This window comes from Triplophysa rosa, linkage group LG12, assembly GCF_024868665.1.
Source record: "Triplophysa rosa linkage group LG12, Trosa_1v2, whole genome shotgun sequence".
NCBI lineage: Eukaryota > Metazoa > Chordata > Actinopteri > Cypriniformes > Nemacheilidae > Triplophysa > Triplophysa rosa.
The window spans coordinates 18737018-18793898 of record NC_079901.1 but is presented as its reverse complement, the minus strand read 5'-3'; the positions used below and the strand labels follow the sequence as shown (position 1 = coordinate 18793898).

The 56881-nt window shown below is 37.7% G+C and overlaps 4 protein-coding genes across 4 annotated transcripts; 3 read left to right on the top strand and 1 right to left on the bottom strand.

The window, feature by feature from the left end:
- The first annotated feature begins 385 nt into the window (after window positions 1-385).
- On the top strand, window positions 386-4600 carry bhlhe41 (basic helix-loop-helix family, member e41). The gene is made up of 5 exons (XM_057348598.1): window positions 386-612; window positions 702-765; window positions 915-1022; window positions 1133-1244; window positions 1430-4600. Exons 1-5 carry the CDS (start codon window positions 551-553, stop codon window positions 2332-2334), a joined length of 1251 nt encoding a protein of 416 aa, XP_057204581.1. The 5' UTR covers window positions 386-550; the 3' UTR covers window positions 2335-4600.
- Window positions 4601-6018: 1418 nt separating this feature from the next.
- ctsd (cathepsin D) lies at window positions 6019-11336 on the top strand. The gene is made up of 9 exons (XM_057348070.1): window positions 6019-6236; window positions 7558-7714; window positions 9194-9317; window positions 9517-9635; window positions 9727-9926; window positions 10035-10157; window positions 10261-10405; window positions 10509-10607; window positions 10800-11336. The coding sequence occupies exons 1-9, from the start codon at window positions 6175-6177 to the stop codon at window positions 10959-10961; spliced, it is 1191 nt and encodes a 396-aa protein (XP_057204053.1). The 5' UTR covers window positions 6019-6174; the 3' UTR covers window positions 10962-11336.
- Window positions 11337-11445: 109 nt separating this feature from the next.
- slc6a15 (solute carrier family 6 member 15) lies at window positions 11446-24610 on the bottom strand. Its single transcript, XM_057348069.1, has 12 exons — window positions 24457-24610; window positions 22601-23073; window positions 19486-19643; window positions 19216-19342; window positions 18888-19069; window positions 16997-17107; window positions 16051-16292; window positions 15746-15935; window positions 14691-14883; window positions 13798-13957; window positions 13385-13547; window positions 11446-12675 (listed from the first exon to the last, which is right to left on the bottom strand). The coding sequence occupies exons 2-12, from the start codon at window positions 22905-22907 to the stop codon at window positions 12283-12285; spliced, it is 2226 nt and encodes a 741-aa protein (XP_057204052.1). The 5' UTR covers window positions 22908-23073; window positions 24457-24610; the 3' UTR covers window positions 11446-12282.
- A 4290-nt stretch (window positions 24611-28900) lies between these two features.
- lrriq1 (leucine-rich repeats and IQ motif containing 1) lies at window positions 28901-55808 on the top strand. Its single transcript, XM_057347285.1, has 27 exons — window positions 28901-28998; window positions 29762-29920; window positions 30138-30243; window positions 30336-30433; window positions 30699-30744; window positions 30934-31154; window positions 31265-31333; window positions 31440-32927; window positions 33029-33181; window positions 33299-33449; window positions 33906-34099; window positions 34591-34718; window positions 35794-35867; window positions 35969-36062; window positions 38078-38248; window positions 40744-41079; window positions 41382-41553; window positions 42102-42221; window positions 42896-42985; window positions 44941-45047; window positions 45173-45247; window positions 45363-45451; window positions 49997-50126; window positions 50278-50338; window positions 50810-50930; window positions 53951-54080; window positions 54185-55808. Exons 2-27 carry the CDS (start codon window positions 29801-29803, stop codon window positions 54189-54191), a joined length of 4551 nt encoding a protein of 1516 aa, XP_057203268.1. The 5' UTR covers window positions 28901-28998; window positions 29762-29800; the 3' UTR covers window positions 54192-55808.
- Window positions 55809-56881: the final 1073 nt, after the last annotated feature.

Below are 56881 nucleotides of genomic sequence, written 5' to 3'. Positions count from 1 at the left end.
GCGAGGCCCACCCATATTGGGTCCTATATGATTGTAAGCAATGACCCTGCTTTGGGGACAAAACAGTGAAATGAGCAAAATCTGTCAAATTCTTCCTTTGGGGGGCATAATCTAAATTGAAAAAAGACACTACATATATACAATTTTAATCACAATGTTATATGTATCCATGTGTAGATATAACGATTTTGAGACTGAAAGCAAACATCTTTATGGCTGTGAAGTGATATGCTGGGGTTTATTGTTCTCTCCAACGGAGTCTATTCAGCAATGATCTGACAACTTTCAAGTACAGTTTAATTCCCAGACTGTCGAGCTGGTGCAGTTGACACGTGAGTCAACTCGCTGTTCCTGTCGGAAGCGCGCGTGCGCTGTAGCTGCCAAGCGCAGAGTGAGTGCGCGAGGGAAAGTGGCAGCTCAGGCGAGCGCGAACGCAGATCATCATTCAGAGGCGCTGCGCGATACTGGACACAACGCACCGCTGCTCCTCTGATACTGGATTAACAAACCTTGAGTGTAGAAGAAGTGCACTAAAAAGTGGCCAAAAGTTATGGAAGAAAGAATACCCAGAATGCAGGGCAGACAGTTCCTGGATCACGCGGATTTCTTGGGGTAATTTTTGTTGTTTTGGTTTTTAATATATGTGAGGTAAATGTCTAAATGGATACATTTGCTTAAGAATTAGGCCTTTGTGTTTCTAGGGTTGAATATTCGTCTCTGTACATGTGCAAATCGAAAAGAGGAATGAAGAGAGAAGAGGGAAAGGTAAGCAAACTGTGGACTCCTGATAAAAACGTGATGCCAGTCAAGCTCAGATAACGCGTTGCTTGCCACGCGTTTTCAATGATTCGAGTGTTTATTATTACGTTAATAACTAATGCAATGCAATGACAATTGTTACTCCGAATGTGCAGGACGCTTACAAGTTACCGCACAGACTGATCGAGAAAAAGAGGAGGGACAGAATAAATGAATGTATTGGGCAGCTGAAAGATTTATTACCAGAACATCTTAAACTTACGGTAAAGTCTGGTTTGGTTTTGTGAATCTTACTTTTGTGATTTAATATCAACCACGGGTAAAGAAAGAACGTTGGATTTAAGATTGAATAAGTGTTTGTTCTGGTTTACAGACCCTTGGTCACTTGGAAAAAGCGGTTGTTCTTGAATTGACGCTAAAGCATTTAAACGCTTTGACAGCTGTCACAGAGCAACAACACCAGAAGATCATCGCTTTACAGAATGGTAAATTACATAATATGCAGCATATACACACCTATACAGTCAGGAAAACATCAATGCCACATAAAATAAAACTAAGTCTAAACAAAGCCTATGTAGTTTGAAGTACTGTTTCATTATTCAAATATACAGCCTCTAATCTACGTCTGTCAGTTTCATAATGTATATATTTGACTATTCTATGACAGGGGAGCGATCGTTGAAGACGTCTCTCCAGGCGGATTTAGACGCTTTCCATTCAGGCTTTCAAGCTTGTGCCAAAGAAGTCCTGCAGTATCTGAACAAGGTGGAGAACTGGACCGCTCGCGAGCAGAGGTGCACGCGTCTCATCAGTCACTTGCACAAAGTTTCCGCGCAGTTTCAGCCCGGCGCTTGCCTGCTGCCCGGCGATGACGCGCAAGAGCGGGACGCGCAAAGAGATGCGCAAGCCAACTGCGTCCCCGTCATCCAGAGGACTCAGAACCTCGAGCTTAACGAGAACGACACGGACACCGACAGTGGATACGGAGGAGAGGCGGAGAAAGGCGACGGCAAATGCGAGAAAGGATGCGACGTGGCGAAAGGAGTAAAGATCAAGCAGGAGTTTGGAGACGAGCGCGTCACCAAAAAGCCCAAAATGAACTGGTCTTCGAACGGCGCGCCTTGCGCAGATTCTGCCGGTACCCGGCCGGACGTGGCGTTTGTGAACTCGTTAATGGGAATGGCAGGTGTCGGTGGACAACAAACTCCGTTTTGCATGCCGTTTTACTTCATTAACCCGTCCGCAGCAGCATCGTACATGCCTTTGTTTGATAAAAGTCATTTGGAGAAGTTGGTGTATCCGGCAGCGGCGCTGACCACCCCGTTCCCCTGGCTTTACCCCGGGATCCCCGCGCATGCGTCAGCCGCGGCCGCCGCTGCCATCGCTTTCCCCAGGGTGGCAACCGATAAAAGCTCTGAATTTGATGCAGGACCCTCAAAAGACAGCGAGTCGCCTTCTCCTGATGGTGATCTGTCAAACGAGGCCGAGCTTGCCTCTCCTGTGACTGGGGAGCATGGATCAGATAATGATGCTGGTCATCAGCCCCAAAGTAATGAAAATGATGGTACATAAGCTGATCTTTTGGTCTTTCACTAATTTGCTTGTAAAATCGCGCGTATATTTATCCGTTTCTTAATTTAATTGTCATTGTCATTACTGAGTATTAACTATAGTGTGTCTATGGATTTCCAAACAAATGCTGTTCATTTATTTGGTATTTTTTGTATATTTTTTCATTATTATTATTATGACTCAAAGCAGTTGAAACAAAGTTTCACAACAACATTGATTTGTGGTTTCTAAGGGGAGAGTGGGGGACGTTGTAACAGCCAGTGCCTTTAGCACTGAGGTATTTCAATGAAAATCCAAACTGATCGACAGCAACCATTATGACCTTGTCTTGCCATCCAATGGCATATTGGTATTGACTAAAAATGTGTAAAATCGAAGACTTTTACACATACCGTATATTTTTGTTGTTGTGATTTTAATGAAGAAACTTATAGTTTAGTGCAATACATATGATATTAATCTTCTTTAAGCTACAGAACACCCCTTTTCAGCGAGAGTTCTTCTCAAAGATTTGGAATTCACATACTGGACTCTTGGATGTAACGTTTAATACTGACCTTAAGCAGGCTGGTGTGACTGCTATTCAGTATTTGTCAAATAACTTTCTATTTGCTAGAAAGACTGCATTCTGTCCTTGACAGGATCAGTCGTATTTTCTCTTTTAATGTTCAGTGCTTGAAGCAGTTAGAAGACTTAAATACCTCAATGTACCATAGTGTTTGGGCCAGCACTCGTGCTCCTCTGTTAGGGGTGGTGACAAAACGTTTTGAACATTACTAATTGGACAAATCATGTGAGCAACAATCCTCTGATGTCATGTTACAGCAGCCCCTGCCTCTCTCTCCTGAACAATGCATACAAAACAATTATTACCAGAAGGAAATAAACTCTCTAAATTGGACAAGCAGAGCGAATTATTTTTAATCGTCAATACTTGTGATATCAGGATAATGTTTTAGCAACACAGAGAATTTACAATTCGTCCCTCCCTATCCTGTGACACAGAGCATCACATTGCTTGCACCTCTAGCTAAAATGTAAAGGTATACTAGCACCTTATGGAACTTTGATATTGAATGTAATCTGTGTTCTTTTGGTAGATAAAAAAGTTTGTACTGTATATATTCTGATACAAGTAGTAACTTAATCCTTAGGAAAAGTGCACTTTTTCTTGCCTTCGCAATTTCCTATAACACAATCCTCACTCTTCATATTTAAGCCAATGCCCTTTGAACTCAAACTATGATGTGTTTTCTTAAAGAAACGTCTCAACTTTATGGCAAGTGTTGGACTATGTCTATCTATGTATGTATAACATCATGATTTTCAAAGCTCACATATGGGCTGCCTCAGTGACAGTTCTTACTGTCATGACTTTGGTTGAAAAGTGTGAGGTGATCGGTCATGTATTGCCTTTCGAAACATTGTCACTGTTCATGACCTGTGGAAAGCAACATGGGTCATGCTGTGTATTGTGCAAATGTTGTGGAGCATTGTAAGATGACAAATGAATAAAAAGATAAACTGATGTTTGGACTAGATAGATCTAAGATGAGGAGGTGCTTACGTGTATACATCGGAGATTGACTTTCAACCCAGGTTTTACTGAATGTGTTCATTTTTGAATGTAACAGATGACTGATTTTTGTTTATATTGTTACACATTTCATAGGCCCTTTAGTGTCTTCGCCTCAGCTGTCATTTGGCTAAACAGTGGCATGTGGATGTATATAGTTTGTGAATATGCTGTATGTTTAATGTTCATGTTGTAGAAGAAATCTATGGATTTTTTTAAGGATAAACTGAGCGACTGCAGCACATTTCCTTAACGCTTTACACATTTTCTGTTTGAAATTACGCAGCTCAGTTCCAAAATAAACATAAGCTCATGTGAACGAAATGTCACTACCCCCTTTTTCATTTACTCATGGTGGAAATGTATGTGATATTTTTACAGTGCATTTTACGTCATTGTGTTCACAGCACACAAGAGAACTTGTGTACAGATAGTTGATATAACAATCCCTCTGATCTCACTTTAGTACAGGTCAAAGTATGCATGTGGCACACATCTTTCAGAACATCCATAACTGTGTTACTTTGGTTGTTAACCACCCAGAAACACTTGCTTACAATATGGTTTGCATAATCTGGTATGTAATAAATACCAGTGATTTTCATGTAATACAATGCAACTATAACAAATGAAAATCAACTTAATGAGAATAAAACTGTCTCTGGAACACCTGGACACTGCTGAGGATTCAACATGTACATACCATAAACGTTCATAAAAGGTACCCTACACTATAATGTGGCCATGTATTATTTGCTTAGTTTATTCATTGAAATCAAGAAAAACTCATTAAATATATCATACATTGATAATATGAATAGGAGAGGTGTTGGTTTGTTGTTTTTAAAGAATTACAGTATGAGTCAGTTTAAAAATCAGCTGACACGAGATTCATAATGTTGGAATGTAAGCAAACAAAGTTACTCAATTCACGTGATATGTGTCTTTGGGCAGCTGGCAGGTGATATCATTTCACTGTTTTTGTCTAAAATAAGGAATATGAACTACTTGAACATTATCACAAGTTGAACTTGTATAACTTTATGAAAACGTAGAAATGTGCAAATCATAGCTCCAATAGACGCAATAATAACTCATAAACCAATAGCAAAGGCTAATCTACTAAAGGCTTATGTATGACATATTGTGTAGTAGACTATTCTAATAAACATGTAATATTGCATTAACTGAAAAGATTCAACCAAAAGTTACTTTAACCAGAAAAAGTGTGTTTAAAAGGAATATTTTACAAAGTCCATTACAAAAAGCAATTTGTACAGCTTTGGTCCAGTCTATGTTTAAAGTATGGAAAATTGAAACCAAATGCGCCTTGAATAAAACGAGAACAGTGTATTAACGACATTACACCCCCCTCTAGTGGTAAAGCTGCGAAGGCACACTTAACAGATGTCAAAAATGTACTGTACTTATGAGGCATTCCAAACACCTCGTATTTAGGATATTTTCCACCTGAACCCGGAAATAATTTTTATAACGCCGCTCTCTTATCGTGTTAATGAATACATGTTAACGTTTTAATACTACTGAATAATTAGAAACATATGTTTTGATGTTACTATATTATTATATATTATATATATACGTTATTTCCGGGTCTAGGGTGGAAAATATCCCAAATCCAGGGTGTCTGGAACGCAGCATTAGTTCCCATGAAGGCATGATATAGGCATCTATTTTTTTTACATTTTTAGTTTTAATGGATTCATATTAATATTTCACCTACCTATAAAGTGTGAATACACTTGATATCTTGAAAACATAATGGAATCTACTTTATCGTGTGCTCAAATATATTATTTACTTAATCCAGTCTACTGAAGCGTTTAGTATAGCATCCATTGGTAAATAAACTATATAAATTAGTAAATTCCTTAAAAATTAAGTATAGAAAACGTGATATGTTTTACTGCATCTTAAGATATGTTTTTTATCTCTTTGATATTTGTAGGTATTTTTTTCAGATCTAATTAACTTAACTATATGAACTTAACGTTAAATAATAATGAGACTAATCACGTTTTGTAACAGACGATCCGCTTGGTATTGCGCAGGATGCTGCGCAGTCTTGACGCTCATGAACGCATCGTGGTCCCTCATCACATGACTATGAGCAAAAGTTGCTCGGCAGCGCCATCGCATCAGCTGACTTCAGTCGTTTTGTTTTCCCTAAATATCAAACGACACATCACATAAGTAACGTTAGTGTCCCTCAGATGTGTTAGCAGTCCTGAGGTTTCGCCAACATGAGAATCGCCTGCCTGCTGCTAGCTGCTGCCTTTGTGTGGACGGCCGACGCGATTGTTCGGTAAGGTCAAGCAAATTTAACAATAACATCAACGCAATCCGATTACTAGAGAACGGTGTGCCTGTAAACCTCGTGATCAGACTCTGTATTGTGGTTGTTGTTGATTCCTGTGGGTTATAGTACTTTATTATTTTTTCCCTTTTTGTATCAGTTAACTGAAAACATCTCAAAATGTATTGATCTCCCTAAACGCTACAGTTTTAAGTATATTAGAATTCCACATGATGAACGAAAGGTTTCTTTAAGGGAGATCACTAGGTTTTGAGGCAAATGTATGTAAAAAAAAGATCGTAACTGTTACACAAATGATGTGGTTCTCCTGCTAGACCAAAAGACTCCTGAGACCTTTGTGACTCAGCAAAAGCTTCGAGTTGTTTATAGATCAGTATGAAGGGCCCTTTACAATTCAACTGCTGCAAATCCAGTCTTACTCGCTTAAAGGGATGGCTAACCCCAAAACGATTTTTTTATCACTTACTCACCCTTATGTCATACCAAACCTGTATGAATTAACGTTACTTTCTTCTGCAGGACACAAGCAATATATTTTGAAGAACTTTGGTGTCCCAAAAACACTGGAGACCAATTGACTTGCATTATATACAGGTTTTGAACCTCATGAGGGTGAATAAATGGTGAACTATCCCTTTAAGATAACAGACATACTCCAGACATACACCAGCCGAACCACAAACACATGGACAATGTGTATCACCCTCATATGGTTATCAATGACTTGAGAATGGTAGAATAATGATGTGGCTGTGTTTGATTTGTAGGCTTTATTTTGAATGTTTGAAATTGACCTAATTTGCCTTAGCAAAGTCTTGACACACATACTGAGGATTATTGTGTCTCACTGCCTTATCAAAGTCCAAAACGCAACATTACACTGTAAAAGAGAAAGATATATTTGATTTGATTGCAGCTGATTAGATTAGAGTTTTGAGTATATTTATGACTGAAACAGAGCAAGGTTTTTATTTATTCATTTACATATGTTTATAATGTTACTTAAATAGCATAAAGTTGCACACTTTTGGGCTTTTTCCACTCTGTTCCAGCACAGTAAGAATAGCCCATTGCGAGCATGTGATCTGAGGTCTGCCAGTTACTAAATGTGAAACTTTATTCCACTATAGTGGAAATGATATTTTCTACAAATACACAATAGCCTAAAATCAATGATGTTGAAGGCGTCCAGCCCTGGCTTTTTAAGCATGAGAACAGTTGCAGTTTGCTTCAGGTGATGTTTTGGTAATGCAAGATAACAGCTAAGATAACTAAACCTAAAAGCATCTCTTCATCTCTTTCATCACAGGATTCCTTTAAAGAAGTTTCGCTCCATAAGACGCACACTGAGTGATTCTGGCAGAGCTGTAGAGGAACTCGTGGCCGGTTCTGTGCCTCTGAAATACAACCTGGGCTTCCCAGCTAGTAATGGTCCGACCCCGGAAACTCTCAAAAACTTTCTAGATGTGAGTCTTGTTTCCTGCCCTTTAACCAGTTTCCTCTCTGAAGTGGTTGGGGTTTGCTCTTTGTCACGCCTGTCAGTCCTGTGACTTACTGCAAAATGCCAACTAGTCAATTTCCAAATCTCCTTCTCTTCTTGGGCTGATTTCTGTAAAAATCTCCAACTCCGCCATGCTAGTGTTGTAACCCAATCACTAAAGAACCCACGGTTTCAGAGTAACGTGAATTTAACCACTGAAGTTGCATATTGTAACCCCAGGCAGTGATGTATAAAGTACCTAAAAGCAATACTTGAGTAAAAGTACAAATATCTTGCCAGAAAATTACTTGGGTGGAAGTGAAAGTAACCTTTTAGAATATGAATTGAGTAAAAGTCTTAAGTACAATATTTATCTGATACTTTAAGTATCAAAAGTACTTTTTATATTAAATCTACTTAAATATTTAAAGTAAAGTTGAAGCAAACGTCTTTAATAAAAATGATTTTTTTTAGCATAAAGATAAAAATGGTGCTCACATAGAAATGTACAACTTTGAAAAAGCTCTGTCTGAAGCTCAGTAGTTTTATCAGGAACGACATGTTGCCAGATTGGTAAACTATAAAAATGCATGTTCAGAAACCACATCTTTATAACTTATAACTTTATAAAAGGATAGTTCCCTCCCACCCCCAATATTATCCCTCTTAGAGAACAACTCGGAACAAAATCCAAACAAATCTGTCTGGCCCTTACTTCTTTCTTTCCTTGCATTTCCCTTACAGTAACAACCCAGTCATTTGATAATCTTGAGAAACAAAAAGAAACAAAAGAAAATGTACCAGTAAGATACTGGTTTATTAACATTATTGTACATTATACAGGCATCGGTTATAGGTATCGGCGAGTACCAGAAAAAAAATATCGGTACTCGTACTCGGTCTTTAAAAAAATGATATCGGTGCATTCCTACTTGTTACATTACAACACTGACCCCAGGAAGTAACAGTATGTGAACAAGCGTTTTCTATAGTGCAAGTCATGTCATATGATTATTCAATTTCACTTTCACTGGGTGAAACGTGACTAATACTGACAAAAAGAGGAACATGAAACCTGTGCTGTCATCTTTATTCAGCAAAGATGTGCGTGTATGTTTCCTGTCATGAGCTGTTATGGAAAGCATTATGAAGCAGTAGACTGTTCTAGACTTCTGGTCATGAGGCTGTTTGTCAAGCTTCGTAACAAAGTCTACCTCATTTGAGCTGACCACAACAATCCGCTTTAGCTATAGGCAAGTAGTGATGTTGCTTTTCTTTGATGTGCTAATAGATTAGATTTGTAGGATCAGTCACTCAATTCATGGGTTTCTCAGAAAGTAATGTTATTGTGACAATTAATTGAGAGTTGAGAGTTTTAAGTGCTGTGACTTATTTCACAGTTGCACTGAAATCATTCCACAAAATCTGTTCCTATGAATAATAAATGAACTGCTTTTGTTTACAGGCTCAGTACTATGGAGAGATCGGTATTGGCACTCCAGTCCAGTCCTTTACTGTGGTATTTGACACTGGATCCTCCAACCTGTGGGTTCCCTCAGTCCACTGTTCTCTGACTGACATTGCCTGCTGTAAGTCAACAAAACTAGGAGATACAGTCCCTGACATGTATGTTTGGGTGCTGCACAGTCATGTACATTATATGGTTGTTTGTGTTGGGCATCTACTATTACATCATTTATATAACTTTATTTAATCAATTATATTCGAAATTTCCCAGGTGGGAAATTGTATGTTACTCTATTTAAGACTGAATTGTTCATCTTATAGTGCTTCATCATAAGTACAATAGTGGCAAGTCAAGCACCTATGTGAAGAACGGGACTGAGTTTGCCATACAGTATGGATCAGGAAGCTTGTCTGGATATCTCAGCCAGGACACATGCACGGTAGGGATCGGCAAGTCGAATATGTCTTAACATTCTTGTCACTTGACAGAGTTGACAAAAGAAAGAGACCGATCTGCTGCTTCTCTTTCAGATTGGGGACATTAAGGTTGAGAACCAGATATTTGGAGAAGCTATCAAGCAGCCAGGAGTAGCCTTCATCGCAGCCAAGTTCGATGGTATACTTGGTATGGCCTATCCTCGCATTGCTGTGGATGGGGTCCCTCCCGTCTTCGATATGATGATGAGCCAAAAGAAAGTGGAGAAGAATATTTTCTCTTTCTACCTGAACAGGTATGTTTAGGCTAAACTGACTAAATCTCTTTCTTTAGGGTCCCATTTTTGATCACTGATTTATTTTATCGTTCAGCTCTGATTGTTGTTGTTTTGTTTGTCCATCAGGAACCCTGACACTCAACCTGGTGGCGAGCTGCTTCTCGGAGGCACAGATCCTAAATATTATACTGGAGACTTTAACTATGTTGACATCAGCAGACAGGCCTACTGGCAGATTCACATGGATGGGTGAGAATTGCTTACAATGTTTCTTGCTATTTGTGAACCTGTTTTTTTATGTTAAGATGTCGGAGTAGTAAGTAAACTTGGGGTGTGTGTGTGTTGTGTGTAGCATGAACATTGGAAGTGGGCTGACTCTGTGTCAAGGTGGATGTGAAGCCATCGTGGACACTGGAACCTCTCTGATCACCGGCCCATCCGCTGAGGTCAAAGCCCTGCAGAAGGCTATTGGAGCGATCCCTCTTATCCAAGGAGAAGTATGTTGAAATTGTACAAATATTGTACAAAACGTACAGTAAAGTGAACAATTCGGCAGTTTAAACCCTTCAAGGTTCGCTAACTAGACATGTTTTTCTACAGTACATGATTGATTGTAACAAAGTGCCCACGCTCCCCACCATCTCATTTGTACTGGGTGGAAAGACCTACTCACTGACTGGAGAGCAATACATTCTCAAGGTCAGTAACTTATTTTGTCAACTCTGGATGCTGTTGTTTTGATGTCATATTTTGCATTCGCAGTTGTGAAATTGGGTGTGTTGGTAAAGGTCACGCTGCGAGTCACAAAAACAAAATCATGCGTCTTCTTGCAAATGTCATGTGGAATGAAGACAACAGCGAGTCCCTATAACAAAGATAATCTCTCTGTAGGAAAGCCAGGGTGGAAAGCAGATCTGTCTGAGCGGCTTCATGGGCCTGGATATCCCACCCCCCGCCGGACCCTTGTGGATTCTGGGTGATGTGTTCATTGGGCAGTACTACACTGTGTTTGATAGGGAGAATAACCGAGTGGGCTTCGCCAAGTCTGTATAAGCACGCCGATTGATTTAACACTGAAGTGAGGTGTCATGAGAGTAAAGACATTTGTCAATGTCATATCTGCTAAAATGACAAGAGTATAGGTATGATCGTATTGTTTGCACTGCTTTTAGCTTTCAAATGTTTTTTTTTTAAAGAGGCTTGTGGAGAAGAAATGATTCAGGGAAACGTCAGTAAAAAGACAGTTAACACTCATTTGCTTTGGAGCTTATCTGAATATTTGTGATCGTAACACAAGGTTTTAACATTTTCGTTTTTTAATTTTCGCATGACATGTTTAATTTTAGACACTACCTAGTTTTTACTGTTGAAAATGACCTTTCAATGATCCAACAAATCAAAATGGACAATAAAGTTGTTTTAAACCCACCTGTGTTTTTCTCTCAATCCCACATATTAAATCCCTGCAGTTTCACATGACTTTGTTTGATTCATGAGCACAGGTTTCAGCTGCAAGAACAAAGCAGTGTCTGAATACTTTCTTTCAATCTCAATTCTGAGAAAGGAAATACTGTAATTGAGCAAATTCATGAAAAACAATATTTACAGGAAGGGGGAGGAGAGTAAAAGCTCCTTCCCATGATATTACAATGATAGCACATCAGCAGACATACAAACATAAAAGTCAGCGATCTGGATTTTTAAGCACTTCGTACCAAAACTATATTCCAATTTGTTCATAGTTTACAGAAATTCTTAAATGTACAACATTTACTTTGTCCAAACATGTGAGAATTCAAAAGGCACGCCGTTTTAAAATAATGGGTCGTTTTTTCAATGCAATCCATACGCTGACACGCAATGATTTACATCCAAAATAAAAGTACTGCATGTTGTCCACATTTCATGCGTACGTTACATTCTTGACTTCTCCAAAGCTGCTAAACTGCTTCTAATCTCGTTTTTTTTGTTGGACAGCAACTGCCCTGCAAAATAATCTTTATGTACAAATAGCCATTCTACAGTAGAGAATAAACCAGGGGTCTACTGACCCCTACAGACATACAGAGACGGGTAAGTGCGTGCTGACAGTTGGGGAAATGGGACAGGGTGCGTTAGTGCTAGATAATACAACTTTCTGGACCAGTATCTGTCAATGAGCTATGAAGATGGTTGTGAGAAGAGAAGGTTAAAAAGTGGGTGGGGAATGAGACCACTGGACAGACAAGGAAGGGAGCTTGATTCGGATTGGTTAATGAGATGCTTGGTTTCAGCCGAAGTGATGAAATGGTGAGAAACGTGTACAAAGTTGTATGTTCAGCCTCGCATGACAAATTAAACGCGACTGGTCCTCACAGTACAAAGCCGGAAAGTCTCACAAATCAGATTCGGGCATGTCCGGAATGTCTGTGATATTGGGCATTACGTATCCAGTGCCACAGTTACCGTTGAGCGTGATGTCTGCGCTGGATGGAGGGCTGCTCTGCTTGCGGTAGTTGGATGGCATGGGTGAGGGAGCTTCACTTGGCGTCTTTGCTTGGAGAAGACTAGCGTCATCTCCTTCCTCGTCCTCTCTGGTCCGACATGTCGTCTCTTTAATAATGCGACCCTTCTTATATGAGACGGTGGACAGGCCTCCTGCGTTCTCGTCAATTATGTTCAGACAGCGCAGAATAAAAACCACGGGTACGGGGAGCATGGCCAAGACCACCAGCGAGATGCACACAGCCAGGCCCCAGGGAGGGTAGCTGAGAGATTGTTCTTGAGCCTAAGAACAGATGAAGCAATTGGATTATTCTAGCACAATTTCCACCATAATCCAGTGATAAAATTAAATCTGACCTGAGGATAAACAATCACAGTATTTATGCATGTATGTATGTAATTACGAACATAACTGATGAGTTAAAGGTCCAATGTGTAATTTTTTGGAGGATCTATTGACAGAAATGCAATATAATATACATAACTATGTCTTCAGAGGTGTATAAAGATCTTATGTTTTTATTTACTTAGAATGAGCTATTTCTGTCTACATACACCGCGGGTCCTCTTACATGGATTTCGCCATGTTGTTTCTACAGTAGCCCTAAACGGACAAACTGCTCTACAGAGCACGCTTCGTATATACGTTATCTCCTCTGGCAAAGAAGAGAAAATGTGATTACATCTTGGTGCCGTGTAGCTGCCATAGTGCTTGTTCAATTCGCAACCTCACCGCTAGATGCTGCTAAATTTCATACACTGGACCTTTAAACTACTTTAATGACTGAATTAGAGTAAAAGAATGATCTTTTCACGGGACACCACATTTTAACACTGTGAATTCATAAGGATTTAGTAGTTGACTTTTTAACAGGCTAAAAAATATCTAAACACCAGAATATCATTGGGATTTGCACAGGCAAGAAACGGTCATATTTTCTTCATCGTACAGCAATAGTCTTTAAGTTGAAATATAACTGGTGAGTACTCACCATTTGCTGGTTCCATGCACTGTAGCTGGGTGGTGACAGACCCAGCTGGATGATGCTTGTGACCAGAAGCCCTATTAGCAGAATCGGTGTCACAAACTTCCACATGTAGTAATAAAAGCGATACGGAGTGAACCCAAGCATGTCCTTTAAATCCTCAAAGAACCTAAATGAGTGTGTAGAGGAGATAAAATCAATGCAAATCTTATTTTTATGCATAAAAATAGGAATTTGTTTTAATAAGCTCTCGGTTCCTTATGCTTAAGATTTTTGTTTACTTGCAAACCTTCCTAATGAAATGTCCAACAGCCTTACATTTCATATCAAACTCAAGTCACTAGAGGGCGCTGTAAGGTTTCTAACAGCTCAGCTCCTGCACTTACAGTGCAGATATAAATTATATTTGGGTAACGTACTTCTCTGTACCGTAGATCCAAGCTACAGCGATGTTCTCCAGAAGAACCACGATGAGGAGAGGCAGAGTAGCAGAATAGTCATCAAACATGGCTACAAAGTAGTTTCCAGAGCGCTGGACAAAGATTAAACCGATGCCGAAGGCAAGTACACAGCAACCAACTGCAAAGGAAGCATGTGCATGATATTTAGCTTATTGGAAACAAAACTTTACCTTTGCTGCATGAGTTGTGCAAAAACAGGTCGTACTGACATTTTGCATATTGGCAGATCCTTTTCACTGTACAATATGCTTTTGATGTACATGTTCAGTACTAGGATTCCCTGATATTGTCATGGTATAGTTAAAGAGAAGCTTCTTCACACTGAAGCTAGTGAAACCGAGGGCGTTTCAGTCAGGTCTGGGTGAGCATTCGCTTTTAGATAGAATGCATCTTTTGTTCTGACACTTACATTTTTGCAATTTTACGTGTCTAAAACATGCATGGGCAACTTATAACACACCAAAGACACAGAAAAACACGTTTTCGCGCCATATGACCCCTTTAACTCTTCTGCAAAAGTAGAGTTACTGGTAGCACTTTTGCACTTCTGGTGTATGTTTGTTTGTGATTATGGCTATCATGTGTATAATACAATTTCATTTATGAAAGAAAAATAGGGTTGTCAGTGTGGTTTTAAATAAGTTTGTAATTTAATGGAGGTATGATGAAATTTTAGTTTTTGTGTCAACTATTCCTTCGAAGGTCTGGTTGTACTTTGATAATATTTAATATTTGAGCAAGAAAATTTTTCTGGGTTCCAACAGTAACTGTGTAGCAAATAAAGATAATTGTCAAATTAAACCAATAAAACTGGCTACAGAATTTTGATATCATGGCTGGCTTTGTCTTACCTGTAAGGTATTCCTTGCGCACTTTGAAGGTGTCCACAATGGGCGTCAGGATGCCCTGGATGGTCCCGAACATGCTGCCCAGTCCCAGATTAACCAACATAAGAAAGAACATGACAGACCAAAAAGGTGAAGCTGGGAAATGGGTCATAGCTTCAGTGAAGGCGATGAAGGCCAATCCCGTACCCTGAACTGCCTGTAAGTGAACACATTCAAAATCTTTTAGTATTCTAGCATGCATTTAGAATAACTCATGTAAAATACATACTGTAAACACACACACACATCAATAATGAATCAAATAAATGTAAAAAATGAAAAAAGATGCACAACTCGTCCTGTAGATAATTGAGAACTGGTTTGCCATTTATTTTTGTTTTGCAATTCTGTGTGTGGTTTCATGTGAATGAAAGAGAGAGATTATAGTATCAGCTCTGACAACAAGCGCCACATATATTTCCATTTGTTTCATCATGCAGTGCTGTGGATCTCCCACACATCTCCAACCATACCCAGACAGAGAAAAACATATAAGTCTTCATTACAGACCAATAAGATGGTTATGTACAGTAGCAGATTCTTCTGCAGTGTACATATCGGAGATGATCAAAGAGATAAATCTCATGCCTTAGTTGTAAATGATCTTAAAGGTTTGGATCACTCAAAAAAGTTCATTGCAACACAAAATATGATATTTCTGAGAACATTAGTAACCAAACTCCATTGACTTTGATTGTATGGACACAAAACCACTGAGATGTTTCTCAAAATATCTTTTGTATTCTGCAAAAAAATTAAGTTATACTGGTTATGAAGGACATGAAGGTCATTTTGGGGAGTAAACTATCCCTTTAATCTTTCTTTTCTTTTTAACGTTTAATCTTGATAATATAGTTTTATCAATGTATATTTTGTATAACTTTTCTCACTAGTATTGTAATAACATGTGTCAAGTGAGTGTGTGTCCTCCAGGGTTAAATTCCATGGAAAGTTTGTGCATATCAGATGTCTCTAATGTTTCCCTCCAGTGTATCAATTCACTTGACGCTCCTCCTCACCTTGTTCAGCTCCTCTTTGATGTCGCAGTTGGCTAAACCTAGGCGTGGGTAATCGTTTTCCATCACGCCCCGGATAATAGTGGTCATTTGCTGGTAGTCCTCAGGGCTAACATGACTGAAGTTAATATGGTGTGGGATCAAGCTGGGATTGATTTCTTTGCCAAGGAGATCATCAATCTTTTTTGTGTTCCTGAAATGCACCAAAAAACACAGTCAAACTACTGGGTAAGAATAAGAGGGTATGAATTGTTAAAATATAAGAAAACAAACTACCAATCGGACAGTCTTAACTTTTTTGAACTCACATTTCCACACATTTGGCGTTCATGATGTTGGCTTTGAAGCCCAGCACGGCGAACACGACCAGCGTGGCCAACACTGAGGTGAAGAAGTTAATGAAGGAGACCAGCACAGCATCAAAGTGGCAGTTGTTGTCTCGCTTGTTGTAGCTGGAGAAAGCAATCACGCCACCGAAACCGAGACCCAGGGCAAAAAAGACCTGCGTGGCAGCTTCACGCCACACTTTGGTTTCCAGCATGATTTCCAGCTGTGAGAAGATTAAAGTTGAAGTTTATCATGTGTCATACTTAAATGCACCAGGCAACTTCAGTCAGACATACTTAACCAAGAAAACCTTAAGTTTGAACAAAATTAAGGTCTCTCGCATCCAGCTGTTAAACAAGAGGCTTTTGTAATTGTGTGTTACACAAACCACCCACTTATAAGGCTCTGACACGACACATACCACACAAAACGGCACACGCTGACATCGACATCCTCGTGCACTAGCATATACACACACAGACACTTTATATAATGTGAGGGGTTTTGATATAATCCGCAGAACATGTGACAGCGTCTCGTACTGTTTGTTGAATGTGTCTTTATGTAAAGTAGCTGGCACAGCGTAACATTCTGCTGTGATTCTGCGTCTGCTGATGGAAGTTAATTCTCTTCTGTCGAGCACGAATGCATTCTGGGAAATCTGGCGGGGGGTGTTGTTTCCATAGATACATTTACTGTTCTCCAACGAACTGAGTCGAGGGATACACATGGGAATTAGTAATGAACGATTAATATAATTTGAGTCAATTGGATTCATTGCTGGTTTGTAAAGCAGAGCATGAGGAGTAAATTGGTCTAATGGTTGAAATGTGTCTTTGGGTTGATGGTGTCGGAATAAAACCCAAGAGGGCAGAGTTAGCATCTGCTCACCCATTCACACATCCATCTCGTGTTATAGGGTCTTACCTTGGGGGTGAACATGTGGGCGATCCCGTCCACAGAGCCTTTTAGAAGGAAAGCACGAACCAGGAAGCAAATAAGCACCACGTAAGGGAACAGAGAGCTGAAGTACATGACCTGTGACAAGTAAGACGCAAACAAATAGTCAAAGAGGTAAATACAACAGCACGTGATTTTTGTACAATTATGCACCTTTTACCTGTGCAAGTGTTTTTTAAAGATGCAGTACCCCTTACAATACAAAGGGGGCATCAAAATGCTTTCGTTTTTTGCGTTAACTTCAAATTTGCAAAACTTTATCCACACACTTATAAATTATGTTATTTACTGTACACAAATGATAAACTTTTTTCTTAGTAGCTTACATAACGTGCTTTTATTTATTTATTGTGTGTTGTTTATAATCAACTAAATGCATTTGATTTTATGATAAATGTTTGCTGCCTGTCTGAGCAAAGTGCCTATTTTGACAATGCAACAAACCACTTCAGGATATCTTCTTAAGAATTAAGATGATAATGCTGTATGTGGTTTTGTTGAGGAACATCATAACTAAAAGCTTATTTGTCCAAGCATGTACAGTAATAGAGCTTTACGCTGTTAAAATCTTGTATTGATGTTGCCGCACGGATCATGTGTTACTCACAACCCTGGGGTGCTGGGAAGGGTTGGTGTTCTTTGACTTCCGTACAACCATTCATAATAAAGTCACACCTTAAACATAATTTCATAATGTGTTCTACCTTACAAAGAGGATAATTTAGCACTTAACGATTAATGCTTAACTTAATCCCTATACTCAGTTAAACTTAATAAGTGTTTATGTACGGCAGTTAAAATAGACAGAATTTGATTTATTATTGTAATCTGTCATACAAATTAACAGCTTTACTTAGATACATAAACAAAAAGCTATGCCACATGCTTTTACTTTATGACCATTTTGTGCAAATTATGTACCTCGACTTGTTTGCAAAGGTTTGATTGTCAGGTAACACATGACATGTATACCACGAATGCACCGTTTTGGATAAAAGCATATACATAAATGTAAACGTATGTTTAAAAGGTTACTGGTTGTTCTCTTATTCATCAAGCTCAAACTTAAACTATCCCACAATTTACTAGATTAAAAGACACCATTTCTCTGTGGCTCCCTAAATATGAGGCATAGAGGAAGTTTCACAACAATCCATTTAATCCATCTACACCTCTTCCTGTGGAGCACTTATACCTCTAATTCTACACTACAGTGTCATCAAACGCCAGTAATTGTAGCTGAAATTTACTGGTTAAAGCACCAAAGAACTATGTGCAGGATGTGCACATAAAACCAAGGCAACAAATGCTACTCTGTTTTTGTTCTCAAACAAAATTACAGTAAGTAAATTCTTTTTAAAAAGTTTCTTTTTATAACTATTATCAATTATTGAATAATCACATGAAAAGGTATTAAAGGAACAGTTTACCCAAAAATTTAAATTCTGTATTCATCAGATTTGGAACAACTTGAGGGTGAGTCAATGAACACAGAGAAAGATATTTGGAAGAATGCTTGTAACCAAACATTTCTTGGCCACCATTGAGTACCATAGTAGGAAAATTGCTTTATACATTTGTTCGTTCTGATGAACACAGAAAAAGATATTTAAAGAATGTAGGAAAGCAAACAGTTCTGGGGCACTTTTGATTACCATTGTAATTTTTCCTACTATGGTAGTCAATAGTGGCCGAGATCTGTTTGGTTACAAGCATTCTTCCAAATATCTTTTTCTGTGTTCATCAGAACAAAGACATTTATACGGATTTGGAGCAACTCGGGCGTGAGTAAATGATGACAGAATTTTTCTTTTTGGGTGAACTGTCCCTTTAATGCATATAAATGAACGTTTCTTACCTTTCCGGAAGATTGGATGCCCTTGATCATAGCCAGACACACCAACGTCCACGCAAACAGTAGACATAAAGTCATCTTCCAGTTAAGTCCACCTCCCTCTGAGATGGAGTCCGAGATGTCCAGGGCCACGCGATACCAATAGAATGTAGTGGCCGAGCTTTTCTCACACTCTGGTTCAACATCTACGCGATAACAGGAAGGTTAAGTCTGACACATACATTGAGACTTGCCACTTTCATACAGAATCTTAACATTAGTCTGAAAAAATATTCTGTTTAACTGTATTGCACAATACACCATATTGCATACATAGATGTCATTGTCTTACATGTGTTGGTTTGGTTTTTGACCAGGGGACATTCATGCCATGGAAGAGGCTGTTGGAAAGACTGTGAGAAGTAGAACAGGCTCCAGCCGATGATGACGTTATAATAGAGAGCCACAAAGAAGCACACCTGCAATGAGAAGAGACAGTGAAATGCAGCATATGTAGGGGCATGTCTTTTAATGGCCTAATTTGTTGCCTCTCCCCAGGGAAAAGACGGGGCCTGTCTCTGGCTATTTTTACAATGCGCTGAAAGTACAGCCTGATATTCACCAAACAGCTGGCGAAGCCAATGCCGCCAAAGCGTGGGCTGATGTAGTTCCACACCCCGATGCTGCCCCGACGGATACGCTGACCCACTGCTAGTTCAAGAAAGAAGAGAGGGATCCCTATGACCACCAGCAGAATGAGGTAAGGAATCAGGTATGCTCCTGCAAAGAGGAGATCATTTGTGACAAATACAGTATATTGTAATTATATAGACCACTTCGCCAGATGTAAACACTAGTCAAGAAGCACTTTCGGTTTCATTTTTATTGATTTTATTTTTAATTCTTACATATACAATTAAATCTTAAAGATATTTGTTTGACATTTTGTATTTGTTTGACATTTTGATTTAGTTATAAATGTTCTGTTGGTTGTATTTTGTTCAAATGTTTGTGTAGTGTTAAAAAACTGAAACAGGAAGTTCTTCTGGAGCAGCGTTGCTTATGTTTTCCAAAGTGGTCTATACAGAGCTGATTATGATTCTAATTATTTGAAACAAACAATGTTCCACACTGCTTATATAGACAGTTTTAGCGGCAACAACATAAACAAACGTTATGTGGCTAAACGTCCAGTAGACCTCCGCAAAACATCAATAACTATTTAATACAATTTATATACTATTATTAAATACAATTTAAACAAATATTTATTACAATTTAATACAAATAATATACAATAAATTCATATTAATTAAATATAAAATAAATTGTTATATTACTAGGCACTAGCCAGACCGATAACCAAAGACAGACTGGAAATTAACTTCGGGCCAGACACATGCGTCTGATGAAACCGTCAGTGTCAGATCTGATACCACAAGTGATTTGGCTTAAGCAATGGACCAAAAATCTTTGGCCAAATTTATAAAGATGAAATATCTAACCAAGTAGCCCAAGCACACTTTTCAGGCAAAATAATTCACAAAAAAAGTTTTAAATGATTAAAATAACAGATATACCTACTGTTATACGGTTTTATTATTGAAACTATGGTTTTATTTAGGGATGCACTGACAGTATTGATTGGCCAAAGTGATTAAATAAACAGCTATTGGCTGATACTGATATATATATTGTATAAACAGTACCACATCGTGCCATACCTTTTAACCATTTTAAATGGGCTTTTTGGGGCTTATTGCATCAATTCGCAATATTTTTTTAGACATAATTTTAAGAAGGATCTCTGTCAAACTATATTTGTACAGATTTCTTTTTGTTTTCGCAAGTTCACCCAGAGAAAAATGTTGGATTATGCAAAGACGTTGTACCATCTTCACACATTTATATTGACCTTTTTTACACTATAGTCAATATTCGGATTATTATAAATCGACCAAACTTCAGTTGACACTTCAGTGCATCTCTAGTTTTATTGTTTGAACTTAAACATAAACCTGAACTTACAATGTACAATGTTTGCCATTATAAATGTGAATAAAGGAACATCGGAGATGATTCAAGCATTGATTCAGTAGCATTAGAACATTCCTTCATCGTGAGGAATAACAGCAATACAATGGCATTACTTTAAGAGTACTGCAGGTTTGATGCTCATGTGCAGAGTTTCTACCATGTGCTGTTACACACAGAAACCTATTGAGATTCAAAGACACTTATTTCTGAAATTGTATGTTATATTTAGTGACATGAAGCTGCAGTAAAAGTGAATCCACAGGGTGTGCATGAGATGACATCTGGCAGAACGGAGCAGAAAAACGTTGTGGGCTGTCATTTAGATGGCACACAGATGGTGCAGTGCTGTGTTTGTGTTGCCCTGGCTGAAAGACATCGACAGACATGACACACACACATTGGCCTATTTAATCTAATTACAGATCTGCACGGCAGGGTGGCCACACTTACTTATAACAACCTTGAAAACAAGACCCAGCAGGGTTGTGGTGTTTTGGTCAAACTCATACAGACAAAATGACAAACTGGCATGGTGTCTCACACATTTACTTTGAGCATCTAAATGGCGACACCATACACTTCTACTGTTTTTAAATACAGCTGTTTATAACTTTCTTTTTGTCTACAGTAAACATTAACTCATTATTAGAGTGTCTTTTTCAAATGAAATAAACAGAATAAGGCAGAGGCATGAGTAATGATACCTACTGCATGTCATTGTTGTCAGGGTAAGCAGATGTAATCTGATTTGACATTTAAGAGATTTGTATAAACACAGATGGGTAAAATAACCTGGTATTAATTCCATAAGCAAAACGTTTCATTAAAATGCCCTGCCCTGTTAATGTGACACTATACAGTATATCATGATCAACTGCACATCTGTGACTCAGCACAACTCATTCTTTACCGCTGATTGGTTTATTGTCATTTGGTTACTGCTGTTACTGCAGTGACCTTAGCCAGTGATGTTTCTAGAATCAGACACAGTGCTGACCTTTAATAATGAAAGACAGTTATCGAGTTAAAACAATTATTTCTTTATGAAGTACCCTTGCTTGTTCTGACTAAATATCTGTTATAATATGAAACATGCTGTTCTAATTCTGCTGTTATTCTAATACTGTGAAATGTTGGTAATTGCTTGATCAAGAAAGATCAACACGCACACTAGAGAAGTCCTTCCTGTTGACACATGCAGACATGCAAACTCTTTTTAGGGGAAATACACAGTGTACTTCGCAAATGAGGTGACAAGCATAACTCTCACTTTCAGAACTAAAAATAACAGGTCTTTAAACAAAGTTTTTTTTTACTTCCAGACACTTTACTTGTATAGATGTCAAAGGCAGACTTGCAGTTTCAGAGCCAATTCCTGATTCACAAACTCCTATAGATTTTTCACTCATATACTATTCATATATAAGTATTCATTGCAGTTGATGTACATTTCAGTAAAACATTCTATTCAATAAGTATGCAAGTCTTGCCAATTGTTTGTTTATTGAGTATATATTAAGCTTTGAGATAATGGTGATCATTTATTTTTAGTATATATTCGTTTTTTTATATTACTGCTACGTTGTTAGAAATTAAATTGTCTCCATACAACAGGCAATACATTGTGACTATAAAACATAATGATTTACCATTAACTTTTTACTCATTTGAGTTTATTATGCCTATATAGAGAAACCTACCTCCGCCATTTTTCTGGCACAAATAGGGAAACCTCCATACGTTGCCCAGACCCACTGAAAAGCCAACTTGGGCAAGGATGTACTGCAGCTTGCTGCTCCATGCAGGCCTCTCCTCCTCTTCCTCCTCTTCTTCCTCTGAACCCTCCTCAGCATCCCGCTCTTTTTTCTGAGAAACATCTCCCACTGTCAGAGAGCTTTTCTTGAAAGAGTCCTCACCGGTGTCTTCATTGGAGAGTAAGTCTTTGACAGATTCAGTAACTTCGTCATCGTCAATCTCTCTCTTGACTGTTTTGCTGTTTTTGGGCATTTGAAAAATGTCTTTTTTGCCGATGGGGTGAGAGAATCTTGTAAACCCTCAGCAGGGGTAGATTTGTGTCAAAAGGTTAAACTCAGGTCAAAATGGGATTTAGTGAATGCGCAGAGGAAAGTGTGGGTTGAAATGTTTATCTTCTCATTTTTGTAGTATAAGCTTCCTATGAGATACAAAAAAGAGGAACAGAAACAAGACAGATGTAAATTCCACTAATATGATGCAATGCATCACCTGGCATGCAAATTATTTTTAATAAACATTAGAAAGTTTTGTTGCAATCAAAGTATCACAATGTTTCCCATTTAAACCTGATCCCTTTTTCTATTGTTTTAAAGTTTAATTTAGTAATCTAATAAACCGTGTTGTATGCGACTGCAACCACATGCCCTCTCTCCAAAAACCCGCCCTCGACAGACATTAGCCAATCGCATGTCAGCAAAAACGAACGCTCAAGTTATTGACAGATAGCAAGACCTTCAGAATGGCTAAAAAGCGCGGGCCTCCTCCCCTTTAGTTTACAGAGCCCAGGGTTGTCCCGAGGCAGGTGTAATATCTCCTATTTCAGAAGATCATTTTTTATAAAAATCTTAAAATGTGACAGCATTTTGTTGCTCAGTCACACAGATGAAATCTAGTCCCGTAAAATAGGTCGTTATACGACACATTAACCCTGTTTAGAATAGGAGTAAAATGCGAGTTTGCCATTACGCACATCACAGCTTATTCTCTGTGACAGCAAATGACATTTAAACCGACCAAGAACGTTCCGAACACTATCATATTTCAAGTCTAAATAATTTAGCCCCTTTCCGGAGCACGAGGTACGATCATTTGCATATGAACCCAAACAGACAAGAGCTCACTAGCGCAGCAGCTTGAGTCACGTGGACGCAGCGCCCCGGATTCCAAACGCGGGTTCGCAAATGTAAAGACAATATAGATTAAAAGCGATTCCGTTACCAAAATAGTATGAAATAGTGTTTGTCACAAATATGTTGTTTGTTGTTTGCCTTGAGTGTGCGCTCCCGCTCATGTGATCAATTATCTTCAGGGCTGCATTTTTAACGCATTCTCCAGTAAAACGCTATTTTCCCATTCGTTATTAATTCATTTATGTGTTACTAGTACAATACTCTTATTCAATAACCATAATGGTAGTAAAAACTTGCAATGTTAAAATGAGGACATAAAGCTAGCCTATAAACGTTCGTGCCAGCCAGGTATAAAGAAAAAGGAATACCATATCATATTTGCAGGAATTATGTGTGCGTCTGTGCGACTAATTTACATTCATATGTATTACCAGGTAATTGATTAGACTGTTTTACTTAACTAACAATCAGAAAATCACACACAGTATAAAAATGATGTATAAGTAACGTTAGTCTATATCAAATACATCCTACATTTGTATGGGACTTAAATTCTCCCCCCGCCCAAATTTACTATGTCACCCATGTGCGAGGTTTCATCATTCACACTGAATCAGATTGCGCAGCCGTCCTTTCGTCATGATAAATCGGCACCAAAAAAATAATCTTACCTTATAAGGGACCAAGAGGAAATAATAATCAGAGGTTTTGTTAGTATCTCGTCTTGTATGCTTTGGTGGCTTAAACACACAGGTATGGCACATGAAGTCTGATCGAAATGTGATGTGGCCGGTGGTACCATGCATGAGGCGCAGATGCTCTATCAGTTCGTTGGACCAAGACGAGATTCATTGTGGGGGAAACGGCCTCGAGTTCCCTAAACACGTGAACTGGGCGTGTCTTATGTTTGTTGTTAATACGATAGATTTAAATATCTTTATTACTGTGACAACACTGAATTATATCTCGCTTTAAATGTGTTTTATGTGTCAAAATGTGTTTATGTGAGTGATCTAAAATCCCCCGTGTAAAAAGGTGGTACAGTCCACTATAGCACCCACAAGCTAGTTTTCAGGGTGTGCAGTTATTGTAACCTCGTGCGTGGAAATCTTACATAAGCCTTACCATAAAATGTCTGAAATCAGAAGGATCCAAAGTAGCTCATTCTAATTGCCCCTTCATCCACTAAGCGGTCATCACTGCCACGAAGATAATGTTATTTCATCTTTTATGTACACCGTGCGTGGATGACAAAAATATAATAAAAGCAAGCACGCTTGCGAGCTCTTATAAGCGGTAGTAGTACGCATATTTGCATTGGTAATACAGAACATCCATTAAATTCAACGCTATATGTCGCGTGCACCTGCTTCGTCCATTGTACTATTGCGCTAGAAAATAGCCTATATCGCCGCATGCACTTGCGTCCTTACATCCCAACATTTATTCCAATTGTTCAACCTAAATTTATTTCTTCCCAAGGTCTCTGCATAACCTAAACATACCATTTAGGACACGGTTTTTAAGTTTTACTTAAGTAATAATCACATAGTGAAATAAAGTAAAACAATGCACTTGCTGTTTTTCTAGTTGCCCGAATATTAATACAAATATTTTATGTTTCACATAAAAATCACAGTAATTGTACCAAAGGAAGAGTTAACCCCTCCTTGGTGATACAGCAGTCTGTCATTCCTGCATGATTGGAATTATTGGTTAATGGATTTAATGATATGAAAAAAGTCTACATATTGCTTTAAAGCAAAATCATTCAGATAATCTAAATCTTCCTTATAGATATGCAATGTACATGTATAGCTGCATTACCCATTATTCTATAATTTTGCTTTTCCTACCTTATATCATTTTTAATGATTTAAATTTAGTAAAATCTACCTCTATGTTTTATATAGGCCTAACGTTATTGAAAAATGCATTGAAAATGCAATAATAAACATGGATAATTTAGGGTTGATTTTTGTTGATTTTTTGGTTCTTTTGTTCAGCTTGATGGTTGTTTGTGTCATGTGACTGTTCTCTGCTGATATAGCTGGAGGTGATCATTGCATGGCTCACTTCCTGGAACTTTAGTGTGACGTTGCATTTCACGCATGGCATGTTGTGATGTCATCCAGAGGACAAGTTTCCATTGATGGTTCATTGACGGTCCTTAATATCACATGATGAAGAAAAGCTAATGATACTACAAGATTTCTTTAGCACTCATGATCAGTAAAACCCCAACAACATTAAAATACAAAAGACAGTCAGTCACAGATGGCAGGTTGTTTTGTCTACCTGTTGAATAGTTAATGTTTTAACTACGCCATGATTCAGTTAACACCATGACCAGATGGCCATTTTAAATTTGTTGTATTTATCTGCTGGTGAAAAAAACTAAAAGGCATTATGAATTTATCTTTTTTTTTCATGCATTCAGATTCTCTTAATAAGACTAGGTGTTATAATCCCACTATTTCAGCACACCTGAAATGCCCAATAGGACATTTCCCACGCCTTATGCATGGTAGGGGGAGCAGTCAAGAATATGTATAGAGGAAAGGAGGTCTGAGGTTTCACTGGGTTCGTCGGGTAGGCATCCTCTGTGTTTGGGGGATAAATGATTATAGAAATACATAGCATATTTATACTTACCTTTCCTTGTTATTATCAGAGATACATTTCATGAGTTGTGTGTCCTATCCTACTTTCATCACATCCATTATCCTGGGTGAAAGATGCCTTTTGGTGAGGTACTGCTGAAAATGCCCTTTGTATGGTTCCCATCAATACAACACATCGTCAGTTGTGCACCTCAGCCTCATTGGGTGTTTCGGCCCTTTATTACAAGACACCCTCAGCCAAGGGAGGCCCACTGCAGGTTGATCAGACCTAGGTGTGTGTCGCATTGTTATAAAGTCATCTGGCAGCCCATGCTGTGTCCATCCGCCTCAACCACAGCCATTAGCTTCTTCTTTCCACACCACTGGCCAGTTCTTGATTATCCTCCTCCACTGGACCTGTCCTCTGAACCCCACTTCCTGTGTCAATTAGCTCATCCAGATTAGTTGCTTTGATGGTAGCTCGGTGGCATCATACCTCAACGGAACCATATGCGCCAACCCATTGGCTAAGGCTGTTCTATCCCCACTGGCACCGTTAATGCATGCTCAGTGCACCCAGGTCCTGTATGGCATAACATTACAACACATTACCAAAATCAACGCAACCATACGCGCTAACCCGTTGGCTAAGACTGTTCTAGCTCCACTTAAATTATTTCACAAAATGACAATATTTAATACATAAACTGTGCGTTTCTTAGAGTAGGCCTAATGGTAAAAGTTCTGTAAAAAATTATTCTGGGTCGTAGTAGATTTCATTAAATGAATTGATTAAACTTTACTTAGTACATTTGTGTTCTTGTTTTTTAACCAAAATTTAAGTTAAAATGATTGTAAAAAATCTCAGAATTCTAAATGCACAAATTATTGAATGAATTCAACTTAATTTTATCATGTTCAACCCACTTAAACTTGAATAAAGGATCTTTACTTAATTATTTTGTGGTGGGACTACATTTACTGAATTTACTGATCTTTACTAAATTTACTGATCTACTGAACAGTTCCCAGCATGCCTTGCATGCGACAGCATTAGGATAGTCATTTTTGTGCTATTCAAGTGCTATTTTATGGGCTTTACAATAAAATCAAAGACTTAATACTGTTTATTGTTCAGTTGTCTTTAAGATTTAGAAGAGATTCTGTTTGTATTTTTGAGTTTGGTGGTTACCATCGTTCAGAAGGGTAGTGCTTGTGCTTGATTTCACTCAGTGAACAGTAATACTGTAACGTTAACTGTAATAATGTTAAACTGAAGTTTTTATCCTACAAACTGCAGATGTTCTCTCAGCTAATATTGTCTTATATGAACAGTGAAATTAAGTCTGCAATTTAATTCTAAATAAGTAAATGCCTAGAATCATACATCATAGCCCTGAACCGAATGAGTGTTCAGCAATGAGAGTGAAGCAGAGGTTAGCAGAGAGCTTTTCACAAGACTCTTGAGTGAATCATCATTTAATATATTCTGACACCTCAATCTTTTCACATTTCATTTCTAAATACCACCCATGTCGTTACCTTTATCATGACAAAAAAAACCCTCATCTGCTCTCTTTATCCTGATCTCTCTCTGTCCAGTCCTCTGTTTTTTACTGTCCATGTACCAACATAATGGAATTAATGTGGGGATTGAAGTGGACAGCGGTGCCTTCATTAACAATGAAAGGATTAATTTCAATGTGGTCCTAAAAGCCTTATTTCTCAGGATTTTTTGTGTCATTGGGTTCAACATGGTCATGGGATAATCAGCAGGTTGTTACATTTTTTTTATAGAATGATAAAGGAAACACAAAGGTAACACAGACAAAAAGCATAAGCCTTTAAGATTTTATTTCAATAGGTTAACTTTGAGAATAGTGACATAAATGGAATAGGTGAGTGTCATACAAACCTGCATATTCCTCCCTCAGTGACTCCTTAAATTTATATCTATAATTTAAGATCTTATTGTCACAAACACGCGCTGAGATCATTAAATGCTGACAAATTCTTTACTAGTAATTTTATGTGATCTAATGTGTTGATGGTTTGGTTTATGAAAGAATACAATCTTTGTTGCTCAGAGCTAAATACAAATTTTCTTCATGGAAGTTACAGTATTTCTCTGTTCCTCTCACCCACTAAGAAAAACTGAATGGGTACAAACTGAAGAAAGCTGTGAGCAGATATGGCAACAGACCAGTAACATATAACCCTTTTGTGTAAACATAGGGACACCATTCAACCCTGAGCTCTACTGAGAGCTGAGCAGGCTTTGTCCTTATCACAAGTGCAAATCTGCAGCCACTGCCTGGTCCCTGTCTGAGTTCCATGCTCTCAGACAAAAAGCTTCAGACACCTATCCTGCTAACAAAGGGGTTGATGGTACTCTCCACTAATTGAAGCAGACAAGGCTTACTGGTGGGAGCTTTTTGAGCAATTGAACTTGGTGAATGCTTCTGATGAAACATGGACAGTTGATTTGACTTCAATAACAGTCTCCAGCAATGCGAGTGAAATTGTGCAGCCACTTAGAGAAAACTACAGATTGACCAAAATCTGCAATTCTTTGAAGTAATGTTTATAGATTTGGCAGATGCATGCAAGGTACACATTTTTATTTAATTATTTTCTGATCAAATGTTGAGTTTTGTTAGACAGACAAGTTGATCTATGTAAAATTACACGTGAGAATCAACAACAATGACAGCATTTCCAGGTCTGATGCATGGTGAGATTATTTACACACCTTGATAAATTTAAAATACTGTTTTACGATCCAATACCTAAAATAGTCTCATTTCATTCAATTTTTAAGGGCATTTAATGTAACATTTAGCCTACTGCAGGCCGCTTGTGCAGTATGTAGGTCTTCTGTCAATGTATCATTTTACCACGAGAAGGCATCAAATAAGTCTACTGTTAATGCGCGATGATCCCCAAAAATAAGCTATAATATGCATTTTGAATGTGTACATTGGCTGGATCAAATTTTCTTGTAACACGTAGGATATTTTATAAAATAATTCGCGTAATATCTTTGTACTATTTACTTGCTCCATTCGCCATTATACGAGAGCGTTTCATTAAGTTTGTCCTTCGTGCCACGCTGTATTCGGTGGTTTCCATAGCAACTGCGATGCACGCGAAAGGTACAACATGAGGCAAAAAGAGAAACAGGTTCTGGATATTACATAAATAAAGAAACAGACAAAAAGACCTTTTGAATTAATCTTAATATGTTATGCTCATGCTTTTGTTATGTTGCAACAATGCCCTGAATTTGTTTAATTCGTAAATGTTCGTGTTTACTGTTGTGAGATGTGTTAACGTTACTTCATTAACAGAGGTCTACTCTCCATTTACGCAGAACGTTTTGAACTGGTTTTAAATCTTGTTCTGGTGGTCGATGACAATGGATGACATCGAGAAAGAGATTGATGAAGAGTTGAGGAAATTAAACTTAGATCCCTTTGAAAATGTTTCAGAAGAATCAGAAGATGAAAACTTTACTGCGTTGGATGCAACTGTAAGTGCCATCTGTATTTCAACATGCTTTCGACCCTAATAGAAAATGAATACAAATTTGCTCATATATTGTATAAATATATTATATAAGTTGTTTAAGTATTTTTGAAAGTTTATTGCATTTTATCTTACCATGTTGAATTCATATACACTAATGATAAAACTCTCAATACTCCAAAAGCTCATTACACTGACAATCACCTGTGTTTTCACAAAAGCTTCATTCAGAAGATCTTTCTGACTCGGTGCTTGCATACATTGAAGCTTCAAGAACTCGAATTAATGCCTTTGAACAATTAATCATTGAAGATGTTGAGGAAAAAGGTAAGACTTTTTTTTCAAATGAATTATAATGTACATATCATATATTATTATACCTAAATTGAAGACTTAGTATTTTTCCATTTCACTTGTAGACTCCTTGAGTCAGGAACTTTTCGTCACCCACAATGATAATATAATAAATGAAGGAGCTATGGATTTTATAGAGGAACCCAAAACGTGGAAGGAAAGAGTGAGTCTTGCTTGTTTGTTTGCCTTTACTCATCTGAGTCATCATCCCTGAGCACACACTGTGTTTTGGGTGCCTGGGTTTTGTCTTTAATTTAACCTTTAATTTAGTTTAGTCCCTCATAGTAGCAAAATATCTGTTTTGTATTGCAGTTTTGTGTGTTCAGACAATGTGAATACAGGCCGTAAATACACAGAGACATGGCATCAGCAAAAGAAAAAAAACGGGCTGCATAAGTGTACATTTAAATGCTATATTTTATTTTTAGGTAGTCTGTGGAGTGAGGGAACAGGTGGAGTCACTCAGTATGGATGGTAAATATAAAAATGATGTTTCAAAAATAAAAAACACAAGATGGATTTATTCTATCACATTAGATGGCACTCTTTGAAAACATATACTTAGTGAATGGAAAGTATAAAATGCAAATAAACAATCACAATTTTAAAGGACCTCATATCTTTATATTCACACAGTTGCACCTCTCACTGTTTTGCTTTCAGTTGTAATTGACCGTGACATTTGCACTGAGAGTGAATTGCAGCTTAGTCTTGAATGGAAAGAATTGGAGAAAAGACTAAAAGAGGAAGAGGAGCAGAAATTAGCGACACAGAAGATGGAAAGAGATCTGCATTTGAACTCCGAGAGGGAGGAGAAAGAAAGGAGAAAGAAGTCACTGATGGAGTTCGAGGAGCAGCTGAGGAAGGTAGAGAAGACCGCTCTGGTAGGTTTGTCTTTAACATGACAGTTATTGATCGTAAAAAGTTATTCCTTGTGTATGGAATAAAAGGACGTTCTATAAATTTAATCAACCTTTCTGAATATTTATTATAGTTTCAAAATGTTGGAGAAAAAAATAAAGTTCATTACACAGTGGATCAACAAGAATTGAATAAACAGCAGGTGCGGAAAAACGGTTAAGACTAATAAAATTTTTTATGTTTTGTGATAAGGTGTGCTTCATAAAGAAATCAATACGTTTGATGCCATTTTTACTGTTTAATTTCAGGAGTTTATATGGAAGCTGGAGAAGGAGCTAGAGGGGGAGAAACAGGCTTTTGAGGAGGCTCAGCAGGAGGAGAGAAAGAGAATCCAGGAGCTTCAATGCAGATCTGCTACAAAGATCCAAGCTGCTCTCAGAGGAACGTTAGCACGCCGATGGAGCACAAGAGAGCTCAAGAGAAAGAAAGAGGAAGAAAAAAGACTTGAGGAAGAGAAGAGGGAGTGGGAGAAAATAAAGAAGGAAAGAGAGGAGGAGAGGAAGAGAACCGAGGAGGTAAAACGTTTTCACAGGGAGGAGATGGAGAGACGCAGGGCTGAGTATGAGGCCTCAAAAGAACAAGAACGCCATCGTCTGGAGGAAGAGAAAAGACTTGAGCAGCAGAGGAGGAAGGAGGAAGATAGAGGAAGGAGGGTGATGGAGATGAAAATAGAGCAGAACAATATTACAGGTGTAGAAGAAAGAGATGTGAATGAAGAGAGCCAATGTGTGAAGGCAGAGAAAATACTTCTGCAGCAGAGGAAGAAAGGTGATGATGATGATGATGATGATGAGAGGAGGAAAGAGGTGAAGAGGAAGGAAGAGCAAAACAACGTCACAAATGTGGGAGAAAGTAGAGTGAAAGAGGAGAGCCAATGCCTGGAGACCGAGAAAAAACGTCATCACAACGTAATTACTAGTGTGAAAGAGAGGACAGTAAAAAAGGAAAGCGAAAAATATGAGGAGAATGTTGAGAAGAATAAAGAATATGATAGAAGGCAACTGGTGAGAAGTAGCAGAGCAGAAAACAAATGTCAAAGAAAGGAGGAAAATGAGGAGAGAGGAGAAAGAGCGATTCAAGGTAGTGAGGAGGAGGTAAGGGAAAGAAGAGATAAAATGGAAAGAATAAGAGATGTGTACAAGGAGAAGACTGTATTGGACAAAAGTGTAAAAGTAGACAGGTTTGATGATCAGAAACGATCAAAAAAGTGCTATCAAGAAAAGAAAAAAGATGGCAGTGAAGAACTTGACTGTCAGATGGATCTCCTGCAGTCAAAAGAGAATCAAAAACTTACTACAGCCCATCCACCGCCCTGCATAAATGCACATCAAGAACTCTCTAATGACCATTGCATTAGCCTGTTTGGTTCACCGAAAACTACAGGTCATCTAATTTTTGAAGTGGACACATATACAGATAAAAGTCTCAATGGTGTAGAACATAAGATGGACACTAGGGGGCAGCAAAATACTACAACTGTTTTGCTTGAAAACTGTGGACCAGAGATCCAAGAATCGGGTTCTGAATGTCTGCCTGACAGCACAGAGCAGAAGCGTTTGGCCTGGATAAAGAACTGCACTCCTTGGTCCATACTGTCATTGCAGAATAAAAAGAAGAGGCCATCTGCTCAACAACAGTCCCGTAAGAGAGGGGCAAGAAGAGGAAAATTACCCAGCCTGCCTCCTTTGTCTGTGGACACTATTCTTAAGACAGGAGCTTGGAGTTCTCTCAAACAGGTAGTCGATGAAATCAACTTTATATGTATGGGCATTGGGCACAGCTATTTCTTGGTTATCTTGTAAGTTCCTGTTGACTGTAATTGTGATGTAAAAATCAGGTTACAACAGTAACTCTGGAAGACCTGCCGGGCTGTAACCTGTCCACACTGTCTCAGTGTTACAAACTACAGACGTTAACCCTTAGACGCTGTGGACTCATATCCTTGGATGGACTTAACCAGTGTTCTCAGATCAGATACATTGATGTACAGGTGATTCTGATCTTTACTAATCGCTCTTAATGTAATTATTTGGTTTTATACAAAACGACTTACAAAAGTGAGGAAAACAACAAATTATTTTTATTCAAATGTTTTTTTAACAATAAGGAGAACTCGGTCACACATGTGGATTGTGGAGGTCTGGCAAACCTTAAAGTCCTCCTGCTGGGTAAAAACCAGCTTACAAACATCCATGGCCTTGATGATGCTGAGAATCTCCAGGTCCTTCAGCTGTCACACAACAACATTTCACGTATAAGTGAGTGTTTATTAGTTAATTTGTCAATGTTTTATATGTCATTATGATATTTCGGTCAAACACTAAGAGATGAAGTTAAATCTTTAAATCTGAATGTGCACTTTGGTATCTAACTTCTGGCATTGTCATTGACCAGTAGGCGGCAGCATTGTTTCATTTTAGTGTCTTACACTCCTTTCTTCTATTGCCATTCTCAAAATACATCCTGATGTGTCTCACTTCTGAGATAATGGCATCATATTGAATAAATATGAATAAATATATCATAAAGAAAAGGAAAAATGCAGTTAAAAGGTATTGGTGTCAGAATTAGATGGTGTCCTGCCAATTCTGTCTTTTTAGATTAGATTATTCTTTGGCTGCTATTAGATATTTTCACAGTGCCCCATGATTCAGTACATTCTAACCAGGTTTCTCCAGCAGCATTGGCTTGATGAAATATATTTTCTCTCTTAGGGGGTTTAGGAGCCCTGAAAGTGCTTCAGAGATTATTAGTGGACCATAACCAACTGCTCAGCATGAGAGGTTTAAATGAAATGTATACACTTCTGCATCTGGACTGTTCATACAACCACCTAAGCCACGTCGAGGGTTTGGAGAACTGCGCTCTCCTCAATACGCTGGAGCTTAGAGGAAACAGCCTAACTCAGGTTGAATTTTACAAAGTTACAAAATAAGTTACTTGACATATCATGCCTTCAGCACTGATATCAAGATTGTATTGAATATCATCATTTTTCCATTACTTTGTTGTTTTGCATTCTTATTCTGATTAGTCAATCTAGAAAATATTTCCATTCCAGTGTCCAGGAAATTATTACAAGAAATGCATCACCACCAGAGAGAACTAGACCACAATGATGACAGCCGTTGTTAACATTATCTTCTAGTAAAACATGCTCACCCATTTAACGGCATTTCTAGGCTGTGGTCACCTTAATTGAATTATTCTTATCTGTTGTGTTTAATGTGTAAAAGTTAGACATTGAGATCTCATATTTAGGGTGAGAGTTAAGTTTCCACCCATCTCTTCTCATGGGACAGTGTTTGTGGTTGGAAAAGACATGTTGACGTTTACTGTGTGGTCATATGGTCATAAGGGGATTGCTTTGTTTTGTTTTGTCTCTGGATTGTGGCTTAGCTCCCTGTCCTGCATAACCACGTACTTCTGAGGGACCTTTCTCTGGATGACAATCTTATATCTTCTATTCGTGACCTGGAGTCTTATTGGTTACCTTTGCTCCAAAACCTCTCCTTAGCTCATAACAGGTACTGTAGGGGTCAATACAGAAAATAGCTGTGGCTGAAAACCTAATGAGCTGCCAAACTAATGTTTTTTTTAAACCTTGTCTTGGAGTCATCAAGAATGCACAAGTAAAAAAAAAATCAAAATACGTTTTTCTATATCGTTATTTTTTAACAATTTTGCATAAAGCAGCTTTATTTGCAGATGCATTGGAGACTCAGGTAAAACATTATTGGAATAAGGAAAAATAAATGATATAATATTACAGTATATTCAAAATAAATGTACAAAAATAATGTTTGAGTAGGCGGTTCACTAGTTTTTAAGTGACAGCCAGTGAGATTATAACATTCACTTTCAGTAAAATTCTACTCAAAGGTGACGTGTGTGTTTTTTTGATGTGTAAATACTTTCTTTTATCTCAGTTTAATGTGCAGAGTCAACACTACGTCAACTTTACCAGAAAACACTGTGGCTCATTGGTCCTATTAAAACATTGCACTTTTTGAGCATCTTGAACAGGAGTTGTGTTTTATTAGTGGCACAAAAAATGACACATTTCACCCTTAAAGTGATACTCCACCCAAATATAAAAATTCTGTCATGAATTACTCATCCTCAAGTTGTTCCAAACCTATAAACATTTCTTTGTTTGGTTGAACTCAAAGAAAAATATTCATAAGAATGTTAGCAACTGACAGTTCTGGGGCACCATTGACTACCATAGTAAAAAAATATATTTTATAATTTTTGGTTTGGTGAACACAAAAGAAGATATTTTGAAGAATTTACTAAAGCAAACTGTTCTGGGGCACCTTTGACTACCATTTTAAATCTTTCTACTATGGTAGTCAATGGTGCCCCAGATAAGTGCCCCTGTCAGTTGCTAACATTCTTCCAAATATCTTTCTTTGTTTTTAACCTAACAAGAATTTTTTTACAGGTTTGTAACAACTAGACGACAAGTAAATGATAACAGAATTTTCATTTTTGGGTGGAGTATCACTTTAAATAAAACTGTTGATTCTTTTCTAAAGCAATGGTGATTTAAATTAAGGTGTTTTAATGTTTTTAATCATATTGATTGTTTCCCATCAGTATAACTGACTTAATTCCACTCTTGGACTTGATGTCTCTGAGGACGCTGAACATCAGTCAGAACTGTCTTTCAGGTAAGGCGTAGACATGGGAGAGGTTAACTTTATTGTCTGTTTTTAACTTTATTGTAAGTTTGAATGTCTCATGAGAAGATGCTGTTGTGACTCTCTTTTAGACCTTCAAAATGTTTGTCTGAACCTTCAGGGATGCTTCAGTCTTCAAGAACTCAACCTGAATGACAATCCGCTACAGCGGGAGATGAACTGGAGGTATGTATTTACACCTTCAAAGATTTGCCCTGTATAAAGATTGTCCTGTCAAAATGAGATCAGATCTTATGACTGATATCCTTCTTCATTAACGGAAAGATTTATTTTGGATCGGGCAGAAGCTGTCATGCAAACATACTGGCAAAAGTCACTAAGCATTTCATAATTGTGTGAGAATGTGAAACTAATGTGAACAGGGACATGGGCTGGAAGTGCACCGGGCGTTTAAAGTAGAATAAACATTCCTCCGTACCGCGAGCTTCCGGCCCATATCACCACACAAGCAATTGTATCTGTGTCCGCTATTGGATTACACAGTGACATCTGTACGCACGTGGACTTAAGTGCTCGTAATTCTGAAAATATTTGCTCAGTTGAGGAACATTTTTTAAGCAAATGGGCTTCTGCTCTAAAGTGTTTTTAATGGACTTAAAAGGGTTGATTTAAAATGAGCAAATTATATGTTTTATATGGTAAAAAAATAACGTGTAAGAGACAGAATAAGGAGATCAAGAAAGTATAGACGCATGTTGGAATTAGTCTCACATTTAAGTGCCAAGCGGTCTGTCTTGATTTTGTTAAAATGGTATGAAAATGACATAATACTTTGTAGTTTGGATGGCCTAAATAGTTTAAAGTTGGCAACACATTTATTTTCCAGAAAAAGTGCTTTGCAAGAACTTACAGTGTGACGATTTCTGAAACATTTAGGTACTTTTTGGTATTTTTTAAAATATAAAAAAAAGTGTGTTCTTTCTTTACGTCTGCTTTATTCGGCAGTGATGGATAGGACCTTCACTCAAGTCTGTCTCGGTATTCCTCTGAACCTTGTCTAACCCTCAATGCCAACAACGGAATTAGAGCCAGTGTTTTCCTCTCTCTCCACCGGTTCTTTCATCCCCATCCAGTGATAACAGAGGCTAAATTAAAGTTCCGAAGGATATTTCAAAGAAGTACACAGCACATGAGCGTTCAGAGTCTGGAAGAACAGAGGGATTTCAGTAAGATTAATCAAACCTCTGTAAGGCTCTCTGTTTACAGGGAAGTCTTTACTAATTGATGAGTAGAATCAGTTTTTAGGTAGATATAGGAGCCAAAATGAGCATTTGCCACATTCAAGAAAAATGGCCTGGCAAGTGTTCCTACAAAATGTTCTGTGGGCTGCCATTTATATTAATAGGTTATATTTTTGTGGTTAATATTTTTATTTACATACATTTTTTCAATAGGTACCTTCAGTGCTTAGCACCTAAAAATAAGTGAAATTAATTCTACAATAATATTTTATTTCTACAATATTAACATTGACACTGAATTTATCACTCATTATTCAAACCTCAGTTCCTAAATATATATTTTTGTCTGCCAGCATGCTCCAGCAAAGTCCTGTGTTTGCTCATACACTGTCGTACATTTAAACACAGACCAAAAAAGCAGTACAGGCTTGCTTGAAATGGCTGTCATATCTCTGGACTGAGGCCAGCAAACCCTTTTTCGCTTCTAATCCACACCATGGATCATGATGCAGGTTCTCACTGAGAACAGCAGACTCTGACTAAACCTTTTACTCGACGTGCAGACGCTCTGTTGGTTCTCTTGGGTCCAGAATGTCAAACTCATTAAATGTTTTATCCCCATTTCCTAAATGATTTCATCTGCTCAGTGTAAATATTCCCCAATAGAAAACCCATGGAGACAGAAAGGGAGGGTCTGGAACCAACATTTCCCAGTTACTTTTTTATGATTGTAGTGGACAGGCATTGGGGTAACATTACATGTTACACTAACTGTTTTGTGTCCAAAAAAAAGTAAAATGATCTCCCTACACAACCCCTATTATTTTTTCTCTTTTTTGTGATCTCAGGTTAATTTTTCACAATACATAAATAATAAAAATATGATTAAATAGAAAATTATCGGTCTATTCAACCACTCAAGTTCTGGAGTATGATGCACATCGTGTGGTCTTTTCACATTTCATCATGTAAATCCCTTAAATGCCTGTTTTCTTTCAGGTCCTTGCTTCTGGAGACAGTGCCTGGCTTGATTAAGCTGAATAATGAGCAGACTTCTGTAGCAGCAGCGTCCTCTAAAGGCCCAAGACATCAGTGGAGTTTCCAAGCCCTCTGTCAAGCACAGCAGAGGCAGCATGATTCACTCCTGCAGAAACATAAGATGGAGATCAGGTGAAAGCTTATTTCAGTCTCCAGTAAATACCAATAAAGGCCAATTAAGTCAAAATTTAAATGTTGGATGAAAAATGATAGCAATGGATGTAAATTATACAGAGTCATTTTATTCTCATAAAATCAACACAGATCAACAAAGCCTAATGTCTACGTTCATGATAAAGTTGTTGTTGTAAATGTCTAGTGTCTTTAAAGGTTCGCAACACCAAATGAATGTATGAACATGGAACAAGAAAATGCAATACAATACAATAGTTTATATTTGTTTATTATTATTATAATTTAATTATCATTTAAAACTAAGTCATCTCTAAAAGGTATTCAGAAAAATCCAGCCTATTGTAATAAACTTGAATGGTTTGGGCATTCAATTTTTGCAAATCGATTGTCAAAAAAGGGAGAAAACTAAGCTGGTATTTATCAGGTTTCTTTAAATTAAGATTTGTACATTTTAATTGATTCAAATTAAGAATTTAATAGTCACGGGTTCTCACATATCAGCAAGATATGACATTTTGACTTTGATATAAAAGCCCCTTAGATGCTGTCTCAGACCACCAACACATAAGTCAGAACACTCGCCATGTTTCATAAAGGATGATTGGCAGACGTCTGTGTGTCCTGCGGTTCAAGCTGAGGTCTCTCATGGCTTAGAGGACTTTAGAAATACCCCCTCCAACCCTTCCGCCGCACACTCCACACAAAGAGTCTTTTGGACTCCCGTGGGGACTGCTGCAGCCATTTAACATCTGACCTGACCCAGTGTCAGTCCCAAGATTTGGCAAGGTGAAGACTTTGCTGTCTGACCGCGAGACAATGTTATATCAGTGCCTGTGTTGATCTGTAGGCATAGAGTAACCAGTTAACCCCAACGGATTCCTTTAATATCATCAAACTGCAGCAACAAAATTAGATTTTCTATCCTAAATAGCCGTATATATGATGCACATTAGTTCTGCGCAAGAACGGGTTGAATAAGGGTTTGGAATCAGAAAATGAAAACCTTTCCCAATTTTTCAGAGGGAGTTTCAGCTGTCGGAGAGAAGAGGGACTGTTTAAGGTCTAAGATTGTATTTATTTGCCTTGGCTGCTTGTAACAAAGTTTGCCTTTCAAGATGTTCATTGCCGACTATGTATGCAATTTGACATTGATTTGTTTTAATGAGGTAATCAAATGAACCATTATAACCATACGTCTTTGTGTTTGCACTTGGTGTCAACAGGTTTCAACAGTAGTTTTGTTTCATGGTTCAAATGTACATTGCATTTGACTCTAGCTCTTTTTTAAAACTACGTGCTGAACTGAGGTGTAACTGCTTTGTGTGCGGTGTGGCGCTTAAGCATGTCAGAGGATTAGAATAGCAGGGACTCTGTAGTGACAGAGATGGTTTATAATGTTGACAGCAGGGACGGCTTGGGGGTCAGAGGCATTAGGGGCCAAAGTCACCGTGGTTAATAGAGTAATTAGAGTAACATTGAGGCACCTTTGTAGAGATTTTCTGTAAAATGTAATCATTTGCCAGTTGAAGATCACAAACAAATATACATCTAATAAATATAATAAAGCGATCGCTCACCAAAAATAAAAATTCTGACATCATTAATTTACCCATACATCGTATGTCTGGGTGAGTAAATGATTAAATAATGTAAATTTTTGGGTAAACTATCTCTTTAAGTTGTCTTGGTAATGTTGCTGTCGGTTCTGTCCGTTTAGACTGTTATAAATTCATATCCAGAAAAAAATATTTTGCCACAACATGTTTTTTTCATTTTCATTTATTTGTCTCTTTAACACAATGTACATTAATGTGTTGTGTTAAAATAGAATTAAAATCAGGATTTTCAGTTCCCAGCATGCTTTGTGTAAGACTGCTGGAGAGTAATTTTCTTAAATGGATAGTTCACCCAAAAATGAAAATTCTGTCATAATTGACTTACCCTCTTGTCATTTCAAACCTGTATGACTTTCTTTCTTCTGCAGACCACAAAATATGATATTTTAAATAAGGTTGTTATTAGCAATCATTAGCATTGGTTTTGTGTCCATACAATAGAAGTGAATGGGTGCCATTGCTGTTCGCTTACCAACTTTCTTCAAAATATCTCTTTTTGTGTTCTGCAGAAGAAAGAAAGTCATACAGGTTTGAAATGACAAGAGGGTAAGCCAATGATTACACAATTTCCAGTTTTGGGTGAACTATCACTTTAAGTGTTATGTGCTTTTCAGTAAAGAGAAACACTTTTCAGAGTTAAATGTTTATCTATCTTCGAGATTTAGAAGAGTTTGTTATATTTTTGGGTTTTGTGGTTATCATTGTTCAGAAGAGTGGTACCTTTGCTTAGGTTGTGGGAAGTTACATTTTAAACCTGAATTTCTGTAAAGCACTGTTAACTTAATTTAATATATTAGAAAAAATGAATGAACATTTTGATGCTTTAGTTTTTTAACCACCATCATTTATGTACTTTTTTCTATGTTGCACAAACAGTTATGCGCCCTCTCAACACGATGCCCAGCTTCTTTCCAGTGGTCACTGTGCAGACCTCTTCAAATTGGCAGTGGACCAGCGTTACGCCCATGAATATGGGGAAAGCTTTGTTACGGACGATCCTGCATCTTCCACAGCTGCTGACAGCAGTCAGTGTGATTTTTCTGAAGCATTTCCATCACAGAGGATAAGCCCAGAGAAGCAACCTCAGCATACAGCAGATCCCCAGAAGACTCACCGTGAGCTTCAAACTAATGACCTTCAAACCGACTTCCCAGACAGCTGTACTGAGACACAAACTGAGAAGGAACCTGTTCAGACTTTGAACCTTGAAAAGTATGGCTCTCACACACAACACATGTTTTACACAACTTTTTGACGTCACATAATGTTTACAGTTTTTACGTTGTAGTGGATGTTGTGAGGAAACATCTTGCATGATTTGAAGCTACATTTCATTTTAGCTGAAGGTAACCAGAATCAACTCATCTCTAAATCAGTGAGACGACATTGGATCCCGGTCGGTCTTTCTCCAGATGTTTTAGGGCAGATGAATCATCCCAAGCTTGAGTTCAGTGACATTCATTTAGTCATTTATGACCTTGGTGAGTCATCAGATAAAATTGTCTTTCACTCAGAGCGGCTGTGGTCATCCAGCGATGCTGGCGGAGATACGTATTGCAGAGACGTGGGGGCCCCTCAGGCTTAATTGCAAAAACTCCAGAAAGATTGAATATTCGTAGGATGGAGGAGACCAGCATTGAGAGGCCAGAACTTCCGAAGAGCGACCGTGCTGCTGTTGTTATACAGGTAAGACTTTTTAGCAGTTTTTTTATTCAAAGATATTTGGAGACATGGACAGTTGAACTTATTTTTTGCCTTCAGTTTTTTGATCTACTGCTCTTACCCCTGGAAAGGTTTCCATAGCTCATTTTATGAATGCAGTAAATAACTCAAATAAAATGAAATCATCTTCATTGCGCTCTTACTGACTAAGGCTTGTTTTGGATCGGTGGGTTTCTTTCACATATGTAACTTCTAAGGGATATTTTCTCTTTCTGCCTGTGTTTAATGAGTCTCCGGGGACTCGAACGGGGAGAAAAAAATGATTAATCAGATTCCAACAGGAATGGGAGCGCCGGGGTTCTGATCCGCTAAGTCTTTTGTCCCGCAGGGAATACGCAGATTTAAAGGCAACCCGGTGTTACATTTGTCTTACAAAGCCAAAGTCACCGAAAGTTCAAACTGCAGACCGCGGGGCAATTAAATAGAGGTTAACATGTTTTATCTTCCTAATGGGATAACACACCATATTTATGCTTGTATATGATTCATGGTCGTGTGTGTTGCCCCTGCAGGCTGCGTGGAGGGGCTACGATCTGCGGAGAAGGCTGGCCTGCGCTCTTGCCGGTGCGCGGCTCACGGAGAGCGATGAGGACTTTGAAGAGGTGGACACGGACGAATTCATTTTTGATGAGGTATGAGCAGATGCGTGGTGCTCCTGCCATTATGGCGATGTGGGCAGACTGATCGCTGGGACTGGTGGGTCGACAGTCCTTTAACTAGCACTTGTGGCTGCGAGGGAAGAAGCTGTCAGCAGTGATTAGGTGCAGAAGAAGTGCAGGCAACGAGCGGGAAGGGAAAACGTTGTTTCTTTTTCCTGTCACCTGCTTTTTTCTGTCTATTTGCATCAGGTTTATTTAACGTAACTTTGGCTTAACCATGCATTACGCTAAGTGAGCTCATCTGCGTAGCTTGTTAGGTGATTCATTATAGTGAATTAGGATGTCAGATTACGTTTTGTGTTTTTGGTTTACGTACGAAAATTCTGAGGACTTCAATTCAGTTTTTCGTTTTGAAAAGTTCTACTAGCATTCATTTACCCACACTGGCAAATTTATTCATCACGACTTGAGCAAAAAATAAACATGCTCTGTTTTGAAGTGGATATGAGCTCAAGTGTTTGTGCACACTGAAAACATCAATGCTAGTTCAGTGCTTTTAGTTTAATGCGATCTGCCACTTGCTTTGAAGGAATAACAGAAACATAGAGATGCATTTCATCAGCTGTAAAAATCCCATCAGATGTCACTTTGGAACGATGCAATCCATGTTCAGCTCTCTGCTTTCATGTGTTCTGGGTTGTGACTAGAAGGCGATGGAGAAAGACTGGATAAGCCTGCATTCCAATACGTCACCGGTCAGGGCGATGCCATATTCAGCTCACTCGCCGTTGCCAAAGGTAACAGCTCAACTAACCCTCCCTCGGTCTGTGGGCCGGCACAATCAGAGTCTCTCGAGGTGATTAAGTGCCGGCTTTATTGCCTCCAAAAACACAATTACTTTCTGGGCCGCCTCAAACTTCCTTCTCGTCAGCAGATGTCATTTTTCAACGTGGTGCTTTTTCTCCCGAGGTTTCTTTTCTTTAGAGAGAGCCGGACTTTTCCATCACGGTAGCGATGCCGTGATGGGACGCAGCTGCTGTGGAGATGTGGCGATTGTAGAATGCAATTCAGTGTTTTTGAACCAAGATGAAGACTGAGTGAATAGATACAATGCAACAGTTTACATGCTTAGAATATTCCAGTTATAAGTGCATATAAAGCATAGTTCTTTTTGTTAGAAGTATTTCCTTTAGCAAGAGCTGTATTTCATATTTTCAGCAAAAGGACGAGTAAACCAAATTAAAGTTTTCTTTTTGATTAAGTAAAAATGTGCCGTATATATATATTTTTTTAAAGGGATAGTTCACCCAAAAACTGTCATTATTCGCTCTTCTTCAAGTTGTTCCAAACCTGTATACATTTCTTTGTTCTGTAAAACGCAAAGGAAAATATTTTGCATAATGTGGGAAACCAAACAGTTCAGGGGCACCATTGACTACCATACCAACATTCTTCCAAATATCTTTGTGGTTAGCAGAACAAAATGTATACAGGTTTGGAAGAACTTGAGGGTGGGTAAATGATGACAATTTTCATTTTGGGGTGAACTGTTCCTTTAAGATAACAAGGATATTGTTTATGTATGTTGAGGAATTGTCCAGTACGATGCACTAATACTGATCAGTCTAGAATGAATTGGAATCGAGTTGATTTACACATGCAAGTTTAAGTAGTGACAATAAATCTCCTTATTTCCTTATTTAAATCTCCTGATTTACTGTATTCTTTGTATCACACTGAAAAAAATAACTTGTAGAATTTACTTAAAACATGTTCGTGCAAATTGTTATGAGGATTTTATTAAGTCATATTTGCTGCTATAATTCAAGTACAATTTAATAACCAGAATAAAGTCAATTCTACTTATTAAATACATTTAGTTTTTGTTAAAATATTACTCTGGAAATGGAAAATGTTATTTAAAGTAAACAAAAAATATTACGCTGAACCAAAACATGTGTCTAACTCAAACTTCACGGATCACTTACTTTCACATTGAAAAATACTATTTTATAACAACATAGATGGTCAAGTTAGACTGGTGGTCTCTGTACTGGCATTAGCACAGTTACGGTTAAATAAGTGAAATAACACACTTCATGACTAATATCGTGCCTCCCTCAGCCTAGGCACAAGCACCGCTCTTCTGAACAACGTTAACAACTTAAAAAACCCAAGCTTAAAAATAATACCTAAACTCTCCTAAATCTCAAAGATAAATCAACAAAAAAACACAAACAAGTCTTTCTTTTTACTGAAAAACACTTAAAATTACAGTTAATCTGGAAAATTAATCTCATAATGCAGTTAGATACAAAGCATGCTGGGAACTACAGATCAACTGACAAGGTAGTTATACTGTATCTACAAAAATTATTTATGTAGTCTCAACACAAAATAAATAAGTAAACTTAATTTGACCTATTTAAATGGGTTTAACATAATAACATTTAGTTGGATTTACTTAATAATTTGTTCAATTAAAATTACTCAAACCAAAATTAGTAGATTTTATTCCCAAGATTTTAACTTTATTTAAAACATTTTTTTTGTTAAAAACAGGTCTATTTTAATCATTTCTTTTCATAAAATCTACTGAGGCACATAATAATTTTTTTCAGTATTGAAATTTGATGTTGTTCTATAAATTCTGTAAATGAGTAATACTGATAAAATCTGCAGGCTAATGCTAATGTTTTGTGGCATATTCTAATAGTCGTGGTATTTACAGTTTTCATTGCCTTTCATGAAGCCTCGTGAGAGTCCATCTGTTGTTCCATGTCTACCCAAACATGCCTGGTCAGATAGTAAAGGTGCAGTCCGCTTGGAGCAAAGTGTGTCACCTCACCTTAATAGCAGGTAATGAGAATAGAGCCGTTTATTCCTTATCATACCTCAGTAGATTATCTGTATCCAGTTTGGAGGCTTTGTGTCTCATGCTGATGAAATTAAAAGGAATTATTTTTGTTTTGAATTTTCACTAGGTTTACGAAATATTCTGAATCAACGCTCAGAAACAACACCCTTTCCGAGAGGTCAGAAACAATCCTCAAAGAATGGTATGTTCCTGCACTACTTGTAATTTTTTCAATTCAATGTATATTTTATTATTTTTTTCTACATGTGTATGTGCGCGTGAACTCAATTGGTTCATCTTGTTGGTATCTCTCTTAGGGGCTTCACGAGTAACTCCACTGCTCTTCTCATGCTGAAGAGAGCCAATAAAATGAAGGGCAGTAAACCACAACACAAAAGATTATTGGGTAGGTCTATCAGTCTCTGTCTCCGTCTAGCTATTTCCCTTGAAAAAAAAATTTTTTTTGCAAATAAAGGTCTGGAGGAAGAATATTTTATAAATGTTGTATCTGTAATATGCTTTGCATGTTGGTTATCCCATTAAAAATGAGAAATAAGCCGTTACTGTATAATAAAATACGGACAGTCTTGTTTTGTTGAAACTCGTTTTTTTGGGGGACTTAATGAAAAATGTCAATTTCCCCAAAATCATGCCTGTCTTAACGTCCATTTAATTTCTTTTTTGTCTCTTTGGTGAGCCGTCGTACTATGCTAGCGTGACATTCTGTATAAACCTTAATCTGCCATAACAGCAAGCAGCCTCATGCCTTGTCATGTACCATTGACCTGTCCACAAACACGCTTGCATGTCTTTGGGCTCTAACGTTCCCCCTTGTAAAAAGTCCAGAAGTAGCTTTTATTACTAGGTGCTAGGGGAACATCAGTACTCATAAGTTCAATGGGCCGTGAGTCTGAGAAGAAGCCCAGACGAAGCGAGTAGTCCTGGCCCTGGCCTGGATCCTCCAGGGTTGGCCTGAAGCCGGCTTTGATCAAGGTCAGGAGTGCGTGACTCTAATGCCACAAATCCAATCATGGCCCCATGAAATGAGGGCCTGTGTCGAGCTCTCGGAGCACTGCTTCATGGGCTCTTTGGTCTCTTAATGGAAAGTGAAGCTTTGGTTTCTGTCAGTTTTCTATTTGCCCCGGTCTGCTCAATGAATGCAGCGTTCACATGAGCTCATTCGTGCTTGCGTTTTTGTCTGCGTTATGTGTTCTATACCCAAACGCACGTCTGGTCTTGTTCAAGAGCCACAGGAAGCAGTATGTTTGCAACGAAGCTCATAGGCGGACCGGGCATAAGTTCAAGGACTTTAAAATTACAGTAGGGCTAAATTGTTGATTGATGTATCAAGGTACTCACTAAATGAGTTAAAGGGATAGTTCACCCAAAAATGAAAATTCTGTCATCGTTTACTCACCCTCTTGTCAAACCTGTATGACTTTCTTTCTGCTGCAGAACACAAAAGAAGATATTTCGAAGAATGTTGGTAATCATTTTGTTTTTATAATTTATTTTATTTGTCCACAATAAATGCAGTCGCGCAAAATGCTCCCATAGAATTCCCAGAGATGCGATAGATTCAGCAATCTGCATACATTCATCAACTGGGACACCCTTAAACCTGCCTTGCATGTATTACACGAAAACATACACATTGCCCCATCAAATTGAATACACATGATGGGGTTGTAAATAGCTAGCTAATAGGTTGTGTGGGATGGCGGAGAATAAACAAGATGATTGTATTTCAGGAGACTTTGTAGCGGACCTGAAGTGTGAAATTGAGTTAAGTGCAGAGGAGGTAGTGCACTCAGAGGGTTTCAGAGCGCGTTGTCTGCAGCCCTGGTGCCACACCAGGGGGCGGGGCTTCCAGCGAGATGCTACCGAGGGGGGTCGAGCGCAAGAGATAAGGATTGGGAGGGAGAGATGAAAGGCCAGGGCAAATAAATGAAACGAAATTCTTCTAACATTTAAACATTTGCTTTCTTTCTTTAGTGCTTTTTTTTGTTGTTGTTGTTGTTCCGACTCCATCAGTCCCCCGGCGTATGTAAGCTGATACCCATTTTCAAGCGGGTTACTTCATATCCAGCACATCCACAAAAGAGAGCTCGGATAAAATAAACACAAGTGAGTCGGATATCTTGGAAAGAATCTGTCACGGCTTCGGGGGGCTAATCACCTCCAGAAGGGGGCTTGGAGCGTTCGACTGAAATGTAAGCCCCTGCTGGGGTAGAGCAGGGGAGCGGCGGCCGGCCTGTAGCCTGGGGCTTGGGGCCGTCTCGAGTGGGGTTGGGGTGGGCTATTGGGGTTGCCTTCTGCAGGTCAGAAGAGGGGAAGAGCAGGTAGCCTAACACCATCCCTATCCAGAACATAGTGCTCAGTTACCCGGTTAAAGAGCCAGGCCATGATGCCCAAGGTGATCTTACACTCTTACATACTGTGTGAAAGTATAATTTAATATAATGTAAAGTTTGATGCTTTTTTTAAACACATGCTTCGATTCTGAAGGGTAGATTAATACTTTTTTACTTTCTGAATGTTATTAATTCATATAATGATTAATCATCAAACTGGTGATGTTTCTTAACATTTTCTATAAACTGAGAACAAATTTGTTACATTTTCCTGTCCTGTTTTGATTGACAGGATATATCGACCCTACATATAGAATTGACTTAGTTTTGGTTTTTTGAATGTTATGCTTTTTAAATTCAGCTCCCAGCAAATGAAGTTGGAAATGTATACTTCATGATGATGTTTTTACAATAATAATTTACAATAACAATAATCCGAGATGATTTTTAGAACCTCAGTTATCAACCAAATAAAACAAGAATCGAATCTTATTTATTATTGCAAAGCTTCTACTTTATCTTTTCTCATGCACCAGCGCAATTAATAAATCTCCTAATAAAATGTTATCAGATTCCTTCCACCGATTTGATCCAGTTATTATGATTGCCCTGAGTTATGTCAGTTTGATATGAATGACAGGCGCTTTTTGCATAAAAAAAAGAGTTTGTGTATGTGTGTGTGTTGACCGCTGATTGACCGCCTGTGGTCTGCTCTCTGGAGGTGAAGGTTTGACCCAGGGTAAAGGAAAGTGGGAGACAGAACCTCACGATAAAAGACCTGACCTCCCTCTACGAGTCTGCTCAGAGAACTCCCAAACAATCAAAGCCCCATGGGTATGTCTCATAGTCTCACACACAAGCACACTATCCGACCAAAAGGACACATTTCACTCAGTGTGCTCTGTGCATGTGGCATGACTTCATTGTGATTAACAATTTAGGCATTTTGCCGCTCAAATTCCAGTTTGGTATGTCAGACCTAAAAATAACTGGAAGATGTGTGGAAGCATTTTTGATTAGATGTAGGATAAAATTTATTTAAGCTTCATCATATTAAAGGTTCATGATTGTTACTTGAAAACATATTTTGAATAGGGTAAAATATAAGAAAACCATTGAGTAAAAAATACTGGTAATCTATGTAAAGAAAAAATTTAAGAAAAATTCAGGATGAAATAAATGAAATTGAAAACGGTATAGATAATAAATGTTATATAATATCTTGTGTATAATAGATTGTTTTTCGGATGTAAAATACAAAGAAATGCAATATTATATTTCACGTCAACATTAGATGGAATTTATGCAAATTTGTTTTTTTTCTGAATTTTTTTCTTTTTTGTAAGTATTAAAAAAGGTCCAAAACACACATCAATCTTATTCTGTGTTTGTTGTACTATTTTAGCCCTGTGTGTGAATTTAACATAGTTGTGGGATGATCAGGGTAGTTGTAATCTTAGTTTTGAAAGGCTTGACCTCGTCTCTGCGCCTCAGTATTGGTATAAAGGAAGCAGGATTTATTAAAATACCTGCACAATGACCTTAAAGAAACCACTTTGACCTGGTTTGTTTCTATTGGCCTGACTCCCCTCATGAAAGAACTGATTCTCTGACTCCTGTCATCGCCATAGCTGCACCACACGGATAATGTACTTAAGAGTTCCTCTAACAGGCGTGACTCCTGGGCCCCCTGATGTCCTGAGGGTGGGATCGATAGGGGGTTGCGGGTTCGAGAGCTACTGAACACCAGACGTATACATGTGTCTGTGCTGCCTCTGAAGGTCCTCCGCTATTATTAAAATTGTTTTATTTATTTTATTTTCTTGTATGTTGATGCACAGTTTGTATACATTTTCTGAGTTATAAAAAAAGCCTAATCTTTCCCCATCAACTTTTTTCTATTGTGTTTACCCTACCATATATGTAAATGACAGTAAAGACGTTGTTTTGAAGTTGTACAACTATTGAAAGTAAACATGCAATTGCTGCCATTGTTGCATTTCAGCATTGCTTGAGCAGCAAAAAATTTTTTTTTTCATTTTTCGTTCAGTCCTTGGGTAGGAGTTAACGGCTTGACATTTTTAGTGGATTTTCAATTAACCCATGACAACTGTAACCCATAAACCTTGTCCGCTCTTTAGTTTTTCATGGCAAAACCATGAAAATGACTTAAATAAATGGCTCATTAGTTCCAGCACTTGGACGTTGGATGTCATTATCAATTCTTGCTAGTCTCCTCTGAGAGGACGTGTTTATTTAGAATTAGACCTTTATAGCACGTATCAACACTGTCCATAAATGTTTCTACTTACCAACACATTTGGTTTATTTATTGCTCAATAAACTTAAGCCACAAAAGTTATTAAAACAAATGTCATTTCCTAACCTGTAGTTTTATAATTATGCTGTGTTGAGCCATACCCCCTAAAATGTTGTTACTTTTGCTGCCTATAAAATCCAGTACAGTTTACAACATTCTTGTTGCTTGTTTCATTTTCTTGGTGCTTATTGGGACTCTTTTTAAATGTAATGTTTATTGCTGTCCATGTTTAACTGGTTAAATAAAACATATTTTTTTCTTGTTTTATGTCGTGCAGTTCGTCAAGTTGAGAATGACTTTCAGAACGCACAGAGAGTCGAGGAACCACAGAATTATAAGGAGAAAACTTACCAGTGGCTCCACGCGCAAGCAATTCATCCTCACACAGATGCTGCAGTCTCAGTACGGTAAGATACTTAGATTGGAGAAATACTGTACAGAAAAATAATATATTATAATCTAATCAGTGATGAATAATAGTGGGGACTTTAAATAGACACTATTAGGTCTTAAATTATCATGCTGTTTATCTGTTAACCTATTCTGTGATTTTTGTAGGGATCATTTCCTCCCTGAGATTGATCGTGATATTCTTTATGGTGGAAGGGTGCAGCTTGTGGTAAGATTGGTTTTCTTTATTCTGTATTTACACCCTTAAACAAAATGAACTGCAAAACTGTTTTTTAAATAAATTAAAGTAATACACATAAATGCTAAATACTAAGAGAATGTAGTCTTGCTAAAACTGTTGCTTTAAACTAATTAAATTAGAAATTAAAGTGGGAATGTGTATGTATGTATATATGAAGTGTTTGGTTCCAAAATGAGATGATTCCATTTTAACATTTTTTTTTAAATCATGTTTTTATTATGTTATCATGTTTTTGTTGTGTTAGTTAGCTGTATATTTTTTTTAGCTATTATGGCTTAAATCAAAACAAACCAACTGCAGTTTGATTAATATTAATTGATTAATTTTGTTGTTGCACAACAACAACAAAAAGAGAAAGAGAAAATTTCTCTCATTTTGGAACCAAACTCTTCATACGTGTGCTGTACATAATTTTATGTTACTGCTTTTGTTTTTAAGGCCAGTGTTGGTGGAAGGAGTGGTGTAGATTCAAGAGCTAAGCTTTGGGCAAATGCCACTGGTGTCTCTCCACCTCCTAACAAACCAACTCAGGCACCGAGACATTCAACTGAACATGAAAGTAAGTCTCAAAAAAGTTATCTATACCGTGATTAACTTTATGTTTATACAGAATACAGATTTTTTGTATTATTTACAGAGTGTTTTGCAAAAGTACTGCCTAAACAAACCTTTTGCTTTCATAGCTTATTATATTTCAAGAATGGATTTGTTGATAAAAGAAAGGTTATGAAGTACAAAAACTTCCCATTAACATTAGAAACATATGTCTCGTTATCTTTGCCCTCAGTGTTGATAATATCACACAAGCCACAGAGAGCAGCAAAAAATGCTCTTTCAATGAAAAAGACGAAACTCCACTGTTATTAAAACATATCAGCATATAATCTAATATTTTTTGCTATATGTCTTTTTCAAATTTAAGATTACATTCTGATGACCAACTCCATATGATTCCTCCCAGTAATCATTTCTGAAATGTTAAAGGTGTTAATAATTAAAAATAATGAAAACATCACACAATATTGTAAAGGTAAAATTTGCCAGTCAAGCTATTGCAAAATCATGAACTGCACTGCAAAGATAACTTATTGTGACATTATAAACAGTATTTACTGACATGGTCACAGTATAAACATCATCCTTTTTTTAAATAATGACAGCTGTTACAATATCACACAAAACAAATATCATTGTGTTGCCATGGTGACGTAGATCAAGACAACATGTTCTAGTGTGTGCCTGAATAATTTAGCTTGTGTATGTATGTACTTATGTGAACATGGTTGCATATGTGCGCGTGGCAACTCAGTATTAAGATGCCAGGGTCGATTAGGGGACAAGGGGAATAATCTCTTTTTCAGCAGGAAACAGTGAGCAAGACCTTTGACAGATCACTGAATAAGTGCAAGCTCCGTGACACACGCACTCGCTGCACCCTGACAATGATGCTAGTGAGTGACATAAGCAGGGCTCAGCACATTTAAAACAGCGATGCAGGACTGAAGGCTTTTCACTGTCTCTCCTAATGAAGCTAAATTGGAATCTGATGATGAATTGAAAATGAAATCCACGAGGAAACTGACAGACTCACTGAGTGTCTGTCTGTCTGTCTGAATAACTTAATAGAGTCTTTCACATTGAGGTATTTATAGGTGATTTATTGGAGTAAGTTTACTAGTACAAAGTATGTTGTGAGGCTGTTTATCTGTGGATCAATGCTGTTATCATGCTTTTTTAAAGAGAGTTTGATGGTCTGCATGCAAAATGTGTTATAAGTGGGTGTTTCTTAAGCTACAGCCCCATTACCTGTGGGTTGATTTAGACTTTATGTTCCAGCATTTTGATTAGTATTTTATAAAATTTCAGACTTCTTGTTTCAATCTTAAATTTTTTAATTCTAAGTAAACATATTACCACATTTCAACTGATCTAAAGAAATAGAAGATATATACAGTGTATATATATATATATATATATATATATATATAGAATAACCTATTTAATTTAATTGTGTGAAATTTCATTATTTTAATTTAAACACAAATTACAAGATTACAGGTTTTTAAAAGTCAGTGAATAAAGAGCTTAAATATGAATGTGAAATAGGAGATTTAGGAAACATGTAGAGTAGTATACTGGAGTATTATATTTTTTATATCAAGTATTTATATTGAGTATTTATTAGAAGAGTGTTATATTTTGTTTTATTTCCGGATAATCTCTATTTTTGTCAAATTATGAAAGATGTTAATATTTTTGTGTATTTATGATAGATAAAATGCGTGCCATAACATGAACTTTAGCCAGTCTTTAGCAATTTTTTTCCAAAACAAAGTAGAAATTTTATTTGTACAGTAATGTACAGAACATACACAAAACAAAATTCTTCTCTGATGCATGTATAAACTTACACTGTTGTGTGTTGTCAGTGGGTAAATTAAACTAACGTGAGTGAAAAAAGTGTTCGAGAAAGTATTTCACTAGGAATGCTCATTTTTAGAAAGTGTTTTATTCCCGTGGCATATTAGCCTGTCTGTTGTTTATCAACTAACATAATATAAAATTTCCCAGTACCTCACAGGCCTCTTGTCGTTTGAATTGAATCAGTGTGAGTCATTAAGTCATGGGGCTGAGGTTGACAGGTTAGTTCTACGTTCAATTACGAAACGAAATCCACAAGTACTACTTAGCTTTAATGCAACAAGATACCCTCTGCTTACTGGGGCAGAGCCATAAAGAACAGTTTAGGGAGCCATAAACGTTTTCATTATGTGTGTAGAGGAAATCTCCCGGTGCCTCATTTTTGCCCCCTTTCAAAGGTAATGGGAACAAAATGGCTGAAAACAATTTGTTTGGTCACAGCGGTTAAGTGAGTGTGTGGCCGTTTTATTAAGTAGCGACCCACAAAAGTGGAGCAACAACATGGGTTTCTTTTAATATAAATGTTGAGGGGTTAAAGTATAATTTATATCCATCTGAGGCTGACATTTATTCCACCTCACTCAATGCAGACAAGGAACAAACGAAGACTAATTTTATGAAAACAAGATTTCGTGTTAGGTAAAAAAATTGAGACATTTATTAAATGTATTGAATTTATTATGAGCTTTGGAAAATAAGAGCTATTTGGCTTTGAGATGGCCTTCTCTGTCTAGCACTAAATTGAGCTTTGAAATTAAAATGATGCATTGTTTTCTGAATACGGTAATACTAGATTTAAAGTTTGCGTACGGTGCATGGAAGTCTATTGAGATTTTCCTGTCGCTCCGTCTTGCTCCGTATTTCTCCTTTGCGAGTGCTGCAGAGGCTTCTACACGTGGAACGCATCAGGCACAGAAAAAAGCTCGCTTTGTTCTCTGTTTGAAAAGAACTGTGCTTAACTCACTGTGGAATAGACAACTCTGATGGGCCATAGCATATGGATAAGGACCATGAATCCCTGCTGGGCGAGAGCTTCAAATCTATACTAACTATACTAGTATACCATGGCACTATTGCGGGCATGCATGTTCAGTTTACAGAAAGTATTTTTTTCATCCATTAATAATATGTATTGAAATGTTGTTTTTGTTCTGACAGAGACAGAAGTTCCATCACCCAACAGAGTCAATTCAGCTCCGTCCCGAAAGGAACGCATCTCATTCCGGGACAATCCGGTCCGGCAAAGTGGAGGCTGGGGTGGAGGAAAGAAGAGGACTCAATTGAACAAGTAAAAGACAGCCACATCAGCGTCAGTTTATTGCACTGAGATAATATTGATTCAGTTTTTCTCTTTTCTTTCACCTCCGTATTTGTGGTCGTGTATACGTCCAGGGTGTGATGGATGTCTTGTTGATGTAAGCCCTTAACAAGACTTACAATGCACATTTGATCTCTAGTGAAATTCCCCGCAGCTGCTGTTTTTACTAAAATCCAGCTTCCTCTCCTCCAAATGAATTAGAAGCAATGGATGAGATATAGCCCAAATATCTGCAGGCGGTCACAGGATACGTATTGCTTTCAAGTATCACTCCATTTAACGTGAGCACCGTGAGTCATGGAATGGGTGGAAACCATTTACAAATGACATGCTTAATATGCAGACAATGACAGCCAATAGAATCCAGCTCATTCCTGTTTTAATTTGCTTTTTTGGTCCTTTGCTTGTACTGGAATTTTGCTTTTGTGTTGTTCCTAAAAGCGTTGTTTTCCTAAAAGTAAAAATAAGAGTGAAGTATGTTTATTGAAAGTTATAAATCAATAATCACTGTCAATGAAGTATTTGTTTTGTATACATTTTCGCCGCAAACATTCATTTTGTATTTGATTTGATAGAACGCTAAAAGCACAGATCCAAAAACTATGGCATACAGGTCCAAAAATGTGTTTTTTCTAGCGTTAGTATCAGATAGCGATAGCTGTGTTTTAAATTGCACATCATGAAGCTGACTATTCACAAACAGTGGTTGGAAAATAAGTTTCTGGCATCATCTTAGAGCTGATTTTTATGCCTAGAAATGTTCAAATAAATCTAGAAAAAAATCATGTCTTATTAGTGGGAGTTTTGGCAGCGTGTTTAGGCAGGCCATCCATAGGTCTCAGACTCATAATGGAAAGACCCTGTCTGAACTTGGTGTACTGTAAACATATGTGTGTTAATACATACATAGAAATAGGACCAAATTTGAGTATTTTCAACTGGACGATTACAGACTGGTTAAACAAGTGCCTTGTCTCATTAACATTAAGTTTCCAACTTTCCACTTTTGCTACACAAGCTCACAAAAGCAGAATGACTTCACAGACTGAATGCCAGCGGGTAATTCGTGCCAGTTGTTACCCACTGCAAACATAGGCAAACCATGAGAGAAAATCTTTACAACTGCCAGTGTGAGTAGATCTGGTTAGCAGGACCCTTCGGAAGTCTACCTATCGGTTTGTAATAGATGTTGGATTTAACTATCTAGAAACACGTTATAAGCGAATTAAATATGCATTGACTATATTCTTCACACTAAAATGAAAAGGCTTTTCAAACCAGATTTCAGTCAGAGAGCTCTATGCATCTGGCCTGACCAGAGCAGCTCTATCTCAGCAGCTGCCTGTGGCCAAACCGTTTATTATGATTTTAATGACTAAAGTGACTGCAAAGGCGTGTGCATACAAACCCAGCTGACACGCTCACTCTGGCCTCTGACCTTCACTAGAGATTCATTCTGTCTACGAAACATGAGAGATACAGTGACGGACAATAAACAATTGTGTCCTGTACAGAACCATTCCACCACCACTCTTTTGACTGGTCTGTTTCTTGTACACTGTATATACTGTATGTTATAATATTGACATTTATATTATTTTGTATTTTATGTTAATATTTGTTTTATTCTATTTATGATATTATATTATATATTTTAATCAATTTCTGTCATTAGGCCTAAATCAATATAGCCTTAACACAGGCCTACAAAATAATCAAATAAAAAATAAAAATGTAAATGTTTAATCATTTGTGTGTTTTGTTTTTGGGGTACAATAGAACACCTTATTTTACTGTTTTAATTGTCACACAATCGCATTTTATTTGCGTTAGGCCTATTCTTAACTGAGTACAACTCAGCTTATATAGTCTTCTTTCTTGCGCTTAATATGCAGACAAAATTTCAACAAACCACACCGAATTTCTCACATTTTCCCCTCAGCGAGGGGCCGAATACGAGGTCATTTCAGACTCTTAATAAGAAACCCCCCTGCTACTTAAGAGCACTCCTATTTATTTTCTTTTTTTTGCAAGAGTGGCACCATCAAACCTCTCGCATTGAAAGTGACCCGTAGATATGGCTAGCCTGGCAGGTGGTATGATTTGCAGGCAGAGGGAGAGAGCATCTCTGTGTGATCTCTTACACGGGCTTTGGAGTGACGCTGGTATCGGATGACCACTTTACTGGTCTAAATAAAAACGTTCAGGTGGTCGCAAAGTCATTTTGGTGCCGACTTTTATTCTGGCTTTTAAAAAGGTTATCGGGCATGTGCTCGCTGTGAATGTTTTTAAAAAGTTATTTAAAGCCTTAAATTTGTTGTGTGATGTTTCCGTTATATCCGATGCTGCATGCTTTGTTAACAGAGAATAAAATCAACTGGCAAGAGCTGGAATTATGCGCAGTAATTAAAGGCCTGTTTTGAAAATTGTAACCTATATAAAGCTAAAATTGACTTTTGGTTTATTGATTTTAGTTTGTTAAAGCACTTGGTTATTTTACTGTGCAATTATTTTGAACATCTAAATGGTATAACTTTTAAGTAAAAAAAAAAACGTTTTCCTCCAGTATATTCTATTTTTTTCAGGTCGTAACGGTGTTTCCTTTCAATTGCATATAATGTAATGTGCTGCCGTAATTTTAGATGTCTCCTGTATGATTCTAATTTCATTTGATCTTTATCGTTTTTTGTGTGGAGATAAAGTTATCATATTTATTTTAGAACGTTTAGATTCAAACTTCGATTTATGTAAGATATGTGTAAATTTAATAT

What these genes read in the sequence shown, in the direction of transcription:
- bhlhe41 (XM_057348598.1), top strand. Translation starts at nt 551, where the DNA reads ATGGAAGAAAGAATACCCAGAATGCAGGGCAGACAGTTCCTGGATCAC. An exon ending in GATCACGCGGATTTCTTGGG is followed by an intron (nt 613 to 701) that starts GTAATTTTTGTT and finishes TTGTGTTTCTAG; the next exon opens with GGTTGAATATTCGTCTCTGT. An exon ending in CAGAACATCTTAAACTTACG is followed by an intron (nt 1,023 to 1,132) that starts GTAAAGTCTGGT and finishes TCTGGTTTACAG; the next exon opens with ACCCTTGGTCACTTGGAAAA.
- ctsd (XM_057348070.1), top strand. Translation starts at nt 6,175, where the DNA reads ATGAGAATCGCCTGCCTGCTGCTAGCTGCTGCCTTTGTGTGGACGGCC. An exon ending in ACGGCCGACGCGATTGTTCG is followed by an intron (nt 6,237 to 7,557) that starts GTAAGGTCAAGC and finishes CTTTCATCACAG; the next exon opens with GATTCCTTTAAAGAAGTTTC. An exon ending in TGGCAGATTCACATGGATGG is followed by an intron (nt 10,158 to 10,260) that starts GTGAGAATTGCT and finishes TGTTGTGTGTAG; the next exon opens with CATGAACATTGGAAGTGGGC.
- slc6a15 (XM_057348069.1), bottom strand. Translation starts at nt 22,907, where the DNA reads ATGCCCAAAAACAGCAAAACAGTCAAGAGAGAGATTGACGATGACGAA. An exon ending in GCATCCAATCTTCCGGAAAG is followed by an intron (nt 17,108 to 18,887) that starts GTAAGAAACGTT and finishes TACTTGTCACAG; the next exon opens with GTCATGTACTTCAGCTCTCT. An exon ending in TGGATCTACGGTACAGAGAA is followed by an intron (nt 13,548 to 13,797) that starts GTACGTTACCCA and finishes ACACTCATTTAG; the next exon opens with GTTCTTTGAGGATTTAAAGG.
- lrriq1 (XM_057347285.1), top strand. Translation starts at nt 29,801, where the DNA reads ATGACAATGGATGACATCGAGAAAGAGATTGATGAAGAGTTGAGGAAA. An exon ending in CAGACTTTGAACCTTGAAAA is followed by an intron (nt 41,080 to 41,381) that starts GTATGGCTCTCA and finishes TCTTTCACTCAG; the next exon opens with AGCGGCTGTGGTCATCCAGC. An exon ending in TCACCTCACCTTAATAGCAG is followed by an intron (nt 45,048 to 45,172) that starts GTAATGAGAATA and finishes AATTTTCACTAG; the next exon opens with GTTTACGAAATATTCTGAAT.